Source organism: Mytilus galloprovincialis, chromosome 5 (genome assembly GCF_965363235.1).
Source record: "Mytilus galloprovincialis chromosome 5, xbMytGall1.hap1.1, whole genome shotgun sequence".
Lineage (NCBI taxonomy): Eukaryota > Metazoa > Mollusca > Bivalvia > Mytilida > Mytilidae > Mytilus > Mytilus galloprovincialis.
The window spans coordinates 101,122,784-101,194,872 of record NC_134842.1 but is presented as its reverse complement, the minus strand read 5'-3'; positions in this window follow the sequence as shown (position 1 = coordinate 101,194,872).

Genomic DNA, 72,089 nt, shown 5'->3' with positions numbered 1-72,089 from the left:
GTCACCAACAGGTCTTCTCTGTATGTTTCTAATTTTTTTTTTGCATCATAAGGAAAGTGGATCTCATCCGCCAACTCCTTCTCACAAAGTTTGCAAATACGCTCATTGGCTGGGATGTTTTTGTGCCTCCCTGTTTCAATTGAAAGTTGATGGCCCCCAATTCTTAGTTTGTTAATGCCTGCCTTTGTTTAGAGTTTAGCAGTTGTTTAAAGTTTAGCAGGTTTAAATAGGGTTCAAATATGAAATTTGTTTTGAATAAACGAAATTTACGAAGTTTATTTTTTTTGTTAATTATACTTCTTATTTCTTTAATACAATATTTATTCTTATGTAGTAAACTGTCGGGAGTGAGATCCAAAATCTCCAAAACTTTAACAGTATACCTATACCATGAATTCAAAGTGTGACTTTTTTCATGTAGGCTTTTAGATAGTGCCAGAGCTTCTTTTAGTAAAATGTCTTCAGATTTTTCTAAAGTTATCCAATATTTAGGGATGCTTAATAAAAAAGACAATTGTATTGGTAAATGTCCCACTTCTGTCATGACAGCATCGTTTGTGCTCTTTCTGTTCACACCAAGTATATATGTAACTTTTAACATTCAATTTTTCAAGTTTAAAATAAAAAGAAGATGAATCCTTGAGTTTCGGAGGACTGCCAGCACCTCCTATTTCTGATTCATACTGGAAAATTGGCTGAATTGTTTGATCAAATAATGAATGTTTTGTAAAGTTCAAATTTTGCCTCTGTAAATGCACCAGATGCTGAAAATACAACTCCAAATATCTATAATGTTTAGACATTTTCTAAAGTGATATTATTGATAGTAAATTTTGAACTGAATAAGCGACCAGATGTGTTAAATATCACACATTTAGTTTTTTCATAGTTTATTTTCAGGTTCCACTGCACGCACTAAGATGACAGCTTATTAAGAGAGGTCTGCAGTCCCTTTTCACTTGAGGATAACAATACCATATCATCAGCATATACCTAACAACTCAATGGATTATTATTTAAGAATGCTGGATCACTATAGATAACAAAATCATTCTTTATTTCATTTATTTAATAAATATTTTGAACAAATTTTGGCATAAATTGTCTACCTGTCTTACCACAACATGTAAAAAAACAATTGCATTTATAATCAATGATATTTTACAATGATCAGACATTAGACCGTCAAACTTAATATACCTTAAAAAAAATATATATGCTAACAATTGCTCAGAAACAATAAAGAAGTCTATTACACTATTACCACTATACTGGTATGAGGTATTCTGACCCAGTGAAACTCCAAAACTTCGGCCATTTAAAATGCGTAGCCCAAGTTGGATACATAAACCATTTAAGGGGGTAGACCTATGTCCAGGGAGATAACTCTTTAATTCAGTGATGCGTTTGTAATAGTCAAGTTTTATAAATGTATTTCAAGCATTTACCTGAAATAGATTGAAAATAATCTATGAATCCTAGAAGCTTAGAACGTATTTATGAAAAAAAGCTGACACAAACGTACTGATGATTTTAAGAGTTATTTCCCTTAACCTAGGTCTACCACCTTAAGTGTCTGCTACTTGATGTATCTATTTCATCCATACTTTGACGTTGACTAAGTTTAATGTCAGGATAATATCCATCAAAGAGGGGACGATGGACCCCATTTTAAAATTGAGAAAGGAAATGGTGAATATGTCAAAGCGACAACCACCCGACCATAGAACAAACAACAGCCGAAGGCAACCAATGGGTCTTCAATGTAGCGATAATTCCCGCACCCTAGGTGTCCTTCAGCTGGCCCCTAAAATATGCATAATAGTACAGTGATAATGGACGACATACTAAACTCAGAATTATACACAAGAAACTAAAATTTAAAATCATACAAAGACCAGAGGCTCCTGACTTGAGACAGGCGCAAAATTGCGGCGGGGTTAAACATGTTTATGAGATCTCAACCCTCCCCCTATACCTCTAGCCAATGTAGAAAAGTAAAAGAATAACAATACGCATATTAAAATTCAGTTCAATATATCTTCTTTTATAAAATTAAAGCCTATACAAGTTCTTGCATTTAAATCTCCTCCAGGAAAATTTGTCCTTCTTCTGAAAAAGGGATATTTCTTTTTCAAGAATATCAAAGTAATCTTGATCAAGAGACTTAGTATAATTGGAATCTGAAAGGAGATTGTACATATAGCAAATAAATATATCTTTTTTGAGGCCCAAACTGTAATCATTTGATTGATGTTTCGTGAATTTTATACCTCTCTTTAAACATGATTTCACATATACTGATATGCCCCAAAATCTTTTCCTAGACTTTTTAGATTTTGGTCTCACTAAATGGATAGCTTTAAAATCTGGAATTTCTAAATTGTCTTCAGGCCCACATTGAGTTTCCATAAGACATATAATATCACTATTTGTAATATTTGTAATAAATTCTTGGTCGGTGAACTTATCATCATGCCCCTTGCTGGTATGTCCTTGAATGTTCCAGCAAGAAATGATAATTTATTCTTTTCCATCAGAAAGAAGATTATTTTTCTAATGAGTTTTGACAGATAAAAATGCTCATAGAACCAATATACATTAAGGTAATCAGACAGTAAATCATACAACACGAATAAAACATATGGTATATATATTGCAACTTTCTTCTTATTTGGTTTGTAAAAAAGAAAAGTAAAATTATAAAATAGTAAGAATAATCTTACTTTGAATATTACAAGCACTTTATTCTAATAAACTAGAAGTTAACTGCTCTTTGTTTTCAACAATAGACACTGTTTTCAATTTTTAAGAATGTATTTGATCATATATACATACACACACACACACACATAAATAAAGAGCAATGTAAATGAGTGTATGTACTGATCTGCACATGTATTAAAACATTATCTAAATGCCAAGATGTTTTTATCGTTTTCTTTTGTTATGACCAATTTGTTGAGGAAAGAAGCTGTAACAAAAATATATAACAGCAGAGTTAGTTGCATATTTGCTTTTTTTTTTATATATATACAAAATCAAATTCTTTACCCGACTGAAAACTTATTGTCAGTTATTTTAATTTGTAACAAGTAGGAAAAATGTTCTATATGAACCTTATTAACCATAATATACATAATATATGTTCTTAAAAAAATACAAAAAAGAAAGATACAACTGTAATGTTAAATTCTTCTTTATTCATAGTCACAATTTGAGATAGTTGTTTATTGGTTGTTTCTGTGCTGATAAAAGTCATATTGCTATGCATTATTGTTGGATTTCTGTTGATAAAAGTCGTAGTACCATGAAATATTATTGGTTTTCCGCTCATGTTGTCCGTTGATCCACGAATTATTGTTGTTTTTCTGCTGATGATAGTCTAATTTCCGTGCATTATTGTTGGTTTTCTGCGAAAAATTGGTCCTGCGCGAAGGCTGGTTTTGGCTTTGTTAGCAATCCCTGATTGAATTTCGCAAATTTGCAGCAAATATTTTTGTTACTGCAATAAAAAAGATGTAAATTGTCCCTGGCCAAGAAATGACGTATATACTGATCCCATGAACAAAGTCCTGAGTTGTCACATACGAAAATATGAGGGACCTTGAAACATTTGTGCAGAACGTCAGTTGGCTGCATAAAATTTATCATTGTAAATTGGAGACATTCCTCTTAATAGAGCTATGGAAATGATTATTTTGCAATTTGACCATTTTTCTAGTATTTTGTCACTATATAATAATTATACATGTTATACATCAGTTTTATTGAACATGTCTTTGTTAACTTGGTTTCCCATTGAAACATCACTTTAATAATATAATTTGTAGTTCTAATAGTGATATGTAGGGTGGCTCCTATATTTTCCTTTCAATAATTAACAATGACTAATGAACTTTTCATACTTTGTACATTCCATTTTAAATATAAAAAAGGGGAAATATTTTTATTGATACTTTTGAAGATATTTAACCTGTTAGATTAATTGATTGATTGTTGGTAATTATGTCCAATGGCAAATAGTTGATGCATGTTACACAAATGGTTTGGGACAAGAACAAATTGAAATAAACACATTATTTGGGTGGTTAATATGCTAAATTGAACAATATATTTGAATTTAAGATCTTGCAATTGAACCACATTTTAAATTGTTTCATGTTGATTTCAAAAATGGTTAAAAAAATCTCTACAAAAATTGATTTCTTGGGGTTCTTTCATAAACAAAATGTCAATGTTAAATATTTAGATTTTTAATTTGGAATTTTTCCCACATTTTAAGGTCCAAAGGATCCAAATTTTAACTTAGTTTAATTCTAACAAAAATTGAACTCTTTTAAATTAAGGTTTTTTTGATATACAGAAATAATCAAATATCATGAAATATATTGAAAACAACACGTTATTTATTTCTTGCGTCCGAAGCGCTTTTCTGGATTTACCTTCATCAGGAACGCTCAAAGCCAAACATTTGAAATCCGAAGATGTATAAGTACCGAAACCGTTGAAGAGCTGTATGTCAAAAATACCTAAAATAAATAGCCAAATTCATCTAAAGCCAACTTTGCCTGAGGGAGTTGAAACCTTAGTTTCTAAATAATTTATAAATTTATACACGGACAATTTTAGAAAAGTTTGTTTAATCATGTCAGTACCGAAATACTGCCTACTGAGCTGATGATACCCTCGGGGACTGATAGTCCACCAGCAGAGGTATCGACCCAGTGATGTAAAATATTGAAAACAACACGTTATTTATTTCTTGCGTCCGAAGCGCTTTTCTGGATTTACCTTCATCAGGAACGCTCAAAGCCAAACATTTGAAATCCGAAGATGTATAAGTACCGAAACCGTTGAAGAGCTGTATGTCAAAAATACCTAAAATAAATAGCCAAATTCATCTAAAGCCAACTTTGCCTGAGGGAGTTGAAACCTTAGTTTCTAAATAATTTATAAATTTATACACGGACAATTTTAGAAAAGTTTGTTTAATCATGTCAGTACCGAAATACTGCCTACTGAGCTGATGATACCCTCGGGGACTGATAGTCCACCAGCAGAGGTATCGACCCAGTGATGTAAAATATTGAAAACAACACGTTATTTATTTCTTGCGTCCGAAGCGCTTTTCTGGATTTACCTTCATCAGGAACGCTCAAAGCCAAACATTTGAAATCCGAAGATGTATAAGTACCGAAACCGTTGAAGAGCTGTATGTCAAAAATACCTAAAATAAATAGCCAAATTCATCTAAAGCCAACTTTGCCTGAGGGAGTTGAAACCTTAGTTTCTAAATAATTTATAAATTTATACACGGACAATTTTAGAAAAGTTTGTTTAATCATGTCAGTACCGAAATACTGACTACTGAGCTGATGATACCCTCGGGGACTGATAGTCCACCAGCAGAGGTATCGACCCAGTGATGTAAAATATTGAAAACAACACGTTATTTATTTCTTGCGTCCGAAGCGCTTTTCTGGATTTACCTTCATCAGGAACGCTCAAAGCCAAACATTTGAAATCCGAAGATGTATAAGTACCGAAACCGTTGAAGAGCTGTATGTCAAAAATACCTAAAATAAATAGCCAAATTCATCTAAAGCCAACTTTTCCTGAGGGAGTTGAAACCTTAGTTTCTAAATAATTTATAAATTTATACACGGACAATTTTAGAAAAGTTTGTTTAATCATGTCAGTACCGAAATACTGCCTACTGAGCTGATGATACCCTCGGGGACTGATAGTCCACCAGCAGAGGTATCGACCCAGTGATGTAAAATATTGAAAACAACACGTTATTTATTTCTTGCGTCCGAAGCGCTTTTCTGGATTTACCTTCATCAGGAACGCTCAAAGCCAAACATTTGAAATCCGAAGATGTATAAGTACCGAAACCGTTGAAGAGCTGTATGTCAAAAATACCTAAAATAAATAGCCAAATTCATCTAAAGCCAATTTTGCCTGAGGGAGTTGAAACCTTAGTTTCTAAATAATTTATAAATTTATACACGGACAATTTTAGAAAAGTTTGTTTAATCATGTCAGTACCGAAATACTGACTACTGAGCTGATGATACCCTCGGGGACTGATAGTCCACCAGCAGAGGTATCGACCCAGTGATGTAAAATATTGAAAACAACACGTTATTTATTTCTTGCGTCCGAAGCGCTTTTCTGGATTTACCTTCATCAGGAACGCTCAAAGCCAAACATTTGAAATCCGAAGATGTATAAGTACCGAAACCGTTGAAGAGCTGTATGTCAAAAATACCTAAAATAAATAGCCAAATTCATCTAAAGCCAACTTTGCCTGAGGGAGTTGAAACCTTAGTTTCTAAATAATTTATAAATTTATACACGGACAATTTTAGAAAAGTTTGTTTAATCATGTCAGTACCGAAATACTGACTACTGAGCTGATGATACCCTCGGGGACTGATAGTCCACCAGCAGAGGTATCGACCCAGTGATGTAAAATATTGAAAACAACACGTTATTTATTTCTTGCGTCCGAAGCGCTTTTCTGGATTTACCTTCATCAGGAACGCTCAAAGCCAAACATTTGAAATCCGAAGATGTATAAGTACCGAAACCGTTGAAGAGATGAATATGCATTTGTAAATATGTACTTTTAACCCCGCCACATTATTTATGTATGTGCCTGTCCCAAGTCAGGAGCCTTCATTTTGTAGTTCCGTTCTTTTATTATATCAGACATCAATAATTTTTCATTTCCTACTGTTTGAAAGGACTTTTGTTGGAAATTAATACTGCCAAGGGACATAATTCAGCTTTTTCATAGATTAATACAGGCAACAAAGGCAACTTTACAGCTGAGTATTTTGCATATTTAATGTTTAAGGTGGTATGGGAGTCTAAAATAAAAATGATAGAATTTGTTCATGCTTTGCCAAAATGTAGTATCTATTGATACATGTTGAAAAATATTATAAAAATGATAGGTCACCGTGCATTTTTTCAAGCTACGGGTCGTGACAAAATGACACATTTTGTATGGATTATACAGGAAAAAACACCATTTTGTGAATAGAAACTAAACGAAATGATAGAATTGTAAAATAAATTAGGAAAATATAGCTTTCAAACAATGCTTTGATAATATCAAAAGAAAAGATAGGGTCACCGTGCGTTTTTCCCGGCTAAAATACAAAGTAGGAAAATTCCATGAACAATCCAACAGAACATGCACTATTTTAGAGTTACCTCCCCTTAAAATGACAATTTCAAAATATTTAAAAACAACCAAAAATAATCTACACTTGTACATATATTTATATTTATAAGTTATATTCTTATAAATTGGATCTTTTAAATGTAAAAACACATGAAAAATCTGCATACTTGCATCAAATTTTGCTAATTTGATAGAAAATATGGACCTTAGATTCTCTGTTTTTTACAATCCAAGATGGCGAAAGACACCCATACCACCTTAAAGTGTCTAATATCTTTGTTTTTCATCATCTCAAGACAGAATAATTGATTTTATAACAAGCTCTGCAATTTTTAATCACAATATGGCATATACTAAAGCATGGAATGGAGATTAATATGAACAATTTTGAATTTGTGCATTTGTTGTAAATTTTTGATTTAAATGAATACAAATTGAATGAAACTGTCAATTTTATCTGTTCAAATGGAACTATTTATCATTCTTTATTAATAAGATAAGACACAGGTTGTTTATTAAGGCTTTTCTGAAAGAAGTAGAGAATGAGGTAAAGCAGCAAGTAGGGGTGGGGACATAACATGATCTATGTTTCTTTAAGTAATGGGGAGATACAAGTATTTATAATAGCCAAGGTTTTCACAATAGCCCAGTATTGCATTAATAGTGTCGTAAGAATTTGTTTATATCTCTATGTCACAGTATAGGAAAAATAGTAGTATTACATTTTCCCAGCATAAGGTTGGCCTTTTGTGTACCCAAGGCAGGTGAAGGGAGTCAAATTAGAAGCGCTGTGATTTGATGTAAGGGTACAATATAGTTTTTTAATTGTCTATGAATAACTGAAGTGTGTAAATTTACAATATAAATTTAAAAAACCTATCGAAATATTTTCTAGAGAATTATTCGAAGAGGCTTCCAAAATTTCAAACATTTGGTGGGCATGGATAAAATAAACAAGCTCCGTTTGCAATTGGTCATGAATCTATTCGGCTTCGATTTTTAGAATAGAATAATAAAATACTAACACCACACATAACTATTTTATCCAGGATTTTTTATTATAAAAATGGTAAATTTTGGAATTGTTAGTATGGTCGCCTATGGCAGAATAAATAGTTCCGTTTTCCCTATAATCGAAAACGTTTGGTATCATGTAAAAAGACTTCATACACGTACTTGGATGATTAAATCTAAAAATGATCTATTCCAAGAAATCTACCGTATTTGGGTCAATATTACATCTGCCTATATTCAGTGCTTATACAAGTCGATTCCGAAAAGGATGTTTAATGAAATCAGGCTAAAAGCACACTTAACAAAGTGTTAGAGGTATTTTTTTGTTGTTGTATTTCATTGGTTGATTTATGTACTGTGCAAGTATGAACTTTGCAACCTTTGTTTTACAATGTACATGTAAATACGACACCATTGTGACAGAATACATTATGCACGTCTCTGTGCATGTATAAATAGAGAAAACAAAATCTCAGGTTTTTTTTATCTATTCTCTCTTATACTGCCAGAACAGTGAAATTTATATTGATTATTTGTATTCGACAAATCTTGTCTAATAGAGGGACGAAAGACACCGAAGGGACAGTCAAACTCGTAAATCTAAAACATACTGACAACGCCATGGCTAAAAATGAAAAAGACAAACAGAAAAACATTAGTACACATGACACAACATAGAAAACTAAAGAATAAACAACACGAACCCCACAAAAACTAGGGGTGATCTCAGGTGTTCCGGAAGGGTAAGTAGATCCTGCTCCACATGCGGCACCCGTCGTGTTGCTTAAATACACTATGTTTTGAAGCATATTTTCACAAAAGACGAGTACACGTGTAAAACCAGAACATGGTCTTTGTTTGGAATACTCTATTTTATAGATTCGTTTGTAAAATAAAATTGAATAATTCGTTTGCGTACACATTGTTTATGTACGAAAATCCCAAACTAATGATTTGTATTTTTTATGACTGAAGTGTTCAATTTTAAATAAACATTTATACGACTAAAAATAAGTAAAAGTGGTACACAATACCTTGACTTAACAAATTTGGCTCCTTTTTTTTTCATGAAATTTTGAGAAAATATTTAATTCGACCCTTTGACAAAAATTTAGTAATTTCAAAAATCGTGAACCAATCACTGTTTCGGAAAAAATGGTTGGATATATAGCAGTTTGACAAACACCAATTTTGATCATTGAGAAGCTTAATATTTACAATATAACGTGATTAAAACGTTTAGCTGATTTTACAGAGTTATCTCCCTGTAGTGTGAGGTACAACTTTTACCTTTTTTTAGGTTGCATTTCTGTAAATATTGCTATGCAATTTCTCATAGAAACTCCTTTACGGCTAAAAAAAACCTTATCCTAGAATTGAAAGTTTCTATGCACCACACTTGTTTTTAAAGGTGAAAATATACGACTGAGTGGCATATTTTCAACATGTATATGCCCTGAACTTCTCAGAGTTTAAACTTAGACTAATTTTCTTAACTACCCCTACCTCGAATGAAAAGTTACCACAGATTTCAATGTAAACAATATGCACGTGTATATTTACTGGTAACATTCCCAAGTTATGTCTCTGAGAAATGGAACACAGCAAGCGTAACTGGGAACCAGTATGTAAACAAAATTAATTGTCTTTGAATATTCAAGATCTCCCCAAAAGAGGCGTGTTTTCAGAAACAGCTGTATTTACAAAGTGCAACCTTTATGATTGACGTGTTCATCTTCATCGAAATATTAAAAGACCAAATTATAAAATAATCGTCTATTTTGGATGATCTTTCAGTGATTTCGAAACATAATCAAAACACTTTATCATCTCGGGATGAAGTAGGTAGACATAAACTTGACTATTTGCTAATGACAAAGCAAAATTCTACAATATCCCTGAATTTGTTCGTTACCATTCAAAAATTCTTGAAATAAATAATATAAAAAAGAGCTTCTGTTTCAGTACACATGACCAAACTAAATTCGGATTGGTACTGGTGTACGAATATTGGTACTATGTATCATTAAAATGAGTCAGAAGAATTATTATCATTCGGTGTTATATCGGTTGGTCTAGAATAAGGATAGGAATATTTATCAATTAACATGACCCCATTAGTATCTCCATGTTGGTCCAGTTATTGAACTATCATATAACGTAACGACATGATAGCCAAGTAATAAACACTATTTATCTGATATTTATCTCTGTATATTTAAATACAAACATACAAAGTTTAATAACTTGTGCAATTACACTGATAAAAGATAACAATATTCGAACATATGAAGGGTAATAGTTTTGACAAATAAGGCGGCAAAACAAACATCCTAAGTCAATGGCAATACTTTTTCAATCTGTAACTAATGAATAACGATGTTCTGTGTGCTATAGCCTTGGTCGCAGAAGTAACTAGTGGCCATATAACAACTATTGGTTAGGGTAAGGGTTAGGAAAATAGAACTATTTCTGTTTAATATCTTATGAAGCATGATAACCAATCCAATAATATATTTATCCAATGTTCATCTCATCATATTTGAATATGGACAAACAAAGTTAAACAACTTGTGCAATAATTCTGCTTAAAGATAACAGTAATCGAACAATATGAAAGGTCAAAGTTTTGACAAATATGGCGGCAACACAAATGTCCTACGTCATTGTCAATTCTATTCCGGAATGTAATACATGAATAAACTCATCATAGATACCAGGACTAAAATTTATATATACGTCAGACGCGCGTTTCGTCTACAAAAGACTCGTCAGTGATGCTCGAATCGAAAAAAGATTAAAAGGCCAAAAAAGTACGAAGTCGAAGAGCTTTGAGGACCAAAATTCCTAAAAGTGTTGCCAAATACAGCTAAGGTAATCTATGCCTGAGGTAGAAAAGCCAATAATAGTGTTCTCTGTGATATGGTCTTGGTCAAATAAATAACTAGTGGCTATATAACAACTATGGTATCCTATAACTATTTTTGTTTTATATCTCATAAAGCATGATAACCAAGTAATGGTTACTCTTTATCTACTCTTTATCTCATTATATTTAAATACAAACATACAAAGTTTAACAACTTGAGCGATGCCACTGATAACAGATTCGAACAATATGAAATGTAATAGTTTTGACAAATATGGCAGCAAAACAAATGTCCTACATGTCCGTGTGTACATCAAAGTCAATTCGTTTCCAAAATGTAATAAATGAATTATAGTTTTCTATGTGCTATGGCCGTTGTCGAAGAGATAAGTGGGCGTCCTATTCAGTAATCCTACACTTAATCAACAAAACACAATGCCATCACAAGTAGTTCGTAATGCGTATTGTATTTCTAATACTAAGAGAACGTACATGTACATGTTGGGAAAAATATCTGCATGAATATATGAATTAAGTGCCTACAATTTTGCATCGTTTTTTAAAGTTCGTTCTAAGTAAACGTTTAATTTATATCTATATATCAGATATCAAAACTCATTAGACGGAATATCGGTCGTTGTGAATGACAACAATTATTTACGCTATTAACGTTGATATAGAAGGGCATAAGCAATTATTACATACAAGCCCGTTCTTATTAAATTAAACATATCAACGTTTATTGCATCGAACTGTATTTACATGTTTGTAAAAATCTTACATGCTGAAGATCATTCAGTAAATATTTAAATTTATTTGGACTTTTGCATAACAGACTCCTAAACTAGTAAGTCCACTTAGCATATAATCTGAATACTTTTATTAATAACTGCAAAACTATGAATGAGTTATGTTCAGTCTTTCTGACGATTTTTAGAACAATACAGTGCAGGCAAATCACTACCGTTAGGACGACACTTCGCTTTCAATTAGTTATGTTGGATTTTGTTTATGTTCAGACATGTCAGTACTTATTTATACCCTTTTAACCTTTGAGATATACTGACATGTCTAATAAAAAGTAAAATCACAAAAATACTGAACTCAGAGGAAAATCAATTAGGAAAGTCCATAATCACATGGCAAAATCAAATAACAAAACGCATCAAAAACAAATGGACAAGAAATGTCATATTCTGACTTGGTACAGGCATTTTCAAATGTAGAAAATGGTGGATTAAACCTGGTTCTATAGCGCTAACCCTCTCACTTTAATAACAGTCTCATCAAATTCCGTTATTTTAACCTGATGCGTTAAATTAACAGTCACAATAAATAAAATAGTCAAAATATGGGTACATCAGTCATCATCGTATAACAATTTTAAAAGAAGACAATTTAACCGAACACAAAAAGCTACTGAACAGTACTGGATTGTCTGAGAAATACCGATTTACATATGAGATTTGTTTTTTTAAAGCAACAAAACTTTATACAAAATTGAACTATTTTAGGTTCACATTTTCCAGGTGCTGTTAAGATCAACAGGATCAATTTGGGCGTGTCAGACAAATATTCATGTACTAGTTATACAGTTTGACCAAGAAAGACATATTATACCTGTACACTAAACAGACATCATCGGTATTTGTATTCGACGTCCATCTTTTACTCTGTCAGTCAACTGGGCGGCTTACCACACACTTTGTACAGTGATTTGGATTATCAGTGATGATATTTTAACAAAATAGATGATATACATACGTAAACATATCTAATCTATTGTCAATACTAGTACATGGACAGAGACAGATAAAAACCCTCCATAATTTGACATCAATTGACTAATTGTTAAACAAAACGTATTACAAACTCTTTTTAAAATACATTTTTTAGAGACTTCCTACAAATTAACTTGGGATATACTTAACCATTTGATCATTATCGATTCTACAACGTCAGACATCTATATATCTGTTTGGGACAATGGATACACAACATATCAAAGATACGGACCTGATCCAGATGGCCATACTCACAAATTGCACAATTGTATGCCATGTCCATAGTATCTGAGATAGTGAAGCATTGAATGTGGTTTTAAATTTCTAGATGCTTTTCGTGCTTTTTGTTAAATATTTTTGTTTGATTTGAGATTGTGATTATTCTTCCTGTTTACAAACTTTGTATTTTTCGAGAAAAAAAAATAAGGATTTTTTGTTCCAGAAAATGATAACCTTAGTCGTAAGTTGAGAAACATCTTTCACCAAGCTGATCCTGAATCAATCGAAAAAATTATAAAAAAGTCAATATGAATTTTAATATCGGGGTAATATGGTTTTTAAAAAACACACCGTCTGATTATAATAGAAAGTCATAGTCATCAAATAAGGTTTTCTAACAAAAAAGTAGTTACAATCTTGCCTGTTATGACATTTACAATATAAAATTTAAGACAACTGATCATCCGGCTTCTTTATCGTTGATATAAAAATATAAGTAACAAACGTATTTATCTAATCTTAATATATACCTGCAGGTGTATGTGAACAGTTTGCAGTTAGCAAATATTGTAGGAGACAACACATCTATGTAACGATTTATAAAAGAAAAATATTTCAGAAAATTTTTAATATGAAACAAAAATCAATTTTACTTATATCAAAATGAATCAGGTATATTTTATATTATTTGTTTTGGAGTTAAAATTATGTGCGTGCAGTTAGTAAATATTGAATGAGATCAATACCTCCTTTTTACGATTAATACAACGAACATACGTACATAATCTTTTGAAGCATAAAACGGAAAGGTTTAACGTTTCACAGAAGGCACTTGTATTTAAATATTCTCATAGTAACTTTTTAGTAAAAACTGTGAAGACGTTTTCATCTTATTGTATTTATTTGAATAACTTCAAATGATGTAATACACACATAAGAAGATGTGATATGATTGAAAATAAGACATCTCACCACAAAAAAAACAAGTTACACACAAATTAACAATAATAAGTCACCGTTAGACCTGTTCCTGTCCGCTAAGATAAAGCGTTTACCTTAATAAAAATATTGCATCTAAGTCTAAGATATCAATCTGTTCACTTACAATAAATTAAGTGTAAAGACGACATTAACAAATAACTCCAAAACACGATGCAACGATACAGAAATTGACGAATTAATAAGCCTAGCTTGTTAGTGTACTACTGTATATATATGAAAATAAATTTAGTTTTATTTTAATTTACTGATAACAAATCAAAAGTAATACTAATACAAACAATATTCACAGATCTAAGTAAAGTGTTGATTTAATAGACTTTAAGAAAAGGTTGATTAAAAGATTTAACCAGATCGTATCGAAAGTAAGCAACAAATTTTAGGATATTTTATCCCATTGAAATTGAGTGTTTTGACGGGTAGAGCCAAATCTACCATACAGAATATTTATATATATGGAGAAAATAGTAAAGGTTACAAATATTTTTAGCAACGAAATCTCTGACTTGATAATTTACAAGTAAATGATTTATCAATGAACGAATATAGTTAAGTTTGAAATCAATGATATGTTACAAACAATACAATGATTGTTTGGATAGATACAAAAACATTAACTTAACAATTATGTCGTCATTGTTATGTTCTCTACTGTAACAAATGTTGTTGATTCAAATTATAAATTTAATATTTTCGACCAAATTTGTAGGCTACAAGAAAATGTTGAGAATAAATTAACGGGTCATACTAACTCAATTAACACATTTAATGACGATATTCTCAAATTAATAGGCTAGTTCAAAGTTAAAACGTCTTTATGATTCTTGTTTTTTTCTTATATATTTGATACAGTAATACATTTCCTTTGACATATAGATAAACAAAAGAGATGTGGTATGCGTGCAAAGGAGACAACTCTACATCCAAGTCACAATTGTTGCGCATGGAATCGTTTACGAATACGAATACGCATAATAATTTATTGAATATAGTGACATTCTGTATATAATTATAGTGACATTCTGTATATAATTATAGTGACATTCTGTATATATAAATAAAATGATAATATATGTCAATACAGTGTTTGAACACCCGGCCCTTATCGACCTATAAGTCACTTAAGAAACATTAATCTAAAACTCATTTCAAATTAGAGTCCTGTAGTTCAATTATATGCATATTATAAATTAATTATCTGCGTTTTGTTAATGCTTGTGAGATACATGCATACTGCACATTTTACATATTCTTCTGTCTTCAGGTTCGTAACTGACCTGTCCGTGTTGTGTCGTTGTTCTTCTCTAATTTTTGATGCGTTTCATTCAGTTTTAGTTTGTAACCCGGATCTGTTTTTTTTCTATCGATTTATGAGTTTTGAACAGGGCTTTACTACTGCTGCCTTTATCTATCCTTTGAAATCCTAGATATCTTCTCAATACTTTTTGCTATTACCTACAATAACCGACACAGATTTCTGTTCTGTTTTCAATTTCATCTATTCTTTCAGCAGCACATAACACAGTCTTATCAAGATTCATCGTATACGATAAGTGAAAATTGTCATTTTCAAATCAATTTCAAATAAATGGATTGTTTTTTAATAAAATCATGATCTGTCTGTTTAACGTCTAACATATGCTATAATTGAAGTATGTATTGTTGTTCTTTTACGCGATTTTTATCATTATTTACTATTGCATGGCACCCATAATGTGTGTGAAATCTGCAGATTTTTCTATATTACCTTTCTGAGTTGGGTTCGGAGCTATTGGAGATTTTTTAGTTACCACAGGTTCTTTCCTTCTATTTCCTCTCATCGTGGCAGGTATACTTTTTTTAGTTGTATGTGGATGATAGTAAATCTGATCTAGAATATTTCGTGTATTCTGTTCTCGTAATACTACCATACCATACTGGATTTTACAACCTTTTCTCAATTCAACTAGGAAACGTGTGAAGTTGGCACTTGAAACTGGAACAAACGACAGACTTGGATGCTTTACTTCACTTTCTTTAGGTATCCTAAATATTCCTTTCACATCAACTGTTATTATTGTTCGATAAGGAGACAATGAATAATTTCTGGTGGTACATTCTTTGACAAACTGGAAACCCAACTTTTCTCGTTTCTTAACAACATCTGAAACTTTGTCTGGTTCCACACATTCAAGCATTACGTAAAGTAAGTTATTCGCCATGGTGCGTACGAAAAATAAAAATGTACAAGATTTCTTAAACCCGTAATTTTCTTGTGCATCCGCTACTAAACTCGATTTGTCATGTACTCTAGAAGTAACTCCGCCACTATATCTGAAACCAAAAAATTTCAAAAGCATCATTAATTCTTACTGTTTGTAACACGCGTAAAGCGCGCGCCAAATAAGGATCAAGATCGTTTCACCGGTCCGTTAAAACCAAGACTCATACTGGCGTATTAAATTATAATGGTACCTTGGATAACTGTTATTTCTATGAAAGTTTATGTTCTTAGTTTTTAGTTTCCAGTGTACTGATTTCTTTTCTTTTTTTATCATGTTGGTGTAAATCCCGTGGAATTTTAATTGTTCTTGTTTTATTTGCTAATGTCATCTGAATTATTCTTGGTTAATTTCAAACGTGTTATAAAGTGAAGAAAACCCACATTTGATAATTATTGAAGGCCGAACAGTGAATTAGTGTTCTTAATTATCCTCTGCTAAATTGGTCTATGTTGAAGAGTTTTGTAAGTAGACCAATATTTTTCTTGATTTAGTTGCTTTACATTTGACATTTCTTTGCCATTTCAAGCTTCCTATGTACAATAGTGGTCATCCATTGTTGAATTCAGTAATTTCTGTGTCATTTGGTCTCTTGTGGGGAGTTGTCATATTTGCAATCATACCACATTTTCTTTTTTATATCCTGTTAGAAGTAAATGTTTTTACTTATTTGAATTAAGCTTCTTGTAGATAAGACGATAACTTTAGTTGTGAAACAGAGTTAATACTACAATGTATGATTTTTTTTTCAAATATTAAAAAAAGATAAGAAGACTAATAAAAAAGTTAATATAAAGAAGCACCGTTATCATTGATAACTAGATTAAAAAAACCAGGCTAAACAAGATGAGGCTCAAATACAGTACTTATGTGTTATTGCCTTTTCCGGTACAGAATTACATGTATTTCTATATTTTTCACCGAAATTCAATGATAAATACTTACCCGCTGAACGAATTCGCTTCAAAATAAACTAGTCCGTTGCTTATTGAAGGCTGAATATCAGTTGATTCAAATGATCCATCATCCTTCATCTTAAGGATGTAGGAAAAGTAATCTTCAGTTTATCACATAATTCTGTTATGTAGTCGAGAGGTAGCTGAACTTTGAACATCTTCTTAAAATGTATATGAACAGTCGATATACATGGAGTGATTGCATTAATACTGATACTGTTGTTTATTGATCCTGTTGCTCTCTTTAACATACAGCTAATGTTTGCTGGATGTATCTAAATAAATGATATGATAAAATATCAAGATATTTCTAACCTTATATAATATGAAATATATAACTGCTGTTATAGTATTTATAGTTAGGAATATCAGTTAGGAATATAGCTCACTTCACATTTGTTAAAATTTAACACCCTTAATCCTGTGGTAAGTTTTCAGACATTTCAACGAACGATAGACTACAATAATGTGTTGGGTCAGTATTACAGTAGGAAATGAACCAAAACATCAGTTAACGAGAGATATAAAATTCTTTCAATTTCAAAAACATTATGAAGAAATCTACAATTTCGTCTGAGATGATATCTGAATTGTTTTTCTGTTTGTCTTTTTCATTTTTAGCCATGGAGTTGTCAGTTGGTTTTAGATTTATGAGTTTGACTGTCCCTTTGGTATCATTTGTCCCTCTTTTAAGATAGCAATTGCTTTTTTCCTGACTTCGTACAGGACATTTAAACAAGAGGCTCTCAAGAGCCTGAATCGCTCACCTTAATTTTTTTGGTTAAATCTCTCATCAATGATTATTTTGGCTTTTCAATTTATTTAAATGTTCTTTGAATCGTCCTATTTTCTTTAAAAGGAAAAAAAACATTTTCTCCTATGTTCTATTTTAGCCATAGGAGCTATGTGTCTTGACATACATGGAAATAAAATATAAAATTTATTCTAGATACTCTGAAACTCATTTAGCCTAAGTTTGGCTGAAATTGATACAGCAGATTCAAAGGAGAAGATTTTTTTAAAGTAAGTCAATATAATGAACAAATTGTGAAAAAAGTCTTTAAAGGGCAATAACTCCTTAAGGGGTCAATTGACAATTTTGGTCAAATTGACTTATTTGTAGATCTTACTTTGCTCAACATTTTTGCTATTAACAGGTTATCTGTATCTATAATAATATTCAAGATAATAACCAAAAACTGCAAAATTTCTTTAAAATCATCAATTCAGGGGCATTATACCTGCAAAACCAGTTATCCGATTCGGCTGGAAAATTTCAGGACAGGTAGACCTCGACCTAATGAATACTTTAACTTCTTGTCTTATTTGCTCTAAATGCTGGAGTTTTTGAGATATAAGCCAACAACTGCATTTTAACCTTTGTTTTATTTTTAGCCATGACGGCCATGTTTTTGACGAAATAGAAAATAAAACACAAACTTTATTTTATACACCCTACTGATCATTCAGTTGAAGTTTGGTTGAATTTGGTTGAGTAGTTTTAGAGGAGAAGATTTTTTTAAAGTTAGATAATACGATGAACAAATTGGAAAAATTGTCCAAAAAGAAAATAACCCCTTTAGGGGTTAAATGACAATTTTGATCATTTGACTTATTTGTAGATCTTACTTTTCTGATCATTTTTGCTGTTTACAGTTTATCTTAATCTATAATAATATTCAAGATAATGAGCAAAAACTGCAAAATTTCCTTAAAATTACCAATTAAGTGGCAGCAACCCAACAATGGGTTGTTTGATTCATCTGAAAATTTCAGGGCTGATACATCTAATGAACATGTTAACTCCTGTCAGTTTGCTCTAAATGCTTTCGTTTTAGAAATATAAGCCAAAAACTGCATTTGACCCATATGTTCTATTTTTAGCAATGGCGACCATGTTTGTTTATAGATCAAAACTTCGGATACAATTTATTAACTAGATACCCTAAGGAACAATCAGTTAAAGTTTGGAAGAGGAGAAGATTCTTGAAATAGTTTACGACGACAGACGACGACGACAGACGACAGACGACGGACGACAGACGACGACGGACGACAGACGACGACGGACGCCAAGTGATGGCATAAGCTCACATGGCTATGCCAGGTGAGCTAAAAAAAATGGTGGGATGAACCTGGTATAGTGTCTAGTTCGAGTCCCGATTCATGGCAATGCTAAACATAACACTAAAAGGACAACATTACATGACAGTTGTATAGTACAAAAAATACACGAACATTTAGGACACTCCTCAATTCATAAAATGAACATTAATTCATGACAATCATGTCATTTGTAATGATAGTTTTATAAGAAATCCTTCCACTTCTCCTTGCCTTGTATTTTTTTTTAAACAGTCCTGATTATCTTAGTTAATTTGCCTCCTATAGTTATCAATGGTATTAAGCTAATAACTTAATACGCCAAATTCGTGTTTCGTTTACATCAAAGTTGAAAACAAAAATTTCGAAAGTTTTGCCTAATACGATAAAGAGAATGTATGCCTAGAACATGAACATTTATATAATTTCGAATAATTTATACGTTTGGAATTTTTTATTTATAAAAATGACGATATAACTGATATGCATCTCAACACCGAAGTGCTGACTACTGTTCCTATGATACCCTTTGCGGATGAAACGTCCACCAGCAGTGGCGTCGATCCAGTTGAGTAAATAGTTATCAAAGATAACAGGCAAGTGAGAGGTTAAGGTAACTAACCAGAATTAATCCATCAAGAAAATGTCTTTACCAAGTTAGAAATATAACAGTTCTTATTTATTCGATTGATGTGTTTTGGGTTTTTATTTTGCCCTTTGATTAGGGACTTTCCATTTTTTTTCTATTTGTCTTTTTATCATTTATAATATAAAGCGTCCCTTTAATGCACATAATTGTCTGGTTAGTGTGTAACAATATGTGTTTTAAAAACTTGAACTTTATGAGAAGATCATGAAATTAAACATGGTTAAGAATAAAAAATTCCATGATTTGGAAAAAGAAAACAAAAGGTAACCAGAACAAAAGCAAAGCGTTTTTAATACAGTTACATTTGTATAAAAATTGTGTAAAGTATCAAACAGTCACCTTAAACGTAATGTGTTCTTCTTTCGTGACAGCACCAGGTGGGAAAAAGACTTGTATTCTGTTGTCTATTTCACTGATAAACTGACTTCCAGCTGGCAGAATGATGTGTTTTTCTTCACGTAGCAAGGACAGTACACAAAACGATTCAACGTGATCGACCTCAAACATCATAAAGCCGTCCTGATAAACAAACAATAACGTATACAATAGAATATTGATAATACAGAAATGGTTAAACATTCTCCGGAAAACATTTCTGATTTAAAAACATGTAATGAAAAAACAGTTTTGGAATATGTACTACTTAAGTACTTTTTACTTGGGCGCTCAAGTTCAGAGCATTAGCGATATTCAAATAGTATCATGTGTTTTTCGAAAAGGACAAAGGTACATGTATGCACCTTTCTACATGTTCTAATTTAATTCTACTGTAGGATTGACTTAGATGTTATAAAGGCCACAAGTATGTACCGGCGTGGAAAAATTGTAGATCTGGAAGGACGAGGTTACAAACAGAAACAAACTCATAAAGTAGCATGATCGATGGCGTTGACAAGATAGACACTTCATATTTGACACTTATCATCCGCAGTGCTAACACACTAAATCATCTTTTAAATGACACTATCGGGAAAGGGCACAATCGGTCCATAATTCTGATAGCTGATGATACAAAACCGCACAAGTACATTTGTATGCCGCTAGTAAGTCAAGACACTGATACTTCGTATTGGTCATAAAAATAGTGAGGACAACGGGGACACTTATTTTATTTATGAAACCGCCTGGCTCTATGTTGAGTTTTATAGCCGAGACGATGTTGTTTTTCCTGAAAAGCGAACTGACATGCGACGAATTTTAAAGGAGAAAGTATTCAACTGATTAATGAAAGGGCTATAGCAAAATGATGTTCTTGTCTGTTGTAGACGTAATTGTCATCTTACCGACAAAAAACGTTTTTAAATACAAAAAAAATACTCCATATTGTAATTAGAGTTTCGAAAATATTTGCATTTGATGGTTTTAAATTGTTAACTGATATACCGAGCAGATGATGTATACAATGCATCTATGTCTTTAAAGTCTACTTGAGTACCATTACATACAATAGCATTGACCTTGAACATGTTGAAGGAGTTCGCAAGGCGGTTGATGCATACATAACGCTTATTGGTCGCGTTCCTCAATGAATTGGTGTAATTTCCTTTATTTTTTTTGTTGATATATTTTTGGTTTCCACTCCTCTTTTTTTTATAAATTTTGTTATAAAAAATCAGTTATTCATGTAATGCCAGTATCGACGTTCTTGCTACTAATAAAATGCATGGAACATTTTTAAATAGAATCAAGTCAGTTAGTTAAGTTGAAATGATATGAAAGTTTGATGAACATTTTAGTGCACAATACAGAAATACACATCATCAAGCACACTCAAAACAAATATGTTGACGGAATAGGGGGGTCATTGCGTTTCTTTCGAATTTGTTAAACATTTCTTACAGTCTTTTTTGTGTTTATAAATTTTAAACCGTTAACATTGCCAAAAATGTATTAAAGAAAGGATTTCTTTAAAAAAAAAAAAAAAAAAGATTTAAATGCGTTTTGGTATCTACTGCTTTTTTTCATGTTTCTGTTTGATTAGACTATAGGTTCTGGCTTATATATAAAATTTAGTCTTGAGATCTATGATATGGTTATTCAAGAATTTAGGAAGGCTTTCATTATCTTTAACACACTAACCATGATTTGAATTATGCAACATGGAACAAGTATAACAGTTTAGAAATATGTAATATGATATACCTGTATTCTGTAGTCGATAAGCCTCCAATTTTTCCCCACTTTTATGGCAACTTTGTATTCATAATATGAACTATTTTCCATTACAAGACGTAACTTTATCCGAACATCTTTTGCTGGGACTCGTATTCCCTCATGAGGTTTTTCAGCTCTGGATTCACTTATGTGGAAGATATCAGTGTATAACTGAAAATCAACCGGAAACACTTTACTCTCTAAAACCTCCAACCGTTCTCCGCAGTGCCATGGTTCAGCGTCGTAACATATATCTTTTTTATATTTGCTTTCTATCATTATTCCAAATTCGTTTTGAAATCTTTAAAAAAAGGGAGGCATATATTAGGACACAGAAAAATAACAAATATACCGACCTCAAATGGAAGTTTAAAACTGAAAGTCTTTTATAACATTGTGAAATCAGAAGCCCAAACATATCAAACGAATAAGAAAATAAATGTCATAGTCATTGCATTGGCAATGACAAACAAAACAATATATGTTGGAAATTTGTTTATTTCTTTATTACAATATATTTTGGGTCTTGCCTTTTTCATGTTGACTGATTTTGAGTCATGTTTTATTTCTTAAATATAACAATCAGCCGAAATGATTTTAAGAAGATATTATTGGTATGAAGGTATGGACGATAAAATAATTTTTCGTAATTTAGAGCGATTTCTTACAATTTGATTGGCTGATATTCCTTATAAACACGAGTGCAATCCATTATCAGGTCAATTCGTATCATCTTTCTCATACCGTCAACTTAATAAAACATGTAAAAGAAATGATTTTTTTTTCTTGTTGCGTACCTGTGTTTATTACCAATTTGGTCTCAGAAAATAAGCAATTTAAAATCCAACAATGTTATGAGGCATTAGCTCAAGATTGATACTAAATTCTCTTTGCTTGAATCCCTCGTCATGCCAATTCACGCATGTCAATTGGAAATAAGACATTATCGATACATTGACGCCCTTTGTTGCGAATAGTACGCAATTATAAAGACATTGGAATTTTGTTGTACATTTTTTATGTAATATTACATTGTTACTTTTATTATAGTAAATGAATCATGCTAGAATATTCTAGATGTATAGTAAACATAATTGTGTATATTTATGTTTGAAAAAGTGATGGCAAATTTAGGAATTAACCCTGTTACTAAAAATAGATTATTCATCATTTCTCTAGTTAATTATAGTTTGTTCTAGATTAAGAATGTTCTTATGATTTTAGTATTAAGCTAAGGTTTTTATGGAAAAAGATCATTGTAAAAATAGTAACAACCTCTCTTCTGTTAATCTTAGATAACTGTGTTTGCCTGGAAAATCGTCTGCTCGCGCTTCGGCTCCTTTCAGCGGGTTGACTTCTTGTGATTCATGTTCTTCTGTAGCATTGTCATCTTCCTCTTCATTATCGTTTTCAATTTTTTCTATTTTATTAATAGTTTGGGTCGACAGCTTTTCTGGTAAGTTTTCCCTGTCTTCTTGTGGGTTATTTTTATTCTCACTATAATGTAAACTGTATCATTTGATACACAACTATATACTTTCATTAATATTTTCCGTGTACTATTTATTTATTTTTAACAATATCTTCTTAAAAAAAAATGCTGTAATTGTTATACTTGTGGTAGGATTGCCAATGATACAACTCTTTACACGAGAGACCAATTGACACAGAAATTAACAATTATGGATTACCACACGTCCTTCTAAAATGAGCAAAGCCCATACCGCATAGTCAGCTATAAAAGGTCCCGAAATGACAATGTAAAACAATTCAAACGGGAAAACTAACGGCCTAATTTATGCTATTTTAGTGCATAACTTTTCTAAAAGATATTACGTTTTAATTATAAAAAACTGTTTTTCTTTATAGTATAGGTTTAAGGTGCTGCAATTATAAGCATTTTAGTCATAAAAAAACAACATAAAGTCATGCAATACAAATCGGAAGGTTTGTCACCAAAAAATAACACCTTTTTCCGATTTTCTAAAAAAATGTATTCAAATAAGATTCGTAGACGCAACTTAATAACCTTACCATTGTACGGTCGCTTGTATATGACATCATGATAAGCCATGACGTACTTTCTGCTATATAGATGATGTTCTTTCACTAAATAATTAAACAGTTTGGGGCTATATGAAACGCATGTATCTCATCGAACTAGAGATAAAGGATACTACAGATACAGTTAAGTCGGCCTCATATCTTGACTAACATCTAGAAATTGACAATGAGGTTCGGTTGAAAACAAAACTTTACGACAAAAGAAATAATTTCAGCTTTCCAATTGTGAACTTTCCATTTCTAAGTAGCAACATTCCAGCAGTGCCTGCATACGAGATATTTATATCCCAATTGATACGATATTCCCGTGCATGCATTTTCTATCATGATTTTTGTGATAGAGGGTTACTGCTCACAAGGAGGTTATTTTACCAAGAGTCCAAATGGTGCAGGTGAGGTCACTCCTTCGTAAATTTTACGGCCGCCATTACGAGTTGGTTTACTGGCTTAATGTTTTGGAATAACCGTTTTACAAATGATATCGGATATGTTCCTTACGTCGTAACTACTATCCTCTTTGACCTACTGATTTAGACTATTTACCAGATTTGTTTCCACATAAGCAACATGAAGGGTGTCGCATGTGGATCCGGAGCAGGATCTGCTTACCGTTCATGAGCACATAGGATCACCCTAGTTTTTGGTGGAGTTCGTTTTGTTTGTTCTTTAGTTTTCTATGTTGTGTCATGTGTGCTATTCTTTGTCTGTTTGTCTTTTCCATTTTTAGCCATGACGTTGTCAGTTTGTTTTAGATTTATGAGTTTGACTTTCCTTTGGTATCTTTCGTCCCTCTTTTATTCGGGATTTTATTCTATTTCATATTGGTACGTTATGTACGGTTTCTTATTGCATTAAAGAGCAGTACTGTACTTGAAAAGTTTCAACAGACAATTTTGATTTGACGATAGAAAATAACCGTTTAACTACAAGTATATCAATTTTGAATAACAACCCTGAACAAAAAATATATACAGTAAAGAAGAAAAAAGCATCTATGTATAGTAATACATGTAATATGCAAGAAAATTTCAATATTGTCTATTTGGTCGCTGAAAATGAACCAAAGACTCCACACTTAATATCGATCAGAAAAAAAAAGACAAACCAGGTTCAAGTTCATGTGAACAAACCTTGCATCAGGTAGTTTCAAATTATTTATTTTGCTTTGAATATCTTCTATTTTTTCTTCCACTCCACTTGAATTGACTTCTTCTAATTTATGTCCTTTTTTATTCGTATTATCTTCTCTCTCATTTTTTTTAATACTTCTTCTTTTGTATATAATTTGGGTCGTCTTCTTTTCTGCTGCATTTTCCTGTTCTTCTTGTGTATTATTTTCTTTCTCACTGTAATGTAAATTTATCAAATATTAGACACACACGTGCATTGTGAGTGGTATGAGTGCAACCGGGACAACATTCCATTCAAGTCACAAAAAAAAAACTGTTATAGGTCAAACTATGGTCTTCAATACAGAGTCATGACTTATATGGAACAACAAACTATAAAAGACCCCAACATGACGATCGTAAAATCATTTGAACAGGAATACCAACGGTCTTATCAATATAAAAAAAAACGAGAAATGATAAACCACGTCAACAAACGACTGAATATCAGGACAGATGCAAACAAAGCCGCGGGTTTTAACGTATAAAAAGGTACCAGCCTTCAACCCTACCGGAAAAAAAATTGAATACAGTATAATTTCTCACACTAAGCAGGATTTTTATGAAGAATATCATACATTATATATATATATTTGATATAAACCTACCAGCTTTGACCCATCACGATTTTGGAAAGAATGGATTCGAAAGTGCTAATTGTTTTCAATTCTTTCTCTTGTTCCAACCTTAAATCTCGAATTGTATCCTCATACTTTTGTGTTTGTTGTTTTTCTTCCGTCTGCGTTGGAACTGATTGCTCCTATAGTCACATAATATACATTTAATTTAGACAAACACAATAAGAACAACAAAACATAAACAACAAAACATAGTTATAGTAACACAAAAAAGCGACTGGTAACAACTGTTACCGGCCAGTTTTTTCCGTTTTTTTGTTATGTATCTGATATGCACGACATTTTTAGTTATACATCAATGAATTAAAAATATGATTAGATATATGAAGATGTGGTGTGAGTGCCAATGAAACAACTCTCCATCCAAATAACAATTTAAAAAGTAAACCATTATAGGTTAAAGTACGGTCTTCAACACGGAGCATTAGCCCACACCGAACAACAAGCTATAAAGGGCCCCAAAATTACTAGTGTAAAACCATTCAAACGGGAAAACCAACGGTCTAATCTATATAAACAAAACGAGAAACGAGGAACACGTATATGTTACATAAACAAATGACAACTACTGTACATCAGATTCCTGACTTAGGACAGGTGCAAACATTTGCAGCGGGATTAAACGTTTTAATGGATCCAAACCTTCTCCCTTTTTCTGAAACACTAGGTCAGAAATCTGATCTACAGTAGGGGTCTGTTGTACATAAGTTGTCGGTTGTTTATGTTTTACACGTGTTTCTCGTTTTTCGAATTTTTTATATTGATTAGACCATTGGTTTTCCCGTTTGAATGGTTTTATACTAGTAATTTTGGGGACTTTTGTTGCTCGGTGTGAGCCAAGGCTCCGTGTTGAAGGGCGTAAATTGACCTATAATGGTTTATTTTTATAAATAGTTATTTGGATGGAGAGTTGCCTCATTAGCACTCACACCACATCTTCCTTTATCTATCTACTGTTTAGTATTCATAATGAAACAGTACTATATGCAAGGGGTCAGTAAGTTCCTTAAGGGGTAGGAGCAAATCCTCGCCTTCTAACCTAATATCGAATGTACACGGTAACTGTGTGGTTGCTTTAAACCAGTCATATTCAAAGAATTATATTTTTGAAACGTAACAAACATTCAGTGTATGCATATATTGATCATCAGATTAAATTTCATTATATTCGTAAATATGTCGAATAAGAGGACGAGTTCATATTGACTGATTTAAGCATTGCACACTTTTGTTAATGTAGTTATAAAATTGAGAATGGAAATTTTAAATTATAATACATTTGACTATGGATATTACCTCTAATTTACGATCCAACACTGCTATCTTTGTTGTTAATTCTTTTACTTTCTGTACAGCATTATACCATTGACGATCAACACTATGAAATGTAAATAAATATTTATATTGTGAGATTGTCATCCGGTTTGGAAAAAGGTTATATAAATTGAAAAAAAAAACACCTTTATTAACCCCAACCCTTACATGTACGTCCATCTATAAAAAAAAAGATTTCGAAAAAAAAAGCAGATACATATTTAAAAATATAATCATGTTAAAGGTTGCTATGTCAACTTTCAATGGGCAACGTCCTTCTGGTGTCTATTTTACGGTTTAAAGAAAATTTACAGATATACTGTAATCCATTTACGTTCACGTTTACGTTCATCTAATTTACCGTTTGTGAGGCAAAAAAAAAAAGCACATGAATAGCATTTCTTTGTCTTTTGTCAGGAACCCGATCTTCATCGGTTGTCATATGTCGATGTGGTTTATAGCTGTGTTTTGTTTTTCCTTTTTATGAAGATTAGAACGTGAGTATACCTGTTTGAATGTTTTCCACAAGTTTTTTTCAGGCCCATTATCGCTTGTTGCTCGACGTGAAACAAGGCTCTGTGTTGAAGGCCATACTTTGACCTATTTTTGTTTACTTTTACAAATTTTGACTTGGACGGAGAGTAGTTTCATTGACCCTTATACAACATCTCCTTATACATGTTATGACTTTAAATTAAGATTAACTTATTGTTACATTTAGTGGTATACATTTCTCAAAATGATCCATGTTTGATAGATCATAGATCCCAAACTTTTCTGGACCAAATCTAGATATTGCCTTCTACATTAATTCACCATGATTAAAGGGCCAAACAATTTTAATAACAACTTCGGACAAACTACTCAGAAATATGTAGCTTTATAACCCATAACAATAGCTTTAATGTATTCTATGACATAACTATTGTGGTGCCGCTTATGTATACATAGAAGAACCAGTCCATATCTTACAGTATGCCAAGCAATACCTCTGGACGACTGACGTCACGAGGATTCTCTTCGACTTCCGTTTACTGTATTAACCACATGTATTATTATATTGCTGTCTACTGATTCATCAGATATACAGATATTTACAGATATTAAAGGTATTCTGTTTATTACATATACACTACTTATTTGTACCATATCGGCACAACATTGGCGTCGTACGACAAAGAACGAATAAATTTTTAGCAAGTGAGGCGGACTCCACGAGGGCGCCTTTGCAGATTTGAAAACTTTTAATACTTCATTTTTTGTAAATTCATTACGTGCGCATTACCATAAATTTACATCAGATTGATTGTAGATTAAATTTCATCAAATTTTTACAGTTTAGCACGTATGAAATCTTCATATTTTATATTTTTCATCAGATAAGGTTAGGAACTTCCGGTTACCGCCATTAGGTCTTTCTTCACGGAAGTTATTTGTCTGCAAAACTCCATTGCGCAGACGCAAACCGGAAACAGTCTTCATTTCAGTAGATTGGTTTCGTATAATATTTCATACTGAACTTGGACTTATATTTTATATTAAAGAAGGTATATACACTCATAAATATTTATGAGCAACATATTATACACCGTATAATAAAGAACAGTGTGTCAGCTGAGTCTCTGTTCCAGTTCTGCCCTATTTTGTTGCCTGCATTTTTGAAATTGTAAAAGTAGTAGCTTTTATAAAAAAGCTGCTTTGTTTATGTCTTGAGTCACACATAAAAGTTGTGATTTTGAGATTTATTTGCCTTGAGTAATTACTCAGTGCATATTGTCATATTGTTTTGAGTTGCATAATATTGTAATTTGAAATATTTAAGAATATTGTAATTTGAAATAAAGACAACATGTCAGGAATTGGGGATGATAATGAACTGAAGGAAAACATTGAAACAGAGGAGTTGATACATGATGACATATTCACAAAAGAACATATAGCTGATAATACTTTAACAGAACAAGCTGAAAATACCAAAATGTCATTGGAACAGCTATACCAAGAGTTTCAGGCGGATAGAAAAGCAAATGCAATAAGAGCTGTTGAGACTGAAAACAGAGTGAAACAAAGTGAGGATCGCATTGAACAGATTTTTCACGGTTTGTTAAATATTCAAGCCGAACAAAAAGAAGCAACAAAAATCAGTTCAGAAAACATAGTGGCAATATCCCAACAAGTGCAACGGTCAGAACAGAGAATTGACGAGAAGATTGATGCTAACGGTAAACGTTTGGAAGAGTTAACATCGGATAAGTTTAATGCCTTGGGAAGACGGCTAGACAAGATGGCTGCTGCTAATGATGAGGCAAGTACTGTGCAATTTAAGAGCGCATTTGAACACCCAGGTTCATTTCAGCAGATGGCATCAAGTGTTAGCACTTTGATTGACAAGAGGAATAAGGAAGTCAAGCTCCCTTCTATGGATACTCCTGTTAAACAGAAATCTGAAGCTATTCCGTATATTGCCAGTACTCCATTACTGCAAAATAAGCCTCCAGCATTTGGTCTCTCACCAATTATGTCATTTGATCACACTACACAGCCTGAATCTAAGGCAGGTGCAACTCCAGTATCGAGTGCCAAAGGTAATGTGTTAGGGCCCTCGGCTCTGCACAACACAGTGTTGTTTCAACAGTCTCAGGGTAAAGGTATGCCAGAAATATTTGGTAGTGAGCAGGAGATTTATCATATGCAAGGTTCGTTGCCACTACTGAGTGACAAGGGAAGTGTGCCAGGGCCCTCGGCTCTGCACGGGACAACCTCAGGAATGGTAACACAACATCCATTCAAAGGCATAGAAGGAGCATCCACTGAATATAAACCCCAACATTACACAACTCCAGCAACGGCTACTTTTGCACCGTCCTATGTTGGTACGCCATATGTATCTCAGGGTATCAATGTTAGTACACCTTTACACGTAGCACCAGCTACAAGTAGCGAATCATATGCAGCATCCTTAGTACAGAGTAGACCAGCTATGTACCCTCATATAGGATCAATGATACAACAACCTCCGCCTGCGTTTATGACCCCTGTGATGACAACAGTCGCATCGACAGGCCCGTCACCAATGCAAATTGACACTAGCAGGTCATCAAGATCACGCACTAAAAAGCAAAAGGAAAGAAGTCACAGCTCTTCGTCAGACTCCTCTCTTGATAGGGAGTACTCTAGATGGCAGGAAAACTCTGGGGCGAGAGACAGGAGTAGAAGTCCCCAGCTTCCTAAAATGCAAGTTTTCACAGGAAGAGGTTTTCTTACGTGGGAAGCCTTTATCTATCAGTTTGAAAGAACAGCAGGAAGGAGACAATGGGAAAATAGGAAGAAAGTTTGCCGACTATTGGACTGTCTAGCTGATGTGGCTTTAGAATATGCAAGAAAGGTCAACATCGATGATGACTATAAGGCTTTAAGGAAAGCACTGAAACAGCGTTTCAGCAAAAAGGACGAACCTGTATCAGCAAGACGTCAGTTGCAGTATGTGAGGCAGCAAGACAGTGAAACACTGGAGGAGTTTGCTGAACGGGTCCATTTTATTGCAATGGATGGGTATGATAAATGTGACAATTCTGTCATTGATCAAATTGGCACAGAGGCATTCCTCAGAGGTTGCAAGGACAAGGAGGCGGCCCGTCACGTGATAGAAAGAAACCCAGAGTCCATCAATAAGGCGTTGAAAATCATGAAAACGTCCATAGCAAATCAGAAGGCTATTTATGGATCTAGAAGTCCAAATTTTGCTCACAGACAGGTCTCATTTGCTGATAGCGCTGGTAAATCACAAGATAAAGAAAGTGCTAGTACTGTTAATAGTCCATTGGAAAAGGAAGTAAGGAACTTGACTCAACTTGTGACCAAATTGACAGAGGTGATGCTTTCTTCTGATCAACATACACGTGGTAGGTCTCCTGAGAGATATACACCACCTAAGTACAATGCGTATCGATCACCTACACCACCTCCTAATCAAAGTTCATACAGTCCTCAACAAAGGTCATATAGTCCTCAACAGAGGTCATTTAGTCCTCAGCGTCAACGTTCACCATCACAACGTCCAAATTCTAGAAATCCAGGCTACTTTAAACAACGGTCTCCCTCACCTGAGTCGTTAAATGCCAACGGGTCGAGCCGGTAGGCCAACACTCACAAATCACATGGCCAAAGGAAAATACCACCCGACAAATCAGAACCGAGGCCCACGGCTTCGTCTGATATTGTTATAAGACGTACGATTGGGAAAAGTTTGGCAGTAAGGGGAACAGTGTTTCAACAAAATGCAAGTATGATTGTTGATACAGCAGCTATGATTACACTCGTCAACGATAAATTAATACCCGAGAATATAGAATGTTCCGAAACAGTGACGCTACGTGGTTTGGGCGAGCAACTGGTCATTGGCAAAATCATTAGGAACACACTCCTGAATATAGATGGGTTAGAAATAAGATGGGACGTGTGCAGGGCACCACTTACAGATGATGTCATTCTAGGTCTAGATATCCTGGATACGCTTGGTGCAGTCATAAACCTCAGCACTCCATCACTTACAGTTAACAACAGAGTTATACCTGCATCATTCGTTACTGGATCTGATGATAGTGCTTCTCAACAAGTCTGCATTAAGCGTACAATCACAGTCCCGCCAAATTCAAAAATGATCCTTAGCATTGATACACACAGAGGATCTGAACAAGAGTTTATTTTGGAGCCATGCTCCCTTGCTAGTGGAGTTTTAGTTTCGCATGTTGTTGGAAAAGGCAAATCTTGCCCTGTAACTATTCTAAATGATGGGAATCGTTACATACGTATTAAAAAGGGTACACCGATATGTCATTTAGAAGAGATTGACAGTATAATGGAGGAGACTTCGGAAGAAAGTGAAAATCGAACTCCAGATGTCCGTCGTGGCATCGTAGAAACACAAACCCAGGTGCCCACGGCACCAGGTTTAAGCCAAGAAAAATCGTCTACGTTGCCATCCCATTTAACAGACCTGTATGAACGTTCTATAAAGCATGTGATTAGTCAAGAAGATAAGTTAAGTTAAAACTCGAGAAGTTATTAATCGAATACCAGGATGTATTTGCACAGCACGACCTAGATCTCGGTTGCCTTACAGCTGTCCGGCATAAAATAGATACAAAAGACCACGCTCCAGTTAAACACCAGATGCGAAGAACACCTCTTGGATTCCAAGATCTCGAACAGCAACACCTTGACAAGATGTTACAAGCAGGTGTAATTGAGCCATCATCTTCTGAATGGGCCTCAGCTCCAGTGCTGGTAAGAAAGAAAGATGGAACCGTGCGCTGGTGCATTGACTACAGAGCTTTAAATGACAGAACAATAAAAGATTGCTTCCCTATTCCTATTATTGAGGATTGCTTGGACTCACTCCAAGGCACCACCACGTTCTGTACATTGGACCTTGCCAGTGGCTATTATCAGATTGAGCTTGAGCCAGAAGACCGAAAGAAAACAGCATTCATTACAAGATATGGGTTGTTCGAGCACACCAGAATGGGAATGGGCCTTTGCAACGCTCCAGCAACATTTCAGCGGGCCATGCAACTCGTTTTAAGAGGACTTACTTGGACACAGGTGTTAGTTTATCTTGATGATGTCGTGGTTCTCGGTCGCAACTTCGAGGATGGTCTCATTAATTTGAGGGCTGCATTTGAAAGATTTAGACAGTATACCCTGAAGCTGAAACCGAAGAAATGCCAACTGTTTCAGCCCGAAGTTGAGTTTTTAGGAAAACTGGTGAGTGCTAATGGCATCTCCGTTTCTCCTTCTAAGATAGAAGCAGTGAAAAAGTGGCCAACTCCCAAGTCAAAGAAAGAACTCATGTCATACCTAGGGTTTGTCAATTACCACCGGGATCACCTGCACAACTATGCAGAAATGACTGCATGCCTATACGACCTTGCTCACCAAACAGGAGAAGTTGAATGGCAACAGTGTCACGAAAAGGCGTTCCAACAGTCAAAAACGGCGTTAATAAGTGCACCTTGCTTGACATATCCTAATGCCAATGATAAATTCATATTAGATACCGATGCATCTGACACCACCATAGGTGCAGTTTTATCACAATTACAAAATGGTAAAGAAAGGGTTATATGCTCTGCAAGCCATGTTCTCTTGAAGCCTCAGCGTCGTTATTGTACAGCAAGGAAAGAGTTACTGGCCGTTGTTAAGTTTTGTCGGCATTTCCGTCACTACTTACTTGGTAGACGTTTTATTTTACGCACTGATCATAACAGTTTGGTATGGCTGATGCGTTTCAAGCATATTGAAGGACAACTAGCGCGATGGTTGGAAGAATTGTCATCATTCGACATGGAGATCATCCATCGTCCAGGAAAGAAGCATTGTAACGCTGATGGTCTAAGTCGCATCCCAGACGATGTTCCTGAATGTGACTGCTATCGAGCAGGACTTGATCCCACAAAACTGCCATGTCATGGTTGCAAATATTGCCTACGAGCTCACGAACAGTGGAGTAGATTCGGAAATGACGTAGACGACGTGATTCCATTGGCTACTAAGTCAGTGATAGCATCAGTACGCACTGTTTCAGTAGTCGCTAAAAATGACAAGGACATGTCCACTGACCAAGAGCCCACGGCTCTGGCAGGGGATTTTCACTCAGATCCATCACCAAATTTAGACGATACTCTACCATATGCTGATGGCAACCCATGTAGCAACTGGGCACCTGAATACCCACCTGAACAGTTAAAGATATTTCAGCAAGAAGACCCTGATTTGGCTCCAATATTAAAATGGATGGAGGAAGACGTCGAGCCAACACAGGCTGAACTACGTTTGCAAAGTAGGGCAACTAGGTCGCTTTGGTTGTGTAGACCTTGCTTTGTCATGTTTAACCATGTTCTATACTACAAATTCATAGGTTGTCCAGCACGCCAAGGTCTTTGTTTAGTTGTTCCATCAGAATTAAAAGGAGAGGTGCTTAAAAATTGTCATGACACCAAAACATCAGGACACTTGGGTCAGAAAAAAACGCTCGATAAGTTAAAGCAGGCTTTCCTGTGGTATAACATGCGCAAAGATTGTGACGATTATGTTAGTACTTGCGCCACCTGTAGTCAAAATAAAAAGGCGCATGTGCAACCTAGAGCACCACTTGGGCAGTTCCACGCTGGGTATCCGATGGAGAGAGTACATCTTGATATTCTTGGACCTTTTAATACAAGTAATAGCGGTAATAATTATGTTTTGATGATGGTGGATCAGTTCACAAAATGGGTAGAGATGGCTGCGTTACCTGAACAGACTGCGAAGTTGATTGCTGAGAAATTTATTGTGCATTTCGTGGTGACATTTGGGTGTCCCTTGGAAATCCACACTGACCAAGGACGAAACTTTGACAGTGACTTATTTAAAACACTATGTGATGCCTTGGAAATTGCCAAAACCAGAACAACCCCGTATCATCCCTCATCAAATGGCCAGGTAGAGAGGTACAATACCATTGTATTGGCCATGATTAGATGTTTTATTGAGAAGAATTGTCGTAACTGGGACAGAGACTTGCCTTTCTTGTCTATGGCAATGCACTCAATGGTGAATAGGCAAACTGGATTTACGCCGAATCAAATGATGTTGGGTAGAGAGACTATTCAACCTGTTCATCTTCTCCTCGGCATGCCACAGTACGGTCAGAACAGAATGACCCCCAACGTTTGGGTAAAACATTTAGTCGGTAGGATGCAAAAGATTCACGAATTTGCAAGGCACAGTCTTCACACCTCGCAACTAAGACAAAAGCGGGATTATGACCTCAGAGTTGTTGAACATAAATATCAACCAGGCGATTTGGTGTACAAGGCAGACTCAACTACAAAAGTCGGGCAGAGCAGGAAGCTTAAATCACCATGGTGTGGACCGTTTCTTGTCGTGTCTAGTAGACCCCCATTGTACACTATCCGAGGAAGAAAAGGAGACTCAGTAGTGCACCATGACAAGTTGAAACTTTGCAACGACAGGGATATTCCGACCTGGATCAAAAGACTAAGGCATGCGTTATTCCAAGCTGAAAGTGAAATGGATGACAGCTGGGATGATCTTGATGATACAATACCCTATGGTGTTGACTTTAATGTTCAGGGCATGTTCGATGCAAATCAGCCCACTTTTGATAGTGTTGTTTTACCCCAGTCATTAGGTGACCCGTCCTATACCCATACTCCGTTGACACAAGAACTGGAACAGGGGCCCCAGTGTGATACAGTTACCACTTTAGATGCTACTAGTAATAGCATTGATGAACCTCAAAATTTAGACCTGGGGGAAATTTCAAGTTCAGATAACGGTTTCAGTGGGGACATTGTAGATGCCGAACTCAGCAGCACAGATGACGAGAAGAGGCCCTCGGCCTCTCTGTCTTCTGAGCACACATCAAGGTATGGTAGGCCAATCAGATGCCCACTACGATACCAAACGTAATAGATATTGTGTGGGATAATTTCATATGTATATATGTATATATTTATTTTTGCGTGTTTGTACTTAGTAATAAATGTGCATCATTTTCGCTATTGTATTTCTAATCATGTTATGTTTTGATTTCCTCTCATTCTAGGATGGAAGAGGGGTCTCGTTCAGACCAGGATGTGTTGTCACTGAGTCCACACAGCGAGTGGCATGAAAGTAAATCCGATTGTACCGATCTTGACGTGGCAGATCTAATGGTTATAGATGAAGTAGGGCCAGATGAAGACGTATGTCCAGATGAAGTAGGTCCAGCTGAAGAAGTAGGTCCAGATTACCAGACTGCTGGTGTAGCTTCTGGGGCCCTAGGCCCTGTTGAGACACACAGCAGTGTGGGTGTAGAAACTAGTATTGGTATATACCATAGTGAGATCGATGAGGAGAGAAGCGGTGCGGTAGCAGTCTCGAAAAACAGATTACGGCAGTGTCCAATATGTGGGACGGTTTCCAGGGAAAAGACACGCCGTCATGTCCTCAAGAGACACCTTCCATGGTTTTGGTCGGGTGCTACTGCCTGTTGGGATTGCTGTGAGCAGGAAATCCAGGCATCTTCTCTAGCCAGGAGACACACAGAGGAACATAGGATTGGTTGTTTCTTTGATGAAGAACACCTTCATCTGTGGTGCCAGTTGGTGAGTGGCTCTCTTCACCTTGTTAAATCGTGGTTTGGCTTAACAGATCTCGAAGGCTTGTTACAGTATGTACTTGACCGGCAATTACATGAAACCGTCACCAGTGGTTTCAGTGACCAAGAGCAACAGCTACTGGTGTTCTATGCACAGAACTATAGTCCTGACCGCCTGTCGCACATCAGTGCTAACCCTCCCAACCATGTCATCAGTCTGACCAACTGGGAGATTATGACTAGCCTATTACGCAGAGTAGGACCTGCTCAACAACAGTCTCTGTTATCCTGTGATAAATTTGTTACTTACGAGGGTGCATGGATTGTGGACACTGTACCAGTACTTCTAGAGCCATTTGTCTTTGTAGACAGTCATTTTCATTTAGACTTAATCCTCAAGAGACTACATTTTAACACATTTTTACATATGAGCTCACAAATATCTCCGGCTGAGCATAACAACACCTTTTACTACGGAGTTGCCAACTATGTATTCCCAGAACATTGGGACAGCTGGTCAGTACAAGTTGGAGCTGCAAAGTCAGTGTATGTATCATTCGGAATACATCCCCATATTGCTGCCAAAGGAGTAAGTCACAAGCAACTTGAGGACTTGGACCACCTGTTGGGAAACTACAAGTGCGTAGCAGTCGGCGAAATAGGCCTTGACTTCACATCCAGGTGTGGATGCAAGCGATGTCACACTCCACAGCAATGTCAACAGCGAATGTGGGACTGTCAGGTAAAAACCTTGTTGGAGATGCTGCAGATCGCACAACGTCGACAGTTGCCTGTCATCTTGCACTGTCGTGATAGAGGTAGTGGTGATGCTGCAGCCCGTGTATTGGCCATCATTCGCAATGGTTTTGCTGAATTGCACTATCATCGCCATTGCTTTGATGGTAGTATTGAGGAATTGAGAGAATGGCAAAGCCTTCCTAATGTTGTGTTTTGAATCACGGGCAAGTTTCTAAAGGACACGAACACAAACAGTGATGCGATCTCAAGGATCTTACCACATCAGTTAATCCTTGAGTCCGATGCCCCGTTTCTTTCGCCAAGGTCATGTTGTGAGGTGAACCATCCCTGGAATTTGATAGATGTTGCTTTGGCAGTGAGTCAGCGCAGAAACATTCCGTTGAACATTTTAAACTGGATGGCTAATGATAATGCCCTCCGATTCTACGGTATCCCAAAGTTAAGACAAGAGCCAGCTAGCTGGGGCCCTAGGCCTCGTTAGCAATTTTTCAATAATAGAGATTTTGATAGATTCTGTAAATAGTTTTATCAGTACCAGGAAGGTTCCGATATATGTATATGCGTTTCTTTTGATATGGATGACTTTGAGTTTCTTAATCAACTCAATATTTTATACAGAAACTGATTTTCATACAGAGTGTTTTAATTTGCATCTCTAACTATTACCCGCAACATCAGAGAGTTATGAACTAGCGTTAAATTCTTGGCTGTATTTTATCTTGTTTTTAGGTTTATTTTTTAGTTTAAATATGTGACTGATTCTACATGAAGGGGACGGATGTGGTGCCGCTTATGTATACATAGAAGAACCAGTCCATATCTTACAGTATGCCAAGCAATACCTCTGGACGACTGACGTCACGAGGATTCTCTTCGACTTCCGTTTACTGTATTAACCACATGTATTATTATATTGCTGTCTACTGATTCATCAGATATACAGATATTTACAGATATTAAAGGTATTCTGTTTATTACATATACACTACTTATTTGTACCATATCGGCACAACACTATCATATGTATAAATAGTAAATTCACAGAAATGCTGGCTCTCCGAGGACAATTAAAACAGAAAGTTCCAAATCAAATGGAAAATTAAAAAGCTCAAACATTTCAAACGAATGAATAACAATAGTCAGTTTCCCAATTTGGTACATACATATTCTTATGAAGAAAATGATTGACTGAATCTGGTTTATAAACTTGCATTGTGTGACAGTCGATTCAAATTTCATTATATTGACAACGATGTGTGATCAAAACAATGGTTATATTTGTTATATAATAAATAAGTCTAATATGACGTCCTTCAAACGCTTTGAGTACACACCCGTGATGAAATATGAATATATTGCATGGGCTGTTCCGATCGTACTCCCACGTCATATGCTTGTTTATGAATGAGCTTACTGACGTCATAGAACAATAACGTCAGAATATAAGCATTTTACGGGAAAATGCACGCTTGTGAAAGCGAAAATCATCACAACAAGGAAACGTAAACAAACGATACTAAAATGTGGTACATGTATAAGCCCCATTATTTTATAGATAGAAGATATAAAAGTAAATTGTCATTAAAATTCATCCAAATCTATCTAAATACGTTATTATAAATAGTTTGAGCATTGTCATTTATTCTGTTTGCTTCGTTCTTTTACGCCAATCTAAAAGTGCGTTAATTTATTGGAACGGCAAATATTTGCCTCCACCTAGAGCGCGTCGATCCAAACGAATTACCGTATTTGTCCTATTAGAACCACTAAGAATGATTCATGGGGGCTTGAATATATCTAGATTTTACCCTATCGCTCAGGGTAAAATATTTGTCATAAAGGGCCAACCCGTGGTAAAATCACAATATATTCAAGCCCCCATGAATTATTCTTAGTGGTTCTAATAGGACAAATACGGTAATTCGTTTGGATCGACGCGCTCTAGGTGGAGGCAAATATTTGCCGTTCCCATAAATTAACGCACTTTTAGATTGGCGTAAAAGAACGAAGCAAACAGAATAAATGACAATGCTCAAACTATTTATAATAACGTATTTAGATAGATTTGGATGAATTTTAATGACAATTTACTTTTATATCTTCTATCTATAAAATAATAAGTATACAGCATTATTTAGAGAAGCAAAATTTAGTGTATGCATATATGATCATCAGACTAAATTCGTTATATTCGTATATATGTTGAATAGAAAGAAAAAATGTAACAGTCATTCCTTATAATTTTCTTAGAAAATCTATTTTAACACAGACTAAATCAAGATACAAAAATTCATAACCTCATAGTCACATGGTTAAATTATGTACCTTTGTACATGTGCTGACAGACAAAATACTGTTCTCCAATCAGTAAACGTTACATCCAAAATTAAATTACTGAATATTATAAACATAGTTACCTTATCCCAGAATGAAGGATGTTGAATAAGGACGTAACCTTAGCTTTTGTTTTCATCTCTAACTCATGATGTTCAATGTTCTCTTCTAGTTGGTATAACTTTTGGAGAAGTGACTTTTTTTCAGAAGTGTTGTTGACATCAATCATCTAAAACAGAAAACAGACAACTCCAGATCACTAATACGTCTTATGGTCTTTGGTCCGTTTCAAGTTATGTCTGCTTACCATAACACTAAACATTGTTTATGCTAAATTTGATTTTTCTAAAGCTGAATTGTTGGTCCTCACTGCTATTTAACTTCGAACTAAATTTGGCCTCTTCAACGCTTTTCGATATGACCGTCACTGATTCTATTTTATTAGAAGAAACGCTCGTCTGACGCAAATATAAAATGTTAATCCTGGTAGGTCAATGGGTTAATTTACAACCACTGTATCAGTGTCACTACTGGTGACGTTTTTATGCCCCAAGGGTATCAGTTCTGTGGTGATATGAATTATTATTGATGTGGTGATATAGATTATCATGGATATGGTCATAATTATAAATCAACAGTTTAATAAACTTTTAAATTTTGAAATACTAAGGGCTTGCTTCTTCGAGAATAGATTACCTGAGCTGTATTTGGCTTTAATGCCTTTCAAACTCTTAATTTATTTGGATTTTTCAAGCTTCACATATTAGTCTTCTGAGGATGAGTTAATCAACATAATAAGCTACAGAATTCATCACAAGTCTAATTTGAAAATGTCTTTGCGTTATTTTTGCTTGTACGAAGGCAAATCATTCCTGAATTATTGAATAGCACATTAATTTTTCGATGTATATTAGTCCATGATTTAGTACTGGTATATTTATTTTCATTAAAAGCATGTTTTTGCATTCGTAGGGAAAACTAGTATGCAAGGGTTTTCTTTAAAGTCACAGAGTAATCAATACACACTTACAATTATCATGGAATTGCCAATTACAAAACTTTTTTGTTGAAAATCGCCATAAATCTACTTTTAGTTTTATATAAGATGATATATAGGATAATAACTATTTCAAATTCAGAGTGTTGACACCTGTGAATAGTCAGGTTGGTCAAGAAAAGTAGGGTACACTTGTTCAAAGTAAATCATAAATATATTTGTATTTTGTTTTTATAAATCATAGTGGTATGCGCCTTATTGGCAATGGTATCTATGACTGATCGAAGATCAATGAAAATCCCCCATAAATAAAGGCAACAGTAGTATACCGCTGTTCAAAACTCATAAATCCATGGATAAAAAATTAAATCGGGGTAACAAACTAAAACCGAGGGAAACTCAATAATTATAAGAGGAGAACAACGACACAACACTGAAATGTAACACACACAGAAACGGACCAAGCATCACAAAAAACAACAAATGTAACATCAAAACCAAATACATGAATTTGATATAGACAAGTACCGTGATACGTCTTATCGCAATGTGAATTTACACTAAAAAATAAGAGAAAACAAACGACGCAAAGTTCAAATGTAACACTCAGAAACGAACAATAAAATAACAATGGCCATATTCTAGACTTGGTACAGGACATTTTTAAAGGAAAAAATGGTGGGTTGAACCTGGTTTTGTGGCATGCCAAACATCGCACTTTAATGGCAATGTTAAATATAACATTGAAATGACAACATAATATTACAGGACTACAATATATACATATGTAAATAGATGAACGTATAAGACAAAGAAACACATGATTAATAGATAACAAAAAGCATCCGGTTTAAAATTCTATACGCCAAAAACGCGCCTCGTCCACACAAAACTTACCAGTGACGCCCAGATATAAAAGATCGAAAGTGAAAAAAAGTACAAATTTGTACAGCACTGAAGATGAAAAGTTGAAAAAGGCTGTGTCAAATACGGCTATGTATTTATGCTTGCGATAAGAACATCCTTATTATTTAAAACAATTGATGCTATTGCAAACAGTAAGTTTTATCAAATGAATATAAAAGATATACATAATGAAACTGAAGTATTATCTAATTACAGGTTAACATAAATATGAAACATTTGTTATAATGATTGGTGGCAACTGACACACATTGATTACAAATGGTATTATACACCTTTTTCCACATTGCTCCCTTTTCAATTCGAACATTTGTGAATTTAAACATCAAATCTTTCCTCATCTGCTCACAGGTTTGCTGCATAGATTGTAAACTAAAACATAAATAGAAATACTTTTAAGTTCATAGCTTCTAGCTCTACTCATGTTTTGTAGTATATATTTGAAAACTTTAAGATCAACCATTTATCTATTTATAATTTCCTTTTTTTCTTTTAATCCTGTTTCCATCTCTCACGCCAAGAAATTTTTCATCACAATATACAAGTTTTATCTACAGAAAAGAGGTATTTCAAAATCGTCGAATTTGGTTTCAACTACAATAAATTGAAATAGATAAAAGGACATAGGATGTAAACTCTTTACATTTAGTTCATAAATAATTAGATACTCAACACCATGCAACCTTTCAATAGATGTCCTCAAGTTCGGTTTTGGCTGATCAAATTTATTTAAATTTAACCCAAGCGATGTGAATACTGTGTATTCAAAACTTCAATCAGACAAGGCATGTTGACATATATTTCTGATGTTGTCAAAACATAATTCTTTCATAACAACAATATGTATTCCTCGAATGGTTCACCTATGGCAGACGTATCACTTGCTCTTGATTATCGACGAAAAACATTTGAATACCAATCTTTCTTCTATCTATTTTGCTTGATTTATTTAAAGTAATAATGTTTCAAGTTCAATTTTCTTGAATAACGATCGTTTGTCAACTGCAAACAAGATTGGTATTATAATAAACATGATACTATACAACTTTACCTGACATCACTAAATACTTCTTTAGATAAGCATATCTGTGCAATCTTTTCACATTCTACTGCATTTGAAATTTTAGAATTGAGAACATCAATTTCTTTCTCTAATTCCAATGACTTCTCTTCGTCTTCGTTTAAAGATTTCTCTTTATTTAGAGATTTTTCTTCGTCTATGGGGATCCCATTGCTTTCTATGGACGTTTTAGTCTAAAGGTAAAAGAAAAATATTATCTTTTGATAAGACCATACCTATTTTTTGTGCTATTCGTGTTGCTCAGTCTTTAGATTTCAATGTTGCGTTTTTGGTGTTATTCTTTTTTTCTTTTATCAGCAATGGCATTGCTCATCAATTGTCGACTTTTGAGTTTGAATTTCCTTTCGGTATTTCCTTCCTTCACCTTTTTTAAACTGGTTATATTTAACAAACTTATCACACTATCATTGCACACCACTGTAAATTCTTAATGGAAAAGTGTGTAAAAACTGAAAGGAAATAACAAATCAACTAAAATGAACAGCACTTAATGTAGTAAGAATATAGTAGTTAGCACGTTGTCTATCATGTATATTCGAAACGATAAAACACACTTAAAACTACTCTATCTTAATGACTAAAATTAATTTAAAATGAATGCATAAATGATTTAATTAATAACTTAGGAATAACTGTACTCAAAACTAATTTACGGCAGTAATCCTGCCTGCAAACATCGCCAAAGTAAAAAGATAACTATGTGTATGCCATTCTAAAAAGTTTTATCCGACAGAGCCTAACAGATTATTTTAGATTTTAAGTGATCTACCACATACTAGATAAAGTATATTCATAGTGATATATTTTAAAATAAAATTCTATAAACATGATAAACTTTGCATCAAAGTCATATAAAAACCTCAAATTAAAAAAAAGAACGCATATGTTCGTATAACAAAATGGATAGTCGTCATTATTAAACTTATGTTCATTTACTTTTTTCTGAAGAACATTCTTTGAGTTTCCCACATTTAGAAGATGTTTACATTTCATTTATTGCTAGCATTCAGGAAGCAATTCGGCGACATATTTTCCGTATTCAAAGTGACCTTAGCGTGACCTCCCGTAAAAATCCGGTGATCGAAATACGCATGTATCTGATTGGATATGTTATACACCTGCTAAATATACTTGCTTCTTTGTTTATTGATTACTATAAGGTCACAATCTGCATAGTACGGCTTCAAAACACGACAATTAATGAGCAGCCATATTTTTATTTCATAACAGACCAAAAGAAAAAAATGACGATTATTCGATAGTTTTGGGTAAAAAATGAAATTATTTGTGCACAAAAGACTAAGTTTATGATATATACATGCATTGGTTCAAGAATTGAATAATCATTGTTTTTCACTAGTCACTCGTTTCAAATGACGTTAAAAGATATAAAACACAAAAATAAAGTCATCACTATGTATTGTAATTATATAGATTGTTGTCCGTTTTTTTTCGCTTTTTTTTTCTAAATTTGAAAAAAAAAATAGTTGGATGCTACTTCAGGCTTTAAGATTTGCAAGAAAAAACTGTTACGTCAATAATTCTTAATCAGCCCTCCAACTGCTGATGTTTGACATATTCTGTCTGTCTATTGAAGTAACATTACTAGTACATTGCTAACGCATAGTGAAAATAAACACTGTTCCTTTTCACTTTTTTCACTAAAATAACCAAACGAAATTTCATATCAAGTTCTGACTTTTCATTAAAGATCTACAGAAACGATACGTGAGATAATGTATGTAAATAAAACCTTTTCCAACATGTCATCTATTTGATGTTTTCTTTTCTTTGTATGTTGTAATTGCATGTGCAAAGATTCCATCTCCATTGTAGCATATTCCCACGTACTAACAACCCTGTAACATATGATAATATGTCAATGATTAATTAACCACTCGAATAACCCAAAATAAGAGCAACAGAGGTTTGAAAATTACCCTCAATGTATTTATGCATCAATTTCTAATAAAGTTGGTTTTCGCTCTAATTTTTATAAAATTTAATTTGACCAAATTTGGTGAATTGTTCATATTATTTTACATAATTTATAAACCAATACTCAACTGCACTCTTGTTAAATTAACTTGATAATTATGCATGTATTGATATAATCCTGGTACTTTTGATAACTTTTTGATACCAGAAAGTCCTAACTACAATGTGTTAAATGAATCAAATAACGCCTTATACATATTATAGATGGGATACTCCTAAAGCATTTTTCAAGATTTAACTATTTCAGGAAAGAAAGATCAAAGTTTTGTGAATTATAGCTTATTATATCTATAGCTATTTATTTAAAGTGGAGGAAAAATAAAACAGTTGCCCAAAAAATGTAATCGTTCACAAAGTTTGAACTGCATTGAAGTTGAATTCATTTGTTCAGAAGTTATCGCGGTGATCTGTCTGTCAATTATCCAGATATTGCATTGAAACCACAGTATCCTTACCTCGATCTAGAAATACTATTCGTTTATAGATTTAAACTTTCAAAAATTTTAAAAGTTATCTTTAAGAGCAATGTTAAATGATCAATTTGTGTGCAAAAGGCATGAGCCCGAATAAACTGCTACGTATCAGATATCATGTCAATGCCTCTTACCCCGAGATCAAGTTTCATACTGAGTTTGTTTATTTTAATCCCCTGATTTATCATATTGTCAATCACTCACATTCCCCCTGATCTATGACAATGTCAACACTTAACGATGTCTTTGCTACATATACGTACTCTAGATACTCTGGATATACTTTTTCCATACTATTTGCGTTCAAATAATTGTTTCTAAATTAAAAAAAAACAAACAATATTTTAAAAAATGTATTCAATCAATTCATAAGATATACATTCTTATATTGTAAGATGTAACTATATATTGACTGTGCTCCGAAAACGTCGATTTGTCCAATAATCTTATGAGTTCCCTTGTATACGTAGTCTGCATAATGACAAAACATATGCCCGTAATCGCTATAAACGGAGATATTCAAGTGGATATAGGTTATATCATTCCTATGGAATGGGAAAGGGCACTAGGAAACTGGCACCGTCATTTTTGTCATATATCAAAGTTTGAAAGAGTTGAAAAATACTGAATATCTTTTATTTCTCCATTATTATTATTGTAGGTCTATATGTACTTATCATACTATAATTGCATGTCTATTCAGAACTCTTTAAAATAAAAATTATTCGATGACAAAACAACATTAAAAATTAAGTGTTATATTAAAAAAAAATGACATCCTGATTTAATTCTTGATTGTTTTGGTGTTAAATTCTGCGTTATTAACACTGTTTTGTCATTGTCAACCGAGTATGAGAGTAAAATCAAGTGTAGCCAATTTCACAGTGTCAATAAATTTGATAAGTAGAATGGTATCTTTTGAATAGCTAAGTTTCACTGACATTTTTCATGATTGTAATCAAATTTCAAAATGTAAATGTTATCAAAATATTCACTCGAATTTAAATTTTCACATTAAATTCACATCTTATAAAAGTTATCGAAGGTACCGGGTATAAGTTTGCGTGAGTTACATGAATAAACCCGTTTGATGTGAAAAGTCTGTGAATTGTCTCCGAAATTAACAAGATTTTAAATTCACTTGAAATTCAGGCGAGTGAAATTTTTCTGTGTACGTTTGTAACATAAATACACAAATAGAATGTTTGACATACCATACTTCATAAAAAGGAAAACATCGCACATAAACTAATTTTGAAGATTACACGTTCACAATAAACCTTACAATTCAATTATTCTTAGTATCAAGTATATCATGTATATATTCACATATTTTTCGCCGGTACAATGCGACTTTGATTAAAATCTTGATAAACAGGATAAAGAGAAAAGTATAAACTGTTTCTTAATATAAATCGTTATAGTTATGTTACCAGAAATTTCAGATTAATGACAATTCCGCACCAAACAATAATATAGATGTGTTTTAATAAGCAACATCGTGTTCTTGTATATTAGGAAGTCACATATTGAGGACGTTTTGAATGTTGGTGGGATTTATGTTGTGTAATCACAAATTTTCTATGTTATTTATTTTTTTATTCTGTACTTTTTCAAATTGTTGCACCCCCCCCCCCCCATTTCCCGGATTGTGATGATTGTGACAAGAGTATGAACGTGCAGAGAGCGTAAGATTCTCGGTGACGAGTCATAAAAAAACCTCCCCAATTCGAATGTTGCTGCGTACTATATGTCCTACGTATACACATCTAAAAGGAATGCTCCACTTTCTAATAGATTGTTCTGCCAGTTGGAGGAAAAATAAAGTGACCTTACTTTTATTCCTGAATCTACTTGGAGACGGGCATCCTAGTTATGTATTAAACTTCTTTTAAAACATAAAAACTTCTTTTAAAACATAAAAACACAAATTGTTTATATTCATCAATTCAATTATATTATCAAGTCATCAATCATGTCAATGTAAATATTCTAAGGTCAATTTCACACGAACAGGTGATTTGTTTCTCAAAAATTCTCATACAAACCTTTAAAGTCTTTTCATGCCAATCGGGTTTCGATCAGAGATACAACAAAAACACAGGGTGACCGTTATATTGAAGATGAGATCAAATATTTATCCTGAGAGCCTATACGTTATCTTTAACAATAAACATATTCTCGAATTTGCCAACGATAACCTAATAAATTTGAATAGTTTCTGCTTTATCGTTTTACGATATCTGCTTTATGATTATTCAATGGTTGCATATTCTAACAATGCGATGTAATATATTCCTTTCAAAATTTAAAGCGTAGCATTTGAATGTTTTGGGCACGATCAACAAGTCTGAACACTATTGATCAAAAATCACATGGTCAACCATTTTATTCTCCAAAAACCTTTAAGGGTGGGATTTGGATGTTATACAATTATATCATGATTCGAATATAGATTTTGCAATACACATTCCTTATGCATTACACCCGCCTATCATCATATTACACATACTTTCCTAAAATAGAAAAAATCTAAGAACATATTTGATATGAAATAATTATAATGTTTGAGTAAAGTATCTTATGGACGAGCGGCGAAAGATACCACAAGGACATTCAAACTCATAGATAGAAAATAAATGGCAGTGCCATGGGTAAAAAAAGACAATTAGACAAATAATAATGTACATGTTAGCGGCAATACGTGAAATTAGGCATTAAGCTTAAATATCATGCAATATTTAAAGCTAACGCCTAGGCAGTAAGTATGTTGTCTAAATAATGTTAGGCGTTAGTCTTAAATCCTAGGATTTAAGCTCAAATCCTGAAAAATGGGTACAGGAATTATGCTAAATGTCTAAAATATAAATTCAAGTACATAAAGGAAATTTATTCATTTAAATAAAAATATAATTGTTGCATAATAACATTATGAGAACTGGGGCAAGTTTATCGGAACTGTCCTATTACGATCGGTTCTAAATGATATTCTTAGGACAGAAATTATGATAAAATTTGGACCGACTTACGACATGTCTCAGCATGCACATCAAAGCTACTTAGGGATGATCTTAGCTAGGATGTCCAAACCGCTGTCCAGAGTATTGGCGTAAAAGAAATTAACAAATGAAAAATTGAAATATTGTATCAAATTTAACCAACAACTTCCATTAATTATTAGAAAAGACCTTTTTGTTTTGAATTAAAAGTAATAGAATAATTCTGATATTTAATTGTACATTTAAACATTTGAAACAGAACATAAGTAAAAAATATAACTTCAATATACTAGAATTGAACAAACTCATTGTAAATGGTTAAAATTAAATATCTAATCGATAAAATCATTATATGCTTTGAGGGAGCTGAATTTGAATTGTCACGGTTTCATATTTATAAGTTCGAAAGCAAATTTTGTGCATCTTTCATATGAATACTGGGTACTTCAACTATTTTACTGCAATTTACATACGTTAGAATACATGTATGAGCAAAAGAAAAACATTGAATTTTACCAATGCATTCTACAGGGTCCAGTTTCATCCTAAATATAAAAAAGATGTTGTATGATTGCCAATGAAATATCTCTCTCAAAGAGAGAGGGTTATTTATATTAAAACGCATCAAATAATAATTTAGAAATATGAAAAATTGATGGAAATTTGTTTTAAAATCATTTTGTTATCACAAGTTAACAAAGAAAATGTACTTATCCAATCCAAAAATTGGAAAATCGTGTGAGCCAAATTTTTTATCTTAATATTGTCTACTTTTGATCAGTTCAAACCAGCTCGACTAGTAAAGTGTACAAATTTTCAAATAAATATTATAATTATTCTATAGAATCTTTACCCTTTTTAAGTGCTATAATCACTTTTTATAAATCTTTTTGATATTTTTGCACTTTGAGATACCACAAAAACATGAAAAAAGTTTCAGTTAATTTAGTTTTTTACTTCTAAATTAAACTTAGTATACTAAATTTGAAGATCTGTCAAATGAATGTTTATTCATACATGTAATATTAAAAAAAAACAGTTGGGAAACGAATTTATATCAAGAATAAATCAACAAATATGCATAAATTCCAGATTTTTATTCTTGCCTAACATTTTGTTCGCCAAAAGGATAAATAATCATCATCAAATTTCAGAAAATAAGCTTAATACCTGAAAATTTTAGGCAATAACTTAATGCCTAGGCGTTAGCTTATTGGCAAGGATTTAAGCTTAATGCCTCATTACACTTCATTGCCGCTAACATATACAAGACACAACATTGAACATAGACTAAATACTAAAAAGGGGAGTGCTCTCAAGTGCTCTAGATGGGTACGCAGATCCTGCTTCACATGTGGCACCCGTTGTGTAGTTCATTTTATTACAAAGCCAGTAAAAGGTCTAATTCGATTAATACCATTAGTGAAAAGAGAACGGATTCTATACGTAGTTACTGTAGGTAATAGTTTGTACCTGCATTTTGTTGGGTTTTTTTTGTTGTTGCAACTAACGCATATTGTGTATATAACCGCATAGAACACGATTTTTTTTTAAATGTCCTGTACCAAGTAATATGGCCATTGATATATTATAGTTCGTTTATGTGTGCGGTACATTTTAACGTTTTGTTTCTTTTTAAACGTTTGTTTCCTCTTATATTTGAGTGTGAATTCTCGTTATTATAAGACGTATCACGATAGTTTTCTTTCCCAAATTCATTAATGTATTATTTGTTATTTTCAACGGATTTTGTCTAATGCTTAGTTCGTTTCTGTGTGTGTTACATTTTAATGTTGTGTCGTTGTTCTCATATATTTTTTTTATAATAATGTAATGCGATTATAAAAACTGTATTATAGTATCCTTTACAGTTTTAATTAAAATCGTAATGTACTTGCATTTGATAGTTTATGAGAGGTTTTCAAAAATGTTCCTGACCAACAAAACAAAAACTTTTTAAATGAATCATAAACATCTTTACGTTACACTATGTTGTATTACAAGTAGTTTGTATTAAAACGTGTGATCTTTGACATATCAATACTCGATTTATACAGATTTTTACAATCCACAGTAAGCAAGGTCGAAACAACGGCATTCATTGCTTTCACATTTTTGATTTTTATTAAGTATGTTCCATCAACCCATAAACGATTAAAAGATTTAAGCCGTTGGGACCAAATGGCCAGATCAAGATGACATTAGAGTAGAATCGCACGTTTGACCTCATAATGTAATTACGTCACACAGATAGAGAATGATATAAAATAATTGTGTCGTTCAAAGTATGAAAATATTATAGTATATAGTTATTTAGGGTTCTCCTCTGCAGAAAGTAAATTAAAGTACAGAATACATTTCCTTCTTGGTGCTTATCTAAGAAAAAAGAGCAACGTCATTATGAATAAAAGAAACACAAAAGGGCATATAGGCAAAGCATTAGCAAAATGAAAGACCAGACTACATTTTTTTTAATAGAACAATAACACATTAGCAATATGTTTAAGTACAGAGCCACACCATATGTGTCAACAACACATAAAGTCAGAAGGACAAAGCAAACGGATCAACGGTTAGTTTTAATCAGACCAAAAACACACATGAACAGGTTCTTATACTTATATATTGATTTGCAGATACTGCAAGCAGAAACACATTCAGTATAGCATATTTGATAAAAGTGATTGTCATGATTATGAGTACCTGTAGTATAAATAAATTAGGTTTGATGGATTTAAAACAAGATATGACATAAACGTTGTTTTCAATATGTCCAATAAAGTCAACAGTTCACCACCTTTGGAACATTTTGAGACTTTCAGTAATTAAATAAAATCATTAATCGTTTTACCTCAACTTGTTCCTCCTGGTCGATGAAAAAATGCTGAAAAATACCTTAAAATTTCATAGTTCTATTACATTATGGGGATTTAAATTATGTTTTTCCTACGTGGTGATATATTTAAACACCAATAAAATGTGTCACTTTTGTAGTATGAAAAGTATTAGACTATCACATATCGGACACAAGCTTAAATCTATTTGATAATAGGGTTCTTTCTTTAAACACATAAATGTTTAATACAAAGGGTTTTAGACCCATGGCAACTTCTGATAGAAAAGCATGTCTTCTGTTTGTATGTTGTATAGATTTTTTTACAATTGTTATTAAATCTGAGTGTAACGAGGCAAACATTATATATATAAAGTTTTAAAACAAAGTGTGTTCGTCGTTAAAAATAGTTTTATTATCATAAGAAAAAATTCACTGAAATGTTTCTTATATATAAGGTTTTGTTATATTTGACTTAACGTGTTTTTACTGTTTGGTCTTAAATAATCTTGCCTTATCATGCTTATATTACAGTTAATATACGCAATATTTCGATAAAAACAAACGTTCATCAGATCAAGGTGAAATCCGATGCAGGATAAAAAAAAATGTACCTTTAACTATATAAATAAACATAGCTTTAATACTATTTTAACATGCTTTTGATGTCGTATAATGGCTCAAGAAAATTGTGTTGCTTTGTTTTTAAATCTTTTCTCGTCCCTCTATCTCGTATCTCAAATCTATAAATTGTAAGCTCCACGTGGCAAAAATTTGAGTTTCTTTTCGGACGATGTACATGTATATAAGCAGATAACATGCCTGTGTATGAAGGCACTGTAGATGTTCTTATTAAATAAAGAAAGTTGTCGGTCCGGTACATGCATAGATCGGTAAAAAAGTTGGGTTTTGAGTATTGCCCCGCTTTAAAAAAGTGGAGGTATACTGTTTATCTCTGTCTGTCCGTCCATCCATCCATCCGTTCGTCCGTCCATCCATCCGTCAGTCCGTCATGTCATCCGTCCGTCCGTCCAATGAATATTTTCATCACATCTTTCTCAGGAACAGCATAACAAGCATTTCTGAAATTTGGTTTCAGGGTTTATATAAGTCGTTTATAAATACCGTGTGATGAATTTTCAGATTCACCACTTAAAAACTCCCTGTTTACCATACACATTGTATCATTTTACACATGAAATCCAAGTTGAAAATTTTCGTCACATTTTTCTCAGAAACTGCAACACCAGCATTTCTGAAATTTGGTTTCATGATGTATTTTAGTCAGCTATGCCGTGTACTGCGTTTTCAGATTCATCACTTAACAACTTCCTGATAACCGAAATATTTCTGCAGGGTTACCGACAGTGAGCAGTAGTTTCACATGTGTTAAGTATACTGGAGAGCTTAATTTGACGTTTAAATAAGAGAGCACCAAACACAGGAGTGTTGTTATACATGGAATAATTTCATTATTCTACATTAGAAAGTGTTTTTTTTTAAATTAATTTAATAGAGAGAAAAAAAATATGAGACAAGTTTTGAATGTTCTTTCTTCCTTTTTTCCGATGAGGGAATCTAGCATATATCTGGTTTACCGCAAAACCGAGCATATGTCTTTTTGTTATTTCTGTCACTACATCTTGGTGGCTGTCTCATTCACGTTATTTTTTATATTGAAGCACGTACGTACAATACACATGTATATGTTTAAGAACATGCAGTTGAGGTTTTATGTCATGCATAATAAAGAAAACGAAAGAAAAGAAGAGACTCAACTAATTAAATAGAAAAGGACGAAATGATCTGATTTTCAAATATGACCTTTTTGGTCACTTGTAATCAACTGTCAACAAATATAGTTACTGTCATTGTTTATGTATGTAAACTTTAATATCTATGTTTTTATAGAAAAAGTGATGGCTTGAATTTAATTTATATTATTTCTTTTATGGTGAACTTTGATATATTTGTTTTTAGGCTTTTGAACATAAGGGCATTGTGAGACTATGTGTCAAAGGTGTATGAAGGGCAACCCTGTCTATAAAAGCCGTGACTGGTATCATTTGTCTTGTTGTAGTAATTCATGTCAAAACAATTCGGAGCAAGTACATTTTTGAGTAAATTTGATAGTTTTTTTAATTGGAAAAATATCTTCACTGTGATTTTTCGACCAGAAATTTGTACTCTCCATGTAAGCAGTTGTTTTAATGTTTTAATTGTTGTGTATGTGATCGTTAAAAGCACCGTCAGTAGATCAAAGTTTTGCTTGTCAAAGGCCTGTCTATTTAGTCTATGCGGCATTCGAATAGGGACTGCCCTATTCGTTCTCAGAAAGTTTGCAATCATTTAAAATAGAAAACAGCCTTTTTTTCTATTTAAAATAGACAAACTTATTTATACTGTATCAACTCTAAGTTGGTTATAGAAATGCAATACCGTTTAAACAGATTAATTTGTTTTTGGATTTAAACTAAAGGTCGCCACATTTGTAAGGTGAAAGACACACCAACCTTGCTTTTATCAAATTCGTGTGTTATATACAGTATTTACAATAAAATCAGGTTGTTACGGTTAAAATTAGGTACAATCGTCGAGTCTGGTATTAATGTGTTGTCTGTAGCCCTGAGCGGACATTTTCAACTCATCCAGCTTCAGCAACCCTGGCAGGTAATGTATTCCATTCCATGATTGTTCTTGGAAAGAAGGAGTTCCTGTAGACATCACTGGTGACCCTCTGTTGGGAAAACTTGTGCCCTCCACGAGTTTTACTGTCGCCCCCTTTGAGTTAAGTACTCTTGTTGATGTATATCTGCTCATTATGGATACGATAGAGCATGCATAGCCTGTTGTCACGACGTCTTGTCTGTAATGTGTCCCATTTAAGATCTTCTAACCTTGTAGTGACGCACCCTGGTGTGCGGGATGTGTAGTCGTCATAGACAAATCCAGCAGCTCTCCTCTGTATAACTTCTAGTGTGTTGATGCTTGCTTGGTTGGTTGTGTCCCATATAGTAGAAGCATACTCTATGACAGGTCGCACGAGTGTTGTATATCCAGCAGCCTTTAGTATCCTTGTACATTCTTTTAAGTTATGTTTGACAAACCCTAGTATTCGGATACCCTTTGTTGTAACACTCTGGATATGTTTGTTCCATGAGAGATTGTTTGATATTGAAACTTCCAAGTACTTGGCACTATCTACTGGTTCGAGTATGTGTCCATGTAAAGTGAATGGGTATTGTATATGTGCTTCAAGGTCTTTCTGTAGTTGTTCTGTGGCGTTACTAAATTCCCTGTACAGTAGACTGTCATCATTAAAGAGGCGGACATCTGATTGAGTATACCCGGGCTGGTCATTGATGTATGTTAGGAACAATAAAGGACCTAGCAATATGCCCCGTGGCACTCCTGACAGAACATCGTCTTATTGAGATCTAACCCCTTTCAATACTACCTGTTGTTTCCTGTTTGATAGGAATGAAATGATCCAGGAGTTTGTCCGGCCCCTTTCTCCATAAAATTGGAGTTTGTACAGCAGTCTTAAATGAGGAACCTTGTCAAATGCCTTTTCAAAATCCAGGAGTATGATGTCAATCTGGGTTCCATTTGAAAGATATTTGGCTATACGATCGATGGTGATAAGCTGACTTTCACATGATCTGCGTTTCCTGAAACCATGTTGGTTGCCACAGAGTATATTTTGTTGATCGAAATGTTTCATTATGCTGCTGTGAACTATATGCTCTAACAGCATGGACCCCTTTAATTATAAGTGGATGTGAAGGGTCCTTAGGGACAGACAGCTAGCCATTTGATGTAAACGGGTGCCATTCTGTTAAATGACGTACAGTCAAAATAATGATAATAAATAAAGATGTTTCACAACAATATATAGAAAAAAATATTCCTTTAACCATCTATGTCAAATTTTCGAAATTTTCCGTTACCTGATGCAGACGATTCGTACACATTACACCCCTCAATTTAAGAATCGACTAAGCTATAAATAACGGTTGGAAGTTTTTAGATATCAGTAGCAAAAGGTTTTCTTTCCAGTTCTGTGAACATATACGAAATTTTAATTTGACCGATACAGACGCTTCGCATACATAACACCCACCAGGAGATAGTGAAGGGGAGGGTTCCAATCATAGCTCCCATTTAAATGCATTGATCGTCCAAAAAAATGGTTTCCAAACCCCGAAACCACCTTCCCTCAAAGATGCAAGTAGGTGGACACGATTCGGGAATCGACGCCCGGGAGCCAGGTGGCTAGGGAAGAACAAAAGGATAATTTATGCTTCATCAAAAACAATAGAAAAGGAGGGCAGGTGGGAATCATTCCATGTTCACCCTCTCAATAACAGGGGTCAGTTTATACAGTCACTTTATCAATTAAAGAATTCTTATTTAGGGTTTCTGCTTTGACTTAAGCCCGGCCAGATTAACAGTTTCATATTACTTTTAAACTCTCATTAAAATATCAGCTAAACTTTCAAAAATAATGATTCACGATTTCAGCTTTATCTATTTTTAAACGCCTGTGTTAAAGACAGAACGAACGATTTTGGTATTCCATTTTCTGACAGTATGTGTGTCGTCAACGTGTCGTACAAACGCACAATAACTAAAACCTTTGTTTTAGACGGGAAGAATTGAGGTATACCGTTGTCTAACCGTTTGTCTGTCGTCAACATGTCGTACATTAACCACAACCTGCTTTAACGATCTTGCATAAAACTTTGGTAAATTATTTATATCTCTGGATCTCAATAACATTTTATCTAATTTATTTTGTAAAGTAAAACAATAAATTTAACTGAACAAAATGAACTTTTTATGTCTTTAGATTGGTCTAAATAATGCATGAAACTGTACATCAAGCAAACAACCAACAAGAGTTAATGTATGTGTTGTTGTTTCTAATTATTATGAACAACTGACTATGAAAAAAACAATGCTAATAAATGTTCATTTAATCAATAGTTGGAGCTCTGAGAAAACTTGCACTAGTCTAAAAAAAAATGACAAGATAAAACAAATGTATATAAAAAAAAAGAAGATGTGGTATGATTGCCAATGAGACAACTCTCCACAATAGACTAAAATGACACAGAAATTAACAACTATAGGTCACCGTACGGTCTTCAACAATGAGCAAAGCTCATACCGCATAGTCAGCTATAAAAAGTGACAATGAAAAACAATTCAAATGAGAAAACAAACGGCCTTATTTAAATAACAAAATTAACGAAAAACGAATATGAAACACATAAACAAACGACAACCACTGAATTACAGGCTCATGGCTTTGGACAGGCACATACATATATAGTCAATGATTGAAGATTTACGATTTACTTTTATATACACATATTTGCAAACATATACTATTCAACAAAAGAAACGATACAAGACTTTTTTTTTCAAATTAAAGACAAAGTTTTCCGTTCATTGGACCAATATTGAAGGAAGTTATACTTAATCGTTATGGAAATATAAATCCGTTAAAAAGATTTTTGTTTTGCTTTTGTGACGTTTTTTCGCGATTTTTATTTTTTTACAAAATTTACTTAAAACGACAATTTTAAAAACAGAAGTTCCAACTAATGATGCCAACCCCTCATTTAAAGGTAAATACAGTGTTTGCCATCAATTTGTTTTTAAAAATCATAAAGTTTCTTCGTTTATTTGTGAATCAAAGTTCGGCCCTACGAGAAATCGTTAAAATGTATACATTATGAACTGATTTACCATAGACAGTATGTGTAGAGCGATATTCAAAAAGCGACAACAAGAATAAAACTAATCCGAAAGGTTTCAAATTTACTGTGTGTTGTTTTCATATCTAAAGCATTGATTTGAGACGAAAATTAAAAAAAAAAAATTCCCAAAAAATTTGAAAAAACAATATTTCAACCCATTAGTTACAACATGAACATGATAACTTGATTAGCATATTGAATATTTTTAAACAAATTTGAAATTTTATTCAGTACTTAGAAAATTTTGTGTCGATTTTTTATTCAACTTTCCGCAAAACTAATTTGCACCCTATGATCGTTTACGTTGGAATTTAGATACTTTCCGACAAGTTTTGATTTTCATTATCACATATGCATACATTGCAAATGAAAGCTTTTTAAAATAGTGTATCTCATTTTGTTTTATATTTAATGCGTTTTGATAAATTTTTATTTCAAAGTCGTGTATCGCTTCTTTTGTTGACTAGTATAGATCTGGGTATACCTGGAAGTGAACAATTCATCAGCGATGTTTCAAATTGTTGTTTGAGGCTTCTTTTAGTCTTTTGTTCTCGTTTTTTTTTATCTTAGTTCGATAGGCTGCAAAAAGTGAATTATTAATTTACTGTTTGACTTTCATTAATGATGGAACAAATAAGATATAAAAAAAGAAGATGTGTCTTGATTGTTACTGGGACAACTCGCCATAAGAGCCCAAAATAACACAAAAATTAACAACTGTAGATCACCGTACGGCCTTCAACAATAGATAAAGCCCATACCGCATAGTCAGTTAAAAAGGGTCCATATATGTCAATGTAAAATAAATCAAACGAGAAAACTAACGGCCTTCCTTATGTACAAAAAAATGAACGAAAAACAAATATGTAACACATTAACAAAAGACGACAACCACTGAATTACAGGTTCCTGGCTTGGGACAGGCACATACATACAGAATGTGGCGGGATTGATTTTTCGTTTTATCTCGTAGCTAATTTGACTATACAATTTACATTCTAAAACATGAACGTAAGCTGAGTTCCTGTCTAGTTGTGAAAAAAAGTAAATCTTGAAATTTTTATAGAGTTAGAACCAATAATTTCAATTATTTATAAAAATCATAAAAAAGTATTCATTATGATTTTTATAAATGATTGAAATATAATCGATATACATCTACATTAAGCGGAAATCAACGAACTACCAGATAAAATCACAAACCTGACAACTATGCATTCATTTATTTTCGTGGATATTTGATTATAGATAATATGTTGGACATCAAATTTGTCCACATGAAACCACGAAATCAAAAGTTTAAAAGAATTTGGTAAATATGATATATTGTACTGCATAAGTCATGCTGGTACAGGATTGGGGAAATGTTCGGTAACGTTCGGTAACGTTCGCCGAGTTCGGTAACATATCTGAAAACTACTGAATTCAGTCTGTTCGCCGAGTTCGGTAACATGTACAAACACTTATTAATTGCATAAGTTAGTATTATAATATTTTATCTGAACACTACTTTGTTCGCCGAGTTCGGTAACTTCGGTAACCTATCCGAACACTAATGAATTCAGACTTTTCGGGAACTTCGGTAACCTATCCGAACAATACTTTGTTCGCCGAGTTCGCTAACTTCGGTAACCTATTCAAACATTTATTAGTATGCTTTATATTGTATAATAGTATTTCATCCGAACACTATCTTGTTCGCCGAGTTCGGTAACTTCGGTAACATATCCAAATACTTATGAGATTGCTTAATTTGGTATAATAGTATTTCAACCGAACACTACCTTGTTCGCCGAGTTCGGTAACTTCGGTAACCTATCCAAACACTTCTCAGTTTGCTTTATTTGGTGTAATAGTATTTCATCCGAACACTACCTTGTTCCCCGAGTTCGGTAACTTCGGTAACCTATCCAAACACTTCTCAGTTTGTTTAATTTGGTGTAAAAGTAATTCATCCGAACACTACCTTCTTCGCCGAGTTCGGTAACTTCGGTAACATATCCAAACACTTCTGAGATTGCTTAATTTGATATAATAGTATTTCATCCGAACACTACCTTGTTCGCCGAGTTCGGTAACTTCGGTAACATATCCAAATACTTCTCAGTTTGCTTTATTTGGTATAATAGTATTTCATCCGAACACTACCTTGTTCGCCGAGTTCGGTAACTTCGGTAACATCTCCAAATACTTATGAGATTGCTTAATTTGGTATAATAGTATTTCATCTGAACACTTCCTTGTTCGCCGAGTTCGGTAACTTTGGTAACCTATCCAAACACTTCTCAGTTTGCTTTATTTGGTATAATAATATTTCATCCGAATACTACCTTGTTCGCCAAGTTCTGTAACTTTGGTAACCTATCCAAACACTTCTGAGTTTGTTTAATTTGGTGTAAAAGTAATTTATCCGAACACTACCTTGTTCGCCGAGTTCGGTAACTTCGGTAACCTATCCAAACACTTCTGAGATTGCTTAATTTGGTATAATAGTATTTCATTTGAACACTACCTTGTTCGCCGAGTTCTGTAACTTTGGTAAACTATGTAAACATTTTTGGTATTACTTAATTTGGTATTTTATATAAACACTACTTTGTTCGCCGAGTTCAGTACATTTTAACTTGATTAAATATGTAAACACAGACTAGTTTACTGAATTTGGTATTTTTAGTATTTTATGTTAACAATTTTAGGTCTCCAAGTATAAATTTGTATTGTAAATTAAATAAAAATGAAGCCAACACCTAATAAATTTTATATTTGTACATTTGATAAAGCTTAAGTGTATAAGCACCTAAAGTTGCTAAACATTAATTGCTGAATTAAAGTGTTTTTGATATGGAATCTTTCCTCAGTTATTTTTTAAGATCTAAATTAATTTTTGAAGTAAACAAAGATTATTAATTTTATGAAAAGAATTTTATAGTAATTATAAATACATTAAAATAAGACTTACCAAATAAATTCCAGTGATTACGTTATATTTACCTCTTTTATTACTGCCATGCTGTTATATATCTGAATCCTTTTTTAAATATACACTAGTGCTATTTATTAATGACTTATTTGCACTTCGTGCATATTCAAAAAAATATCAGAAAGTTAGATTTAAATTTAGAAATTAAACACTACCATGTAACATGTTATTGATTTTTTTTATTATGACTCATCTTCCGGTTACAAATTTGGACATTTCGCCCCTATTTAAAATGTTATTATAACCTTCCTCCAGATTATATCTAAAAAAGTTTTTTTTTTCTATTTATGTCCAACAATTCTTTGCTCATTCTTAATAATTGTATCATAAATGCTGTGTGCTTAGTGTTTGGTGAAGTAGCAAATACCTTTTATAAGTCTCTAATTATTATTATTAAAACATAAGTGACGAATGTTTATGGGGCGATACTGAACACGAGATACAGCTGTTTTATGGACGCTGATTGAAGTCAATCTGGAGAAACTGGTTGAAAATGATGATTAATGAAGTTTTCTTTGACTTGGTAGCTAGAAAATTAAATGAAGAGTTTACATGCAAATAGGTACTGCACACTTAAGTATAATATTTTTAAAAAAATTGCCAGATTAAAAAAATAAACAAATTTCATGATATGTAAACAAACTAATTTATAAGTTTACATTTTATAAATAACCACAGTGGCTTGTTTACTTAACTTATTTATTGGTTTACATGGTTAGTTTACCCGGAAAACAGTAACAGGTCCCTGAGTAATAACCCCAAACATAAATTTTTAATTATGTTCTAAAAAACAACCCTGTACGACAAACCCTGTATAATTATTTCACTTATTTTTTAACATATTTAAGATTTTTGTTTTCCTTTTTGAAAACTATTTATGGGCTATTGAGTGTTTTATACTATAGCACTATTTAGTTTTTGAATAGGTTGCATTTTATCAACTTGATATTTTTCAATGAAGAAGGTAAAATATTTATTGATGTGATTGTTTTAATATTGTTTTATTTGTTTTATTAATAAAACATCAGTTAAGTTTGCAAAACCAGGGTACTGATAAGAAATGAAACCAAAGTTACCGAACTTGCCAAACTGGGGTATAGATCAGAAATCAGAAATGTTTGCATAACAAGAGTACTGATATGAAATGTTACCGAATGTTACCGAATCTACCGAACTGGGGTTTAGATCAGGATCAGCAATGTTATCAAACATGCCAGGGATGATTCCACTATATAGTTTAGAGCCGCTTAGCGGCCCTTAAATTGGCCAGCGGCCCCCAAAAAATGTTTGTGAATATAAATTCCCAATTCAGGAAAATGAAATAAGAATCGGTATTTCCGGAAAAGAGCAAATTAAATTTTTTGTATAACATTGATGAATGAATTTTAATTGGCGCCGATCTCGTAAAAGCAGATTGCCCAATAGAGCCGGTTATGTTTTTGCTGAAAATGATGTTGATGAAATGACCCCGAAATACGATGTCATCAGTATGGATAAAGTATAAGATATCTCATATGATATATAAGATAGCTTTTAAAATTTTGATATATAAATCTTATATATTATACAAATCTTATATATCATATAAGATATTTTATATATTATGAGATAATTTGAAATTCGAATAAATAGCTAAACGGCTTGTCATAGGTTTATGTTAGCTGGTATATATGTTTTTGTAATCGGCGTCTTTTACCAAAGTTAAGATGATAGTGAATCATGTGCAATGATATTCATGTATTACAACTTCCCTGGCTGGTCTGAATCCAATAACTTCTTCAATCAGTGTACAGGTGAAACTTAATATACATTTTCTGTTTTACGGTATAATGATATTACTTTGTATTAGATTGTATGCATAAAAAAATCCAATTGGGATAAAAATTCCCAAATTGATGTTCAAGGGACCCATTTGAAAACACCTGGAATCATCCCTGCATGCAAAACAATAGAACTGATTTGAAATGTTAACGAAGTTACCGAACCTGCCGAACTGGGGTATAGTTCAGATATCAGAAATATATGTAAAACAAGAGTACTGATATGAAATGTTACCGAAGTTACCGAACCTGCCGAACTGGGGTATAGATCAGGATCAGCAATGTTATCAAAAATGCAAATCAAGGGTACTGATAAGAAATGTTACCGAAGTTACCGAACCTGCCGAACTTGGGTAGAGTTCAGAAATCAGAAATGTTTGCATAACAAGAGTAATATGAAATGTTACCAAAGTTACCGAACCTGCCGAACAGGGTTATAGTTCAGAAATCAGAAATGTTTGCATAACAAGAGTACTGATATGAAATGTTACCAAAGTTACCGAACCTGCCGAACTGGGGTAGTGATCAGAAATCAGAAATGTAATGAAACATGCAGACAGGAGTACTGATAAGGAATGTTACTGAAGTTACCGAACCTGCCGAACTGGGGTATAGTTCAGAAATCAGAAATGCTTGAGTAACATGAGTACTGATATAAATGTTACCGAAGTTACCGAACCTGCCGAACTGGGGTAGTGATTAGAAATCAGAAATGTAATGAAACATGCAGACAGGAGTACTGATAAGAAATGTTACCGAAGTTACCGAACCTGCCGAACTGGGATATAGTTCAGAAATCAGAAATGTTTGCATAACAAGAGTACTGATATGAAATGTTACCGAAGTTACCGAACCTGCCGAACTGGGGTAGTGATCAGAAATCAGAAATGTAATGAAACATGCAGACAGGAGTACTGATAAGAAATGTTACCGAAGTTACCGAACCTGCCGAACAGGGGTAGGGATCAGAAATGTTACCAAAGTTACCGAACCTGCCGAACAAGGGTTGGGATCAGAAATGTTACCGAAGTTACCGAACCTGCCGAACAGGGCTAGGGATCAGAAATGTTACTGAAGTTACCGAACCTGCCGAACAGGGGTTGGGATCAGTAATGTTACCGAAGTTACCGAACCTGCCGAACAGGGGTAGGGATCAGAAATGTTACCGAACCTGCCGAACAGGGGTAGGGATCAGAAATGTTACCGAAGTTACCGAACCTGCCGAACAGGGGTAGGGATCAGAAATGTTACCGAAGTTACCGAACCTGCCGAACAGGGGTAGGGATCAGAAATGATACCGAAGTTACCGAACCTGCCGAACAGGGGTAGGGATCAGAAATGTTACCGAACTCGGCGAACTTCGGCGAACGTTACCGAACTTTTCCCCAATCCTGTACCTGCCTGGCATAAGTACACTCTTAATTCCTCTGTTTGGATCTCTATTTTGTCCAATCTCTGGATCTTCGTATAATTCAGCAGAAAATATGTGACAATATAAAAAAGAAGATGTGGTATGATTGCCAATGAGACAACTATCCAAAAAAGATGACACAAACATTAACAACTATAGGTCATGTCAAATTCATTACAGATTCGGAAAGCATGCTTTAAATGGAACAAAAAAATATCCATGCCTATATGTTGATTCCAGTCGATGAACAAAAAGCGTGTCAAATGTAAATTGATGACTGCTTGTATATTATTCTTGTAAAAATCATCGTACAAGAAAAAAAATCTATAAATCTATATTCATATCAGTAACAAAAATGTTATGTATTAACAATTTATCTTGTATAACTACATATACTTGCGGTATTGGTCTTGCTCATTATTGAAATCTTATTTATAGTGGAAAGTGTTCTGATAAATGAAATAAATGTCATTTGCAGTAACATATTATAATTAAGTTATATGCTTCGCTACTGACCCTCCATGCATCCATAGACGGTTAGTAAAACTTATGTTCTTATTCGTAACCTCAACCGAAAATAAAGCATTTATCAATATATTACAAAACTCTCAATTGGGAGTAGCCACTTGCAAAAGTCAAGTGCATTTTATTCAGATAATAAATACACGTAATTCATTTAATACCAATGAGTATTGTGATAAATTAATTGTCTGTCTCTGACTAGCACATCAATGTTTGCGACCAATCCTGGACTATCAACCTGTAAATAAATAATTTTTCATAATCATTTATTTAGAAAAAAGCCTCTGGAACACTTGACTGCAATGACTCGAATGACTTGAACTACCTTAAAACCACCCTTGCATGAAATGCTACCAGAATTCCTTATATATCCAATCAAACAGACCTATATATAAATAGCATACACACGTGTACCTTACCAAACAAAACACATTTGCATCGATATATGTACAACTTTGATAAATACAACTATAATGCGTAGGCCGAGTGTCAAATACCCGATGGAGTTGCACACCCTTAAATTTAAATTGTCCACAAATTTTAATGAAATTGAAGCTGAAATGAAATGAGCAGCAACCTACTGATAGGAAATACAGGCGAAATTATTATACATGTATCGGCTGATTTTTTACATCACTGATTATCAAAAAACTATATATTGATAACTCCGATTGACTGTCAAAATATTCTAAAATAATTAAAGAACAGAATAACAGCTGGTTTAAGATGTGTTTTCTTATTGTTTTAATGAATGGGTGTTTTTATAATGGCCCCCTTATATGTCCACGGTCTTTAATAATGATCGAGGAAGTCTGTAATGTTCCGAGGCAACGCATTTATTAACCAAATGAAGTGTATGCGTTGCTGCCAACTTGATATACCATTTACTCTTTTAATGACAGTTTAGTTTGAAAAAAAAGTTCTTTACAATCATAAACACTTTTAAAATCCAAAATATCCAAGATATTAAGTTGACAGAAGTTAATTTTTTGTGTGTAGAAAAGCAGGATGAACAGTGGTCCCTATATTTGAAAATCGGCAGGCCATGTTAAATTTATTATACTTGATATTAACACTGGTTTTCTGTAATGCCCCTGTTTTTATTTTGTAATGAACTTGTTTTTTTGTAATGGCCTCGTTTTTCTGAAATAACCCTGTATTAATGCCCAGTTTGTCTATATTAAGTCCAGTTAGGGTTTATAAAAAACAGTAATTTTTGGCCATTTTGTACTTATTTGGTTAATAATATGTTTTATCAATTTTTCAGAAACAAAAGACATGACATATATCATTTGTTGTATAAGATAACCAATAAATCAACATATATATACAATTCTATTATATTTTTCATTTCAGTGGCCATCAGAAAAATCAGCTCATCCTTCAATTTCCAGTACAAATTTTAACGGCTAAATAAAGGTTGGACGACGTAAAGTTTAGTGTTGGTATCAATAACCTGTCATTCTACCAAAAAATTCATGGTTTTGTGTGCGAGAGGAACGAACTTTATCTGATATCGGCATCAAGCTCCTCCTATATTAATGATATTGACTTTTCCATTTACCTGAATGCTATTCCGATATCGAGGACATTTATTGATCATATAAGTCATACCAGTTGTCCTTCTGCAATGCAACAAACAGCTCGATTGTCTAGCACGATAGTTAGTAAGGACTTTAGGATGTTCGGTACTAAGATTAGTTTGTTTGACTTTTGTAGATTTTCCCAATCCTGTAGTTTAATTTGTGAAGTTTTAGACAATATACATAATGCCCTCTTACCCATACTTTTCTTTTTGTAAATATATAACATATTGTTCAAAAAGACATATTCGGAAAAAAAAATCAGTATATCAAATCCATATTGTTTTTAATTTTGAAACAAAAGGTTGAAAAAAAATTAATGTAGTTATAAGGATTATTATTACGTTGTATGAGGCAGCAACCATTTGATTTTCTGAGGGGGGCTATGGATTATTTTTCTAGACAAACTTTTTTTTTCGCCTTTGGCGAAAGACAATCTATTTTTTTGGCGACAAGTCGAAAACAATGTTTTTCTTTCAATTTTAGCATTACAGATAGTGACAGAGAGTGAAACAAACAAATTGTTTTTCTTAGGGTCAAAGCAAGTTATTTTTTTCTCCAAAAACTGGAAACAAACTGTTTTTCCAAAAAAAAAATCGTCTAAAAAAAGGTCTATACAATATATGCATTTCAAGGTTTATATATCCAGAATCGGCATCAACATTACATGTATCTAAAGACAGTAGAAACATATATAGATGTCAATATACATGTATGTAGTCAAATGTTTATAAAATCAATACATGCATCTCAATGTCTATTTAAAACATGTGCATGCATGTCAAGGTATAAATATAATGCATGATTGTCATGTTCTATACAATAAATACACGGCAAGGTCTAAGTAGCCAGAGTCAGCATCAACATAACATATGTCTATATACAGTCAATGGTATATAGGGGTCAACATGTAGTCAAAGTTTAACAATACATTCTTGTCAAGGTCTAAATAGCCAGAGTAAGCATCAATATGACATGTAGCTACAGACAACCAATTATATATAGAGGTCAACATGTAGTCGAGTGTCTATTCAATACATTCAAAGTCTTAATAGCCAGAGTCGACATCAATACAAAATATAGCTATATACATCCAAGTCCGTACTTTATATGGCCTTTTTTTACTTCTTTTTATTCAACCTTCACTGATGTTTTTTATTTTGTAGACGAATTACGCGTCTGGCGAAAATACAAAATTTCAGTCCTGGTATACGTATCTATATTGAGTTTATTCACTACTGAAAATGCAAGTGCAATGCGATACAATGAAGTAGTCAGAAAAGCAGTCGTTAAAGGATTTTTTTTTAAAGATTCATACTTTTTGGAAATAAGACGATATGGTATGTGTGCTAATGAGACAACTCTCAAACAACTTGAAAGTTAAATAAATATTATATAATATATAATCAGGTGTCTACCAATTGATATGACAGGACCCGGCAAGTAGTAGGACAAAAGTATTTCACAATTGTTTCCATGAGAATTACTTACATGATCATTGTAGTATATTGTACTGAAAATACACAAACTATTTGCCACTGGACGCTAAACAACCACCATTGAATCGATCGTTGTTGTATGTATGAAATAGGTAAGCGAATACAATTGCTCCTTTACATATTCAGCCTTTTTATAATGCCCAATTGAGTAAGTTATACAAGTATGTTCAAGACAACGGTTTACTTATAAGTTTTCACTTGCTTTACATGTAGAATAACCATTACAATTCCAACTTCCTATAAAAATCGTCCAAGTAAAAAAATCAATTTTCTATTGACATCTGAAATGCATTATATCATCTTACTTGCAGGAACCATAACAAAAACCACCTTATCAATCATTAGCAAATCCAGGGATGATGGGTCGGAACCCAACTCATCCTCTTTTGATTTTGTTTTCAAATCTATATTTTTTGCAATCATGTGAATGTTTTATTTTGTTCAGAAGGTTTGCACCCCCATTCAAAATGGCAAGATCCGTGCCATCCAATTTTAAAAGCCCCTTAAAACCTTATCCTAGAATACGCTAAGTGACAGATCACCTCTTAGCTTCAACTCGAGCAAAGCTTGATTCAAAAGTGGTCGACTCCAAAGTAGTTATGATTTGCCTAGCGAATGCCTAGCTTCTATTGACCTGTTTATTTCTGAACCCGATCGTAATATTCAGGCTCAGCGTGTCAGAGTTCGCGACCATATATAAATGATATATATATGTATAATATTTATAATTGATATCGTCCTAAATATTACTGTCACATATTTGCCGCTGAACGTTTAACATTTGTTAATCAATCAATTCGTTATTGTGTAAAGAGTTTTCCAGACTTCTAAATTTAAAGTATGTAATCAATTTGTATATTGCATATATATATATATGTATTTTCTTTTTCAATGAATAATTCGTTACACATAAATATTTTTAAAATGCACTGTGTATATTGATTTTTAAACATTATAAAAAATTACGCAATTCAACAATGTTATGGGCTATAATTAGGAAATCTTGAATAAAATATGTGTATATTATGTTGATATATTGATTTCCTTCTCGCCATGTTAAGACATTTTGTAGAACGAGATGAAACCATTTTACTTATATGGTATGTATATTCGTTGCTATACATAATGAAAAATGCTTGTAATTACTTCAACTTATATGAAAGCATACGTATCTATAAAACACACCCGAAGTGTAAGTAAACAATTTCTCTTTTTTTTCAGTCATACATGTGCAATGGGGCCATATTTAACTATCATGAACTGACTACTTATACATTTTCACAAAATAATTGGTACAAACGTACATTTTTAAACATTAATGGTTGACCTGATATCATTTAGTTAGGGACATGTCATAATATTTTTTAACATGAATAATATTTGCTTTGTGATATTAACTTTTGAAATAAAGACTATTCAATGTGACACAGCGTTCCGTCTAAAAAAAGTCTCATCAGCGACGTTCGAAAAAAACGAATCTAAAAAGGCCAAATAAAGTACCAAAATGAAGAGCAATGAAGATCCAAAGTTCCGAATGGTTTTGCCAAAATACCGCTAGAGTAGTCTATTCCTGGGTTGAAAAAATCCTTTAAAGTAGTATTTCGAACAAAATCAAGGTTTAATAAACCGTGGAATTATGATTATGACCATATCTATTCAATGATAATTCTTATCAACACAAAATTCCAACCGAGTGTGATTTCAAACTGAAGTTGACAGTTCAGTTAGTTAGCTCACCTGGGCCGAAGTGGTAACACTTGGTGGCGTTCACCGTCCGTCGTCGTCGTTAGCTTTTACACAAATTTTCTCATCTTAAACTACTTTGCCGAATTTAACTTAACTTGACCACAATCATCATCGGGGTATTTAATTTTAAAAAATGTGACGGATGACACTACCTGCCAACCAATTAGACGGTCGATATGACTAAAGATAGAACATAGGGGTAAAATATAGTCTTGTCTATTTTTTTGAAAACCGTTAGATAGAGAAAATCAGACAGGAGCAGACATGTTCAGACTTTTGATCTCCACCAAATATTTGTATACGTCAAAACTGTCAGACGACTTCCTATAGGAGTTATTGCCCTTAAATGACAAATATTACTATGTCTTTTTATATTTGCCTATTGTCGTGAAAATAATACAAGAGAGAAACTTTAAATTGCAAAATCATCAGCAAGACAAGTTCGACAAATAAGTCTAATGGTCGACATCGTCAATTGACTCCGTATTAGAGTTATTGCCCTTTGATTACGATTCCTACCCACTGTTTATGTGTTTGCCTTACAATTTAAAATATATAGTATAAATAGACACATTAAAGTTAGTAGACTTTTACTCTTTATAGATGTGATTACCTTTAAATGCGAATTGTTTAACTCTCTTTTGTCTTTTGAGCAAAAACTTAAGAAAACCGCGGGATACTAAACAGACTAAATGATCAGCAATTATCCAAGATCAACAATACGGTTAGTGGTCTTTGTCTTAAACTCTATTATCGCCTACAATGTTGGTGAGTAGCCTTTGATAAATACACACACACACACACACACACACACACACACACACATACACACACACACACACACCAAGGTGAGTGACACAGGCCCTTCAGAGCCTAAGTTTTATTGATAGGATGAGATCTAAATAGAAACTCAAAGTTAGCTTTTCATTAAAGTTTTTTTTTTGTGAAATTAAACTAGATATTATATTTTGATTGAAATACATTTATTAACAGTTCATCAATTTCACTTTTTTGAAATTATTGTAGATAACGTGTGTTTGAAATATTACAATCACAGAATATGTGTGTTTTACAGTGTATTTCTGTTAGTATAGGTAAGTGTGATTAGAAGAGGTTTTCCTCTCCGTATATTTCTTTAATTTTACCTATTATGTCAAAATAAAGACATATGGTATGCTTATTCATCATAGTCCAAATAGGGTAGGCACATCTATAAGTCGTCGTCAGTATATTTATGAATAAATAGTCATATTTATAAATACTCTACAAAAACTATAAATCAAACACAATTTGGTTGATGACTAGTTTCCAGGGTATACTTTATTTACAATATAAAACATAACATGAGTTAATAAAATATGAAAGAATAATATCAGTTTTATCCTGATATCTCAAAATATTGATATGAATGTAGAAAAACACATACAAAATAATATAAACAACAAAAACAAAAACAAATTGGAAACTTTAGGTGTGAGAAATCACCTGGTTAAAATAAATATTCAGTGGTTTTGATACTTGACCAAGAAAATCAAAGACTTGACATATTTTGTGCATGTGGCAATTTGGGTTAGAGTAAATATAATTGAGAATGGCAATGGAGAATGTGTCAAAGAGACAAAAACCTGACTAAAGGTCTGAAAACAGCCGAAGGCCACCAATGGATCTTTAATACTGCGAGAAAATCCTGTACCTGGAGGCTTTTTGTCTGTTTGGCACCAAGTCAGAATAAGGTGTCTGCAAAAGGTGACTTGTCGTTCTGTGGACTGTTACCTCATGAAATAGCACTTTTAAAAACAAATAGGTAAAGTACATCGCAGTGCTCATATTCATATAACATTTTCATGAAAGTTGTTTCATTTTATCTGTAGTATTTGCCACTAAACATTTATCGACAATGCATGACTGATTTCTGACATAAACCTCATAAACTACTTTGACAGTTATGTTAAATATCGCCATATACAATCTAATTGATGAATTAAAAAGGCCATCACCTCCCCTAACCTATACATTCAGATGACCATAGTATGCTTTGGGTATGCATTAAAATGTCCAGAAGCTTCCCAGTGGAGGTTCAGAGCTACGTCACTGTGTCCGGATTCGTCCACATACTACTGCCTGAATGATGCAGCTAAAAAGTTTTTCATTTGAAACAGAACAATGGAAGGAGTGTCCGAAAACTGCACAAAGGTGGACGTTACATCTCCCGGTAAGTACTTGATATTGGGAATGAAAATGTACATGTGTGTGTTTTAAACTTTTCTTTTGGGCACAAAAAAACGAAGAAGAAAAATAATAGGCATTTACTGTTGAACAAGCAAGAAAGAAAATTCAAAATAATGTGAAAGAATCTATAGAATTTTTTGATAATTTGTCAATGTGTAGCTTGTTTTTTTATTAATTACTTTACTGTGCGCGTGTGTGTGTTTAACATTTCTTTTGGGCACAATTAAGGTAGATTCATTGTATACCGCCATCTTGGATTGCACAGTACAAAATCGGTTTAGTTATTTGACAGATTTGCAATTTAATGGTTAAACTGTTTATTTATACAAAGAAAACTTGGTGATTTAATATTGTGTTATCTAAAATATTTAAATAAATTACATTTTTTGTTTGTTTTAAGAATCAGTTTTCAAATGAGCCATTTAAAGGGAGAAAACTCTTTAGTAAAATATTTATACTTGACTAATAGGGAAAAGTTTTATTTTTACTTGTTGCAAGAAAACAAGTTCGGGCCAAGTGAGCTTTTCCCATCAATTGGCGTTCATCGTCCGTCGTCGTCCTTCGTCCGTCGTCCGTAAACTTTTACAAAAACCTTCTCCTCTGAAACTACTGGGCCAAATTCAACCAAACTTAGCCACAATCATCATTGGGGTATCTAATTTAAAAATTGTGTCCGGTGACCTGGCATACCAACCAAGATGGCCGCCACGGCTAAAAATAGAACATAGGGATAAAAAGCAGTTTTTGGCGTATAAATCAAAATCCAAAGCATTTAGAGCAAATCTGACATGGGGTAAATGTGTTTATCAGGTCAAGATCTATCTGCCCTGAAAGTTTCAGATGAATCAGAAAACCCCTTGTTAGGTTGCTGCCCCTGAATTAGAAATTTTAAGAAAATTTGGCTGTTTTTGGTTATATCCTGAATATTATTATAGATAGAGATAAACTGTAAACTGCAAAAATGTTTAGCAAAGTAAGATCTACAAATAATTCAACATTACCACCATGGTCAATTGACCCCCTAAGAAGTTATTGCCCTTTATAGTCCATTTTTAACAATTTTTCGTAAATCTTAGTAATCTTTTAGAAAAATCTTCTCCTCTGAAACTGCTGGGCAAAATTAAACCAAACTTGGCCACAATCATCATTAGGGTATTTAGTTTAAAAATTATGTCCACAGACCCCGCATACCAACCAAGATGGCTGCCACGGCTAAAAATAGAACATAGAGGTAAAATGAAGGTTTTGGCTTATAACTCAAAAACCAAAGCATTTACAGCAAATCTGACAGGTGCAAATTGTTTATCAGGTCAAGATTTATCTGCCCTAAAATTTTCAGATGAATTTGTTTGGTTGCTGCCCCTGAATTTGTAATTTTAAGGAAACTTTGCTGTTTTTGGTTATTATCTTGAATATTACTATAGATAGAGACTCTAAACAGCAATAATGTACAGCAAAGTAAAACCTAAAAATGAGTCAACACAACCAAAATGGTCAATTGACCCCCTAGGGAGTTATTGCCCTTTTTCGTCAATTTTCAACAATTTTCATAAAATTTGTAAATTTTCACTAACATATTCCACTGAATCTATTG